We start from the raw sequence: 72089 nt of genomic DNA, 5'->3' as shown, positions 1-72089 counted from the left end.
TCGCGCAGCACACGAGCGTTTTAGCGTTTTTCCTCCATAAAAACGCAGCCGCCGCCGTTTGGTTCGAACCTGGGGATCTTTAACGTGCACTAGCATCGCACTGCACACGAGCGCCTTAGCGTTTTTCCTCCATAAAACGCAGTTGCCTCGGTCGGCTTCGAACCCGAGAACTCCGGATCAATAGCCGAGCGCCATAACCACTGAGCCACCGTGGCGGGTAAACGGCGGGTTGAAGGTGCAGAAATACATTTTGCCGCGGCTGGGTTTCGAATCGGCGGCAACGCGAACAGATCAGCTTCGCTGGGCACTGCACCGCAGCACTATGCTATCGCAGCAGCCGATCACGCCTCAAGATGGTGATGATAACCTCAGGCTTTGTGGCACATACCCACGGCGGGGGATTGGCCAGGGTTAAACTGCAGCACACTCTCGCCCTGTGCATTGCACGTCGTCGGCTTGATAAACTTCCATCTGCGGCGCGAACAGATCACATCAGCTTAAGGTCGTTCGTAGCTTAACCTGAGCCTAACATCGCCGCCAGACGTGCCGACGACGGAGCAAAGCAAAACCTAGAGCCAACCACTCATGCTTTCGTGCGTTTACTCGTTTTTGTAGAGAAACCTACACAAGGCTAGTCAGCGGCGCATTTTGGGTAAGGGCCCCTAGTAACAACATGCATCCGCCACTAGTTGTACCGAGCCACAGGTGTTCCGCCGCTGCGCCGCGCCTTCCTCAAAATTCAATTTTAAATTTTCGAATTCCTCTTTCGCTAAGGCGCCTATGTGCTGTGCGATGTCAGTGCACGTTAAAGATCCCCTGGTGGTCGAAATTATTCCGGAGCCCTCAACTACGGCACCTCTCTCATCCTTTCTTCATTCGCTCCCTCCTTTACCCAAGCAGCACAAGTAACTGGCCCAACATTGGAACTGTATTGGCTAAGTTGGCCCCACAAAGGACCAGGATGGGACCATCCTGTTGCAATATTGTGCCGATGATCTGTGCTGCTTGGGTATCCTTCCCTTACGGTGCGGTTCAGGTTTCCAACGATATATGAGACAAAGAATGCGCCATTTCCTTTCCCCCAAAACCAATTATTATTATTATTATTATTATTATTATTATTATTATTATTATTATTATTATTATTATTATTTCTTCACTTCTGTTTTGCCTCCCTCTTTTATGCCTTTCGTTACGGCGTTTCCTTACTCCGGATCAGTAGCCGAGCGCCCTACTGATCCGGAGTTCCCGGGTTCGAACCCGACCGCGGCGGCTGCGTTTTTATGGGGGCAAAACGCTAATGTGCCCGTGTGCTGTGCAATGTCAGTTCACGTTAAAGATCCCCAGGTGGTCGAAATTATTCCGGAGCCCTCCACAACAGTACCTCTTTCTTCCTTTCTTCTTTCACTCCCTTCTTTATCCGTTCCCTTACAGCGCCCTTCAGCTGTCCACCGATATATAAGACAGATACTGAGCCATTTTTCCTTTCCCGAAAAACCAATTAATATTTTTATTATTATTACGGCGCGTTTTGGTTGTCCGCCGAGATATGTGAGACAGCTACTGTGTTGGTGGTGTTAGTGGTTTTTAAATAAAATAATAGTAAAAAGAAAGGAAAAGATTTTTGCTAACCGCGGCATCAGCCATCGATACTGAAGAACCTGAGCTGGGTCAGCGGAAATAAAGGATAGCAGGCAGAATGGAGAAATGAAATGAAAGAGGTGAGGGGACAGGAAGAGAGGATAGCGGGAGAAGTAATATGTACAAACTATTTACACAATAAGAAATGTGTCCAGGTTGTGCACGTGTTTAGTTCATTTAAGAGCAATAAAATCACACACGCGCCAGGCACTCTGTTGGCTACAACTGGAGTGAGGCGTCCAGTTATTAATCGTTCAAAGTAGAACATCGCGGAGCGTTCGGTCACTGCGTGTAACTACCTGACGGAGAACAGACGGTACGTCAAGCCCGTGAGTTCGAGGAATGCACAGAGTCTCACCAAAGTTCGCTCACGAGTGCGCGCACTGCGCTGCGGCCACAATAGCGTCTTGATGGAGTCTGGTAGTATGCCCTGCGCTCTGTAGGCCGCGAGCATATCGCGACGAGCATCGGCGAACGCGGCACAGTGAAGGAGTAGGTGTTCTATTGCTTGCACTGCACCGCATCCGTCACACACATCACTCGTCGCGATTCCTTGACGCACCCGTCGTAGCCCGGGCCACACGCAGCCAATACGCGCATCGACAGTATCACCGGCTGTCGCGCACTTACACGGTCACAACGTGCAATGATCCTCCGCGCTCTACTGTGGCATTTCGTTTCATCAAAAAAACTCCTTTGTCCCTTTCCTTACGGCGCGATTCTGCTGTCCACCGAGATATGTTAGACAGTTACTGTTGCATATTGTTTCGTCAAAAACCAATGTAACTGGCCCGCCGCCGTTCATTGGGTTCATTGGGGCTGACAACGTTGCAGAGGCAATTCATTTTCACGAAAGGAAAGGCGCACAACTGCGTCATGGCTTAGTGGACACCCTCACTTTCATGTACTGTACGTGGTGTAGGTGCATACTGGTAATTAAAAATTTATTTTTCGGGGAATGGCGCAGTATCTGTCTCATATATCGGCCGGCACTTGAACCGCGCCGTAAGGGAAGCGATAAATGAGTGACTAAGAGATGAAAGGAAGAAAGAGGTGCCGTAGTGGAGGACTCCGAAATAATTTCGACCACCTGGGGATCTTTAAAGGGGCTCTGAAAGGGGCTCTAATAAAGTTGCAGTTTGGCTGGGGTGTTCAAGCATGCCTCCACGAATACTGTCCAGCAAGAAATTTTATAATGCGCTTTGTGGAAGCTACATGTAGTCAAAATTTGAATTTCAGTGTCTTCGCGCTGTTCCCTCTCCTCTCGTACACTTTTTGCACTGGAAGGTCAGCGCTCCTCCGCCAGCCGTACCTTCGGTAGCCGCGGTGGCTCAGTAGTTAGGGCACTCGGCTACTGATCCGGAGCTACCGGGTTCGAACCCGACCACGGCGGCTGCGTTTTTATGGAGGAAAAACGCTAAGGCGCCCGTGTGCTGTGCGTTGTCAGTGCAGGTTAAAGATCCTCTGGTGGACGAAATTATTCCGGAGCCCTCCACTACGGCACCTCTTTCTTCCTTTCTTCTTTCACTCCCTCCTTTATTCCTTCCCTTACGGCGCGGTTCAGGTGTCTTACGTTATTGAGTCAGATACTGCGACATTTCCTTTTCCCAAAATCCAATTATTATTATTATTAGCGCACTTTCCCGACCCGCCTCAGCTACGCGGCTAATTGGCCGCGGCCTTGGCAGCTGCCTCACATCTGAAAGAATATAACCAGTAGCCATCTATCAACATGTACACGTAGATGCGAGCGACGGAGGAGGGTACGAGCTTTAAAAAGTTGCCGGGAAGGGCCGTTAACTTTCACGCGTGATTGGAGGTCATCTGCTCGGTGTAGAAGTGTATTATTTGGCTCAGGTTTTCATGACAACACAAAGAGTGATAAAGCGAGTTGATGTGCTATCCTCGGAAGGACTTTCACAGTCCCTTTAATGTGCACTGACATCGGATAGCACATGGGCGCCTTAGAGTTTCGCATCCATCTTCACGCGGACGCAGCGGTCGGGTTCGAACCCGGGTACTCCGGACAAGTAGCCGAGCGCCGTAACCACTGAGCCACCGCGGCGGACAACTGCAAAAACCTGCTTTGACTGCGTTCCGCACACTGCAATTGCTGATCTCGAGAGGTTGGTCACGAAATCAACGCGGCGGCTTATTGCTGCTCTGCCGCGTCTCAGCCAAAACGTTGTCAGCGCTAATGCATGCAGCCCAAATGTGTCACCACCGCCATGTACAGTGTTTCTCAAAAAGTCTATAGCCTAAGTGGCTGCTTCTGATCTTCTGTCTGGTCTGATTCCTGCAGCGCGGCTGTTTTTACATACTCGGGGTCCCTAACCTCACGAAGGCAGGAAGAAAAGTCCGTTGGCGTTGTCAACGCCAATGAGCACACTGGACGCCGAAAGCTTTCGTTTTGTATATCGTGGATAGCTGACCTAATCCACATCTATTTTTCGAAGCGAACAGCTTCACTACGCAGCTTTTCGAGCCATCAGTCGGGCTGCAAGTTTGACCTTGAATGTAGCTAGAGGTCAAACAAGGATATGACGCCTGTCTCGCAAATATCAGTGGATACCGAACCGCGCCCGTAAGAAATATATAATTATAATTGGTTTTTGGGGAAAGGAAATGGCGCAGTATATGTCTCATATATCGTTGGAGACCTGAACCGCGCGGTAAGGGAAGGGACAAGGAAGGGAGTGAAAGAAGAAGGGAAGAAGGTGGTACGTAGTGGAGGGCTCCGGAATAATTTCGGCCACCTGGGGATCGTTAACGTGCATGGCATCGCACAGCACACGGGCGCCTTAGCGTTTTTTCTCCATAAAAACGCAGCCGCCGCGGTCGGGTGCGAACCCGGGAACTCCGGATCAGTAGTCCACCACCCTAACCACTGACCCAACGCGGCGGGTCCGTAAGGAAAGTAATAATAATAATAATAATTGGATTTGGGGGAAAGGAAATGGCGCAGTTACTGTCTCATATATCGCTGAACACTGGAACCGCGCCGTAAAAAAAGGGATAAAGGAGGGAGTGAAAGAAGAAAGTAAGAAGAGGTGACGTAGTGGAGGGCTCCGGAATAATTTCGACCACCTGGGGATCTTTAACGTGCACTGACATCGGACAGCACACGGGCGCCTTAGCGTTTTTCCTCCATAAAAACGCAGCCGCCGCGGTCGGGTTCGAACCCGGGAACTCCGGATCAGTAGTCGAGTGCCCTAACCACTGAGCCACCGCGGCGGGGCAAACCGTAAGGAAAGTATATAATTGGTTTTTTTGGGGCCAATTATATACTTTCCTTAAGGAAATAATAATAATAATAATAATAATAATAATAATAATAATAATAATAATAATAATAATAATAATTGGTTTTTAGGGAAAGGAAATGGCGCAGTATCTGTCTCATATATAGTTGGACACCTGAACCGCGCCGTAAGGGAAGGGATAAAGGAGGGAGTTAAAGGAGAAAGGAAAATTAGAATTTGGAAACTTGGATTTGGGGGAAAGGAAATGGCGCAGTATCTCTCTCCCACCTGAACCGCGCGGAAAGGGAAGGGGACTTAGAGAAGAAAGGAACAAAGAGGTGCCGTAGTGGAGGGCTGCCGAATAATTTCGACCACCTGGGTAACTTTAACGTACGTGCACTGACATCGCACACCACACGGGCGCTTTTGCGTATCGCGTACGCGATTGTCCGGACCCCGTAGAGTATCTGTTACGGGTCCAATTGGACTTATTTTTAGAAATGTGGCGGAGGGTTTGAAGGATGCTTCACTCCCGCCACCGATAGGCCCGGTATTGCACTGCCTCCGGGATCGGCCTTGTCTTTAGCGCGTCTTTACTATCCTGTCTTTCTATCCCATCTTTCAACTCTCCTAATATCTGCACGTGGTAGCGATTGTGGCTCGGCTCGAGACAGTGGGCAGGCCTGTGCACTTTTCTTTTCTTTCTTCCTGGCAATAACTTCTCTCGCGTTTTGCGTCCATTGAAAAGGGAAGGAAAATAAAATGAAGATTGGTTTTATGTAAATGAAGTGATTGGAAAATTTTTTATTTACGTACGTACACATACCAAGGTTACCGGATGCGATGACATTCACAAGTAGACATGACGCTAAGCATGTAAGGCGAGCCAATTGTACAGGTACCATAAGCAGCTTTGAGCAGCTAACAGAAATTGCTTGTGAGCGATTTAAGTCGGGACAGCATACGTCTTCACAGAAAAGTGAAACAGCAATAATCTGACACGAAAACAAAGACCGTAGCGCCAGTTTGGCCTAAAGACCAAAACACGACGATCGTTTTTAACAAAAATGAATGGACATGACCCCCGCACGGAGGCCCGGTATATACTATCGGACACTAAAACTGCCATACTGAATTTCGCCCGCGGGAGAGTTCACGTCCCTGCATTTCGCATATTGAACTCCCTCGCCGCACACCCGCCCAGCCACATGGAGCTCATATGGGTACCTGCCCACTTCAGGAATTCCGGAAACGAGGCTGCCAACGCTTTAGCCCGAGGTTCTCTCAACCGGGCACCGGCGGCCTCCGATCCGGGGTTCTCACGGGAGCGCATGCATTCCTTCAGTGAACTGACGCAGGCCTGCAAAGCCGAGCGTCGGCTGTACCCCCGCCCCCCCCCCCCCCACCCGATCCCTCCCTCGACAATTATCATCAGACACTTTGGAGGCGGCTCCAAACATGCACCTTACCTTCCCCTTATATTCGCTCGCGCTATCACCAAGTCCACACAAACCCCTCCTGTACCCTCAGCGACCACCCCAAAGCCACTCTCGATCACATCTTTTTCCTCAGCCCGGCGGATCCTCCCCCGCGGGGCCTGGAGCACCTTACCACTTGGGAGGCTTGGGAGACCCTACTGCGCTCCGAGGACCCGGCCAAGCAAGCCATCGCCACAGGCTGGTCTGCCATCGTTATGAGCCTCCGGGACATGAACGTTTGATATCAGTGGGACCGTGCGGGGGCCCAAGGCCCTGTGCGTCCTAAACTCCCCTGTATGTAATAAAGTTTCCACCACCACCATCGCAGGAAGAACTCTTCCTCTTCCAAGAAAGAGTTCCTCTGACAAGAAACTGATCAGCTCCCTTCGAAGACGGTTAAGTATTGGCCACACAGCGCGACGTCGAAAGCCAGCAGCCAATGTGGTGCATCGATTGAGCCATTAACTAAAATGACCCGCAACAATTAACATGCGAGAAAAATGGCCGCTGTGAAAGCGGCCGCGGGAGTAGTAGTAGAAAACATTTATTCCAAAAAGGTAGGATAGAGAGGCGGAGATATAGATTTTGGGTGGAGTTCTTATTTCAGGACACCAATACCCACCGCAGTTGCTCATGCATGGGAATTCAGCTTTCGCTGCGTTGCCAACTCAGAGCTGAGCAGGGCAGACTCCCGCTGTTCCTCGGAGTGATGTTTGTCTAGTTCTGGAGCAGCCCCTTCTTACATGATATGTTGTTGGAATTCCGCCACACCAGGGGTAGATTCTGACATATCTGTCGGGGAAGATGATGTGGTACTTGTGTAGGTTAGCAAAGGTGTTCGTCTGTAGTTGTCGCCATTCCCTCGCCTCTGCCGCCGTTTGCTTACGGTGTGGTGGGGGATAGACTTGTATTTGTGTTCGGAGAAGAGGAGGTGCTCGCCGTACGTAGAGGGGAAAGCGGTGAGGTCGGGGAGGTTTGTCGCTCGGTTAGTATATCCTCGAGCTAGACTGTCCGCGGCCTCGTTTCCCTCGAGCCCTCGTGCCCCGGAGTCCAAGTTAGTTGGCGCTTGTATGTGGAATTTTGAACTTGTGGGGTAGTCAGAGTGGGAGCGATGGATTGTGGAAGTCTGCCAGAAAGGAAGAGGCGACACGCCGACTGGGAGTCGGCAATAGTTTTTAGCGGCGAAAAAGCTCGAAATGTCCTGCCCACGGAATCCCGCATGAACCGCGCACCAAAAGACACGCGCTACCACGCAGGTGACTAGCGTGGCGTTTAAATTGCGGAAGCGGACGATTCGGACAGGTATTGGAGCCTAAAACACCCCACCGCTTTAGCCGATCACAAGTAAGCAGCACTGCCCAGCAGTTTCCAAAGTCGTGTAGATGGTCTGGGAGAGGAATCGACGCTATGCGCGCCCATTGAACGCGGCGCATCGATGAACGGCGAGTCGCCGGCACAACAGGCAACAATAGCGAGCCTATAATGTCCACCACACGGTCTGCAACGATGTTGACATCAGGTACTACTGCGCTTACATGTCTGAAAAAGGCCACTGGCGTAGCATAGAAAGCAGTAGGCTGCTCTGTTGGAGGTCCATGATTAACAGGGGCCGTGGGATTCAAATAACGCAAAGGGCCCAAAATGTGCCGCGCTAGGGTAGCGCCGGAGCCGCTTCCCCCAGCAGTATACTCAAAATGCACTTCAAAGCTAACAACGAGAACGTGATGGACAAAGTTGGAAAGGTAAAACCGCCTCTCTCCCGTGGTTGTCCAAGAACAGCACGAGCCACAAGCTCGGTTCCGCCTGAGCAAAAAAACAGAGAAAAAACTGTAGTCTGCACCCGCCTTATGACGCGCAGGGGTGGTTTAACAATGTGGCAAAGGTACCAAAAGTCACCCAGCACCACCGACGAACCAGGCAGCGCCTCTCAAGCAGAGGGAGGTCAACTGTCTGGGCCGTCTGCACACGAGCTGTAATGCCCTCTATGACAGAAGACCACATACCATCCCATATTCCAGCACAGTCGTAGGTCACACCTAAAATGCGCATCTGCGCACACCACTGCAAAGGTATCGCACATGTAATACGTCTCTGAGGAGACCCCACAAAAAAGTAGTGACTCTTAAAATAATTAAGATCAGCCCCCGAAAATGAGGCGTACGCACGAAAAAGGTTTAAGGCTTCGAGCAGGCTACGTTCATCAGCTAAGTAGAGTTTGGTTTGGTTCATGGGGATTTAACGTCCCAAGGCGACTCAGGCTATGCGAGACGCCGTATTGAAGAGCCCCGGGAATTTAGACCACCTGGGGTTCTTTAACGTGCACTGAAATCACAGTGTACACGGGCCTCTAGAATTTAGCCTCGATTGAAATTTGACCGCCGCGGCTTTCGGGCCAGCAGCCGAACGCCATAACCACTCAGCCACAGCGGCGGCTAGCTATGTAGAGTGTGATGTCATCTGCATAAGCAGTGGCGCGTACTGCCTCACCGCCTGGCAACGCAGACCGCTAATAAGAGAGTGGTGATTGACTGGTAGGAGGAAAGGCTCTAATGCTAAGACAAACAATGGGGCCGAGAGCGGACAACATTGATGGACGCCGCGGTCAACATCATATGCGGTACTTTCCCAGCCATCCAGGAACAGAGTGTTTAAAATGTATCTGTACAGCTCTTTACTGCGAAGCACGAAAGGAGGTGGGAAACCGAAAGCATCCAGTTAACCGTAAATATACACATGCTCTAAATAGTTGAACGCCTTCTGTTGATCGAGGGAAACAAGAAGACCCTGTGCGCGCCGCCGTAAAGTATACTCTAGGATATCTGGCACTACGGAAGATAAAAAATGTATTTCACGACCCGGGATGGAGAAAACATGGTGGCAGGAAATGAGGGACGGGAGAAGAGACCGTAGACGGCGAACGGGTAATTTTGCCAATACTTTATAATCTACATTTAGTGAGGTGGTAGGGCGCCAATCGGCCCAACATGTGGGGAATGAAGTCATTTTAGGAATCAGGACAATGCGGCCTCTTTTAAATGAACCGATAAAGACGTGCCGAGTGATACATATTTTTAACACTTGCGAGAAACTGGGGCCTACAATATGCCAGAATTGTAAATAAAACTCCACAGGAAGACCAACTAACCCAGGCGCTGAGCCTGGTTTCATACAATCCAACGCCTCCTTGATTTCACCTGGTGTTGGCCATAAGGCCACCATAAGGCCAACATAAGGCCACAGGTGTTCGTGAAGCCATAAGGCCACCATGAAGTTCAGCGGCAACCTGCGGCAAGCCTGCAAAAATTGGGTGTGCGGAAACGTCGTCGCAGTCAACCAGAAGGAGCGTCTGAGCAATATCCCGGAAATGGACGAAAAAGGCACTGAAATTCCTGCCAAATGGCTGTCCACAGCCCTGGCGGAAGATGTAAAAGCAGGGGCACCTTGAGGGGACAACAGCTCCAGGCGTGTAAACCGAAGCACCTCAGGATGAGCAGTTGAACTGCTCGACAACGCCATGCCGCCGCTGTCAATGAGGATGATCGTAAAAGACGCTGGTGACGCTCGGAAAGCTCTTCTTTCCATGCGCACATAAGCGACGATGGCGACGGGGTGCGCTGAGCTATACGCAGTTTCGCTGTCACTACACGCACCTCAGCTGAGACGCGAGCCCTAAGGGCTCGAATGAAGCGGCGCAATGGTGACGCCACAGATCCTTCAGACGGTCTCAGACACCAGGCACAACCCCAACAACCGAACAACACAAGGCCCGCGTCACTCCTTCTCTCATGCTGGCGTCGTGAACGATGCGCGCATCCAAACTGGGAGGAAACACTGGGAGGAAACACTGCAGCCGCCGGAACCCCGAGTGACAGAAGAAAGGGATGACGGTCTGATATGTATACCGGCGAGGATGGCAGCGTCATTAAGTTAGCAGCGCACACTGTCCTCGGAAGGCCTGTCGGTACATACGTCCTGTCTAGCCTGCTCGATGATATACGCAGACACCTCCAGACAGGAGCTCATAAGCGTCTGTGAGCATAAACTATTTGACTAGGCGGCGCAACTCGCGCGCAATCCAGCCTGGCCGGCCCCTACCAGGGCTTTGCACATCAGCGAGCGTATCGAGCACGCAGTTGAAATAGGCCAACATCACAACGTTACGTCCGCCAAGAAAATACACATCTTGATCTTTAAAGAATGTGTTCACCAAATTGGAGTGCGTAGGTACATAAATGCAAAGAATTCTCTAGCGAAGTGCGTTAAAGTACAGTCGAACGCCAGAACGCGTCGGAGAGCATCCTAGGTAACATGATGATCTCGCAGGAGGATGTGGTTAAAAACAAAAACGCCAACGCCGCTAGTATGCGTGCTGGCGTACGAAAAGAAACCATCGATGCCAAACCTACGCTTAAATTCCAACACGTCACTGAGGCTAAAAAAAATGGTTTCTTGCAGGCAGAGGATATCGCAGCCCGATGAACGAGGAAAAGCGACCACTTCTGCCTGCTTCGTAACATTGCGGAACCCCTGCACATTAAGAGTAATGATGTTAAGAGTAGTCATTTTGGAAATTAAAAATAAAAATAGGAGCGGTGATGTCTAGGCAAGACAATGCGCGCCGCGAACGGCGCCAGACCACCTCATTTTTTCCGTAGGGTGGGGTAGGGTACGAAAAGCGTTCAGATTAAGTTAAGGACAACGCAGCGAGCCATGAAAAGAAAAATGATAGGTGTAACGTTAAGAGGCCGGAAGCGGGCAGAGTGGCTGAGGGAACAAACACGGGTTAATGACATCATAGTCGAAATCAAGAGAAAGAAGTGGGCTTGGTCATTGCATGTAATGCGAAGGCAAGACAACCGCTGGTCCTTAAGGGTAACGGAGTGGATTCGAAGATAAAGTAAGAGTAGCAGGGGGCGGCAGAAGGTTAGGTGGGAGGATGAGAAAAAGAAGATTGCAGGCAAAGGGTGGATGCAGCTGGCAAAGGACTGGGTTAATTGGAGAGACATGGGAGAGGCCTTTGCCCTGCAGTGGGTGTAGTAAGCCTGATGATGATGATGATGATGATGATGATATATTACGCTCGGCTTTCGTATCCGCTTCGTGCGCTGCAGTTTCAGCCGAACAGGTGACGCCACCTGGGAGGCGCAGCGGGAAAAAAGCGGCTGTTCCGATCAGACGCCGCTGCTGCAGCCGACGCTGTGTTCCTCTGACCTCGCCGTGGCGCTTCGCAAGAACAAGCTGAAAATGCCTCGTAAAACACCCACGTCGTTTACTGCTGCGTTTATCCTATCGCATCGCATGAATCAAGTGAAGGGGAAGCAAAGAGAACCACTGAGCTGTAAATCCAGATGGAGATTTTAGACTCCGACTCTACTGCACACATGCCTGACTCGACGCCTCAGGACAAGTCTTCAGACATGACCCGCGTTAATGAGAGAACGCGACGTCTGTCCGACCTGCAGAAACGCTTTTCTATGATCTGCTGACCGTTTCTATCAACGTTTCCTGCTTTTCTCGGCGTTTGCTTCTGGGCAGTTTATCCTGCCGTAGACGCACGCCACTGGTAGCAAAGGTGATAGCAGCAGTGCTTTCTCGCTTGCTTGCTAGGTGTTAGATCTCGACTCCCACAAGAGCCTAAAGAAAACGCCCTTTGAAACAAGCAAGTCTATTTACGGTTTCCTCGATGGGTGCCATAATAGCTGCAAAAATGCCGCGGGGAGCAGTTAAAGATTGTGTTTTATCGTTGTTCCTGGAAATCATACAAGTGCAAAATGAAACAGCGCTGCCGAGAGCAGCTACGGCGTGCAGGGTAAACAGATAATTGTCAAGTGAGAGCTGTGTAATAATAATATTGGTTTTTTAGGGAAACGAAATGGCGCAGTATCTGTCTCATATATCGTTGGAGAGCTGTGTACACAAAAAGTAAACAAATCTGCGCCGCACGCGCGAGTCTAAAGGACTATTCGAGAACAAACTGCGCCAGCGACTACCATTGGCCTAATTTACAAAACATAAAAAAGCACTGTATATGCAAAGCAGCGTGTACTTAGCACCCTGTCGCTAATAATCCTGTACGCGCCACACTACAAGCAGCCTGGGTGATGCACCCGGCCGCATATCGTCAGTAGAATTTCACGGTAGTTCGTTTCTTCGAGCAAGGTTTACGAACCCTTCCTCTAGTGTCGTTCGGCTTGGAAGATGGACAGGAGGCGAGCTTGTAGATGATGACAGAAGAGAATATATTTACAGCATACATATACAGAGAGTTAAACTTGAAGAAGCAGAAATGAATTTAGAAAAGAACAAACTTTGCGCTACTTTTCTCATCGACCCGGCGGGTTAGAGCCTAAGTAGCATCAGGTTACATGCTAAGCATGGAGCCCCAGCTCAGATTGGACTGGACTGCATCCGTTCACATGCGCTTTTAAGCACATAATTAACAAAGGACTAGGGGCGGTGATTTCCATTGGCCCGCCCTAAGCATCAATTCTCCAATGAAAAATAACATGCGAGATGGGGACTAACCTTGGGTTGGGCTCAGCCTCGGGCCCAGAGTCTCGTTGTTAACACAAACCAAATCAAAAACAAATACTCCACTACTCTCTCTAAAGTAAAGGTATCCACACGCTATCCCTTCGGAGCTAATCCGTCTTTCCTCACGCACGCTGCCACCCATCATCGGTCCGCGTCGCCCGTCAGCAACAGAAGAGGGAGCGAAAGGGCCACGAAGCCGCCTCACTACCGACGACGGGACACGGCTAATAAGCATGAATGGGTTTGTCTGCCGCTCCGGAAAACCAGATAAGGAACGGCCCTGTTTTCTCACGGTTTGGGTGAGTACGGCATGTTCGCCATGACTGGTGTCTGTCACTGCCCTCCTGGAAACCCCTCCACGAGGCACGGCGGGACGCTGCCGGTGCCTCTCCGATGATAGCTTACGTCGTTGGGGGGGGGTGTCGGTGCGTCAAGCGACCCTTTTCGTTCCTCGTATGCAGTCGGGGGTTCTCGCTTGTACTGGGGAGCCGCTTCTGCGTATGCCGGCGTCCTGCAAAGGTACCCAGCTGGAAAAGAGCGGCGGCCTTACATCTTCCGAAGTATTTCACGCGCTGAACGTTCACGTCAATGCGCGCAATACCTGGCGATGAGCAAGAGATATTTCAAGCTCGATGTTTGTGACCAGTGATCGAAACCAACAGACGGGGAGGGCGCTGTGAGCGCGCAAAGCGAGTGGACATACAGCGCATCGTCTCCACCAACTTTTGGCTGGAGCCACGGTTCCTCGGCCGGAACCCCGTCAACACAGCCGCGTCTGTGTTCGCGAAGTCGACAGCTACCTGTGGACACCACTCACACACAGGTGGGGCAACATTTACGCATTTTAGGGCCGATCCTCACTTGCGTTTCGTGGCGACGGCGCTAGGCCTAACGCCTACGCCGACGCTCGGCCGTGAGTGAGTCGCCCACCCGTGTCAAGATGGCTGCCCAAAAAGTACAACGCGGCTACGACCCGGACGCCATGGCCTGGTCCGAGGTTCCTTCAGCTCCAACGCCTGAGAGTCCGGATTCTGCGCCCATCGAGAACCCCAGGCTCTTCAAACTAGTGGAACGCCGCTCCCGCAAGCGGGACGCCGCCTCCAAGAAAGCGGACGCCACGTCGGCAGGCCGCTCAACACGGCACAGCGCTGCTGCGCGCGCTGCAGCGCTTCACGGAGGGGCCCAGTCTAAGACCGGACCCTCTTGGAAACCAAAGCCACTGCCGCGTCTTCATCCAGAAGACATCGTCATCATCCTGAAGCCCCGGGTGACCGTCGCTCTAAGGGATGTCTACCAACATGGCGAGCTGGGAGCAGCGTTCGCGGACTACCTGGGTGCCAAGGCCGCAGCATCCCTCAGCCTGCTCCCCACATGGGAGCAAACCTGATCGTCGCAGGCACCAGAGAGCCGCACGTCGCGGACAAGCTTCTGCGGGATTTTCAACTAACATCACCGAAGGGCCAGCTCTCCATGTACGGCCAGTTGAAACTCACTGGAGGCGTGTGCCGCGGCGTCATCACCGTGGCCAAGCACGAGACCAGTGAGTCCCTCCAAAACAAGATCCAGTGGCGTGCTGGAGAGCTTGCCGATATCCGCAAGCTTGGCAAATCCGACGTCGCGTCGCTCACCTTCGTGGGAAAAGTGGTGCCGCGATATGTGCATTACAACTCTGAGGTGACCCTTGTGCGTCCGTACAAGAGAACCATTCCGGCCTGCGTGCGGTGCGGCACTGTGGGCCACCGAGCAGACACCTGCCCCTGCCCGGATGAAAAGTGCGGCCTGTGTGGCCAAACGGCGCCGACCGTCGACGGAGTCAAGGCGCAGCATGAATGCAGTCTGTCCTGTGCAGTCTGTGGGCAAGCCCACGCTACCAACTCCCGCGACTGCACGGGAAAATTCCGGCAGCTCAAGGTGCATGGCCCCAAGGCTAAGCGCCCAGAGGTGCCAAAAAACCAGCGACCTGGCAAGCAGCCAAGTCATTCAAAACCAGGTGCCGGTGGCGGAACGCCGCGTGGTGCTCACGGCACCGACCACAAGACATCGTCACCTTCTTCACCGTCGGTGAAACCAGCGCCCGGGAAGAAGACGGCGCCTCCACCGCCCAGCGGCAGAGACACTGGCCACTTCCCGGCCCTCAAGACAATTGGCGCTGCCGACGCCCGGGCATCAGCGCCTCAACACCACAAACAGGTGAGCAGCTGGGCTGAGATCGCCTCCTCTTCCTCCCATCCCTCACCCTCCCCCGTAACCGTCTCCGCACTCGACGCGGAATACAAAAAACAGATAGACGTGCTCCGGGCACAGAATGAGCTTTTGCTCAACAAAATTCAAAATTTAGAATCAAAATTGGCGTCCGCCGCACCGAGCCCGCGGAACTCGGACGCAATGGAGAGCGACGCGGAGATCTCGCCTGCCCTCGTGACAGCCATCTCTGCGATGGAGGAGCGCTTAACCTCTAAATTGCGATATATGATCGAGACCGCCATGGACCAGATCTTGACAAAGGTCAAATCTGCCGTCCCCGCGGTGGTCTCAAAACACATCTCGGACAACCCCCGCCTCCTCCGTCGGACGGGACCCATTAGGGACGTATCCCGCCCTTCAAAATTCACCCGTCTGATTATTGATTCGGACAATGAGGACAACTGCCCCGCTCCTTCCGTCATCACCCCCTTGATGGCGCAAGTAGCTGGCTCTGAGGAAGTCAATCCCTCCTCCTCCCCCCCAAGAATTTTAAATCATGGCGAGACACCTTAATCAAAGGAATTCCGCCATCTCCAATTCGGCCATGTCAACTTCAATAACACAGTGGAACTGTAGAGGCTTTAAGGACCGCACTAAGCGGGCCAATTTCCGCCTCTACCTTGAAAATTTCGAGTCCTTACCAGCCGTGGTTGCCCTCCAAGAGCCAGGCCTGGGCGCCACAATTTCAAATTACACGACGTTCCAACAGGATCCCGCGTCTTGTCTTCTTGTCCACAAAGACTACACAGCAAATCTAGTGGATCTCGACCTCCCACTAGAGTACTCTTATGTAATGGTGACCCTCCTACCAGTCCGCCGCAGGGACCCACCGTTGCATATACTCAACGTGTACTGCTCTCCCAAACTAAAGCGAGTGACTTTTGCGGACCTCTTTAGCCGCGCGCTAAGAGTAGCGGGCCGCGATCCCCTGCTTATTGTGGGCGACTTTAACGCTCCCAGTCAGCAATGGGGGTATCGCAAGGAGGAGTCACGCGGGCGTAAGCTGGCGGAGCTTGCGTCCACGTTGGGCCTCACCCTCCACACGGACCCTGTCCACCCAACCCGGCTAGGAAATTCCGTGACACGGGATACGTGTCCGGACTTAACCTCCACTCGCAACCTACAACACGCAGACTGGCTCAACACCGAGGAGACCCTCGGTAGCGACCACTGCATCATTAACACTACACTACGCACACGCCCCCTCAAGCGTCCCAGAACACAAGCCCATATCCCAGATTGGACGAAATTCAGGCAAAATTTTAACTCACTTGATAATACACCCATTTCCGCGCAAGGCTACACAGCATGGTCCCAACAGCTGCTGGCACACCTTTCCTCGCATGAAACACACATCCAGCTCTCAGAGGCGGTCACGGACGTGGATAACCACCTTCTACACCTCTGGGAAGCCCGTCGCAGCCTCGTCCGCCGTTGGCGACGCCAGAAACACAACAGAAAGCTTAAAGCTCGAATTGCCGAGCTTACCAAGAAAGCGGCAGAATACGCGGCCCAACACGCCGACTCCAACTGGGTAGATAGATGCAACACGGCCGCGCGACAAATGTCCAGCCGAAACACTTGGCGTCTCTTTCGAGCCCTACTCGACCCAACCCAAACACGAACCGAAACACAAAAACATTTGCAGCGAGCCATGCACCATTTTCCTGGCAACACGACTCAACTGGCACAGAAACTTCGGGACCAGTATCTGTGTACAGCCCAAGACCCCCGTGGATCTGCGTACTCTTATGCAGGCAGAGAGAACACGGAGCTGGATCAACCTTTCCAGCTCCATGATCTGCGGGCGGCTCTCGCCAAAATGAAACGGGGCACTGCGCCAGGACGGGATAAGGTCACCGTCAAGCTTTTGACGAACCTGCCCGACTTGGCATACCAGTCCCTCCTGGAATACGTCAATGCGATTCGGCGCGGGGACACCCCCCTGCCAATCGAATGGAAAACGGCTTTGGTGACTTTTATTCCTAAAGCTGGCAAACCAATTGACACAGATAACCTCCGCCCCATCTCTCTCACCTCATGTGTGGGCAAACGAATGGAGACGATGGTGCGGGATCGGTTATCTACATATCTTGAACACAAACAAGTCTTTGCGAGCACCATGTTCGGATTCCGCCCACACAGATCCGCACAGGATGTCCTCCTGCAACTCAATCGGGAAGTCCTTGACCCCCTCGAATGCCCCCATAATGACCGGGTAGTACTCGCCTTGGATCTTGAAGGGGCATTTGACAATGTAACACATGAGATCATATTCACTAACGTAAGTCACACCGACTGTGGCCTCAACACATTCCAATACATAAGCCCATTTTTAATGGATCGTCAATCCTACATTGGAATTCAAGATAGAGACCATGGTCCTTACCTACCCGGCACGCGGGGAACCCCTCAAGGCGCGGTACTTTCCCCGCTGCTCTTTAATCTGGCCATGATGCACCTGCCGGCCCAGCTGAGTGGTGTCGCCGGCGTGCAGCACGCCCTGTACGCCGATGACATCACTCTGTGGGCCACACAGGGCAGCACAGGAGACATTGAAACCAGCCTGCAAACAGCGGCGACGATAGTAGACCGCTACGCCCGCCGCTGCGGTCTTCAATGTTCCCCTCAAAAATCGCAATTTGTGCACCTCCGCCCCTCACAGAAGTGCACAACTAAAATATCTCTCTCTCTTGAGAGCGGTCCCATACGCGAAAGTGATGAGATACGGGTACTCGGACTGTACATCCACAAACACAGGCGGCCAGACTCTACATTGGCCAAACTCCGTAAGGTGGGGGACCAGGTGGGCCGCATGGTCCGCCGGGTTTCCAACAAACGCGGAGGGTTACGAAGTAAGGATGCCTTGCGGCTGGCAAACGCCTTCGTAACTAGTCGAATTCTCTATTCGACTCCTTATCTCCACCTACAGAAACAAGAGGAGGACGCCCTTGAGGTCATCCTTCGCAAAATTGTTAAACGTGCCTTTGACCTCCCCATCACTACTTCAAACAGCCGGCTTATGGCTCTTGGGGTGGTGAACACTTTCCGGGAGCTCCGGGAGGCGCACCTTACAAACCAGTACACGCGCCTGTCGCTAACGGAGTCGGGTCGCCGCCTTCTTGCTCGACTCCATATCCAACACACCCCTCCAATGGAAGACAGGTTTCGCATCCCGGAACTGTGGAGACGTGCCCTCCACGTGCGGCCTCTTCCAGCAAACATGTCACACGAAGACCATAATGGTTGGCGCCTGGCACGAGCGGAAGCGCTAGCCCGATATTATGGCAACAAAACAGGTGTCTACTACGTGGACGCCTCCGGCCCTCACCACGGGGGATGGTACACGGCCGCGGTAGTTCACAACAGCAACACAGTCAACGGCCTAACTTTCAGAGCCCGCAGTGTAACACAAGCAGAAGAGGTCGCGATTGCTCTCGCGGCCTCACATTCCAATTCAAAATACATAATCACCGACTCGCGAGGGGCCTGTCGGAACGTCGAACAAGGCTGCACTCCCTTCCTAGCCTCTCGAATATACCAAAATTGCATACGGGATACGGACCCCGCACACCGTTACCTCATATGGGCCCCTGCTCATCAGGGGTTGGCAGGAAACGAGGCAGCAGACGCAGCCGCTCGCGCGCTCTCTCACCGGGCTGTTTTCTCCTCCCCATCCGATCAGGAACCCGATTTTAATCCGGTCTATACATTCAAAGATAATACAACATATCAAAATTGTCATCGCCTTTACCCTAGTCCATGTAAAGGCCTGAAGAAGGCGGATGAGCGGCTCCTTCTCCGCCTTCTCACCAATACATTGCTGTGCCCGGCAGCGCTAAAACATTTTGACCCCTCCTTTAGTGGCAGCTGCCCACACTGTAGCGCAGTGTCCTCTGACACCTATCACATGGTTTGGGCCTGCCCCTCCAACCCCGCTATTCCCCCCATCCCCAACCCAACCCGGGAGGACTGGGAGGCGACCCTGCTCGGCTGCCACGACTTACAGGCCCAACAAGCCTTAGTCGGGCGCGCCCGGGCGGCGGCAACCGCCACTGGGGTCCCATAGTAGGGACCTCCACCTAGTGCTTGTACGGATCGGTCCCTTACGGGCTGATTCAAACATACCTCCTATTCATCCGTAATAAATGTTTTCGCCACCACCACCTCACAGACGGGGATGAAACGAGCCGTAAAAGAATTAAACTCGCCTCAAAACTGAGCCTGCACATATCTCGAAGGTGTCCGCGCACATTGCTGCACAGAAAGGTTCACCGCGCGCATCATACACAGGCTTAGGGTCGGAGAATATGCGACCGCGCACCAAACCGTTGTTTCTAAAAAGACGTCAGCATTTCCATTCGTCCCTAATCTACATGATTACGCGCTGATGATGTATGTTAAGCCGGTCATGTATGCTGTTCTTTCAGGAGACTGCGCTCAAGCGCGACCCCGCGGTCGTTTGGACCGAGCGAGCGAGAAAGTAAAAGAACAGCGGTGGTGACCTAACCTGCGGGTGGATACCGACGACGCTTTCAGAGCGATGTTGTAGTTGCACGTATGCCTGACCCGGCTTTCAGGGCAGATCTTCAGATTCGACCCGTGTTACTAGAAAGTGTGTGGTCTGCCCGGCCCGCAAAATTATTTTTTTTTGCAACACCTTTCTTATGGCTGTTTGGGTGTAAACTCCTAAAACTAAGCGCCGCCAGCAGAAGCGCTCCCGACAAGAGACGCACCCAAGGTGTCGGGGGGCATAAAGCGCGCCTGGCGGAGAATGGGCTGCTACTTGCATTGCTTTGCTTTTAGTTTATTTTGAAACACAAACACGGTGTGTGTGAATGTGCATGCGACGCAAACATAAAATCGGCAGAAAGAAGCCCTGTTCTAACGAGCTGACGCTGTCGGGAAGCACGAATTTTACCGCTCTTTCCTCTGCCTCACACGACAGCGGACAGCCGCTTTCCGCGCGCGCCGCGCGTGAGGTGGCGCTACTTGTTCTGGAGCAGTGGCGTCACCATACCAGCGCACGAGGCGGATAGAGAGACATTTGACGGTGAAACACGAAGTCGTGAAATCCTCGTCACAGTGGCGGCGATGCGCCTATCGGTGATTGTTCACGGCACGGCACGGAGCGAAGACGGTAATTCGTATGAGAAAAACAAGAAATCGGCATGGACCTGCAGTGACAACTTAGGGACACGGAGTGCTACGTACAACGTGGATTTGGGTATCGAGCACGATAGTGGTGCATTTCACACTTATGATGTCCACACAGCTTGACGAAAGGGCTGATTCGTTCGCTCGAGTAAAACAATGGCGTTGGCTTAGCTCGGCTATGCCAGGATATACGTAGCGAGAGGTACAGCTACGGCCAAAAGTTAACGGAGCACGCTATTGCCTTCTAGCATTTTCACTCGCTTCCTAATTGAAACTGCCAAATGTGATGTGTGCAGGCTAATATTACACAATAGTTCGCTTTTCATGAACAAATAATGCTTCCTCATGTCCTTTAGGAAAGGCGAGATTTCAATAAAAAGGAAATGGAGTACACCGTTTACTTATGTCCCGGCCTGTACGTTTCCTGTTGCGCTTATTTTTCGGGAATACGAATGGTGGGATCAGTCACACGGAGGCCCTTCACATCCTCTTCGATTGGTTCCCGTTGATTGACGCCTTCCATAGGCTCCATCTCGGTGGCTACGCGCCGCCAATTACTCTCGGCAGCCTGGCATGTCCGTTTGGCAAGGCGCTCCTCTCTTTTCGGGCGTCTCCGCTGCTCTCTTCGCCTTCTAACGCTCATTCTTTCTTTGTTCGGTAGCCTAAATGTCTGGCGACAACCTCAGGACCGGAAGAGTTGGTCTTCTCTTGTCTATACCACCGTTTAACAGTCGCTGGACTCTTCTCTGCATGCATGTCAAACGTTGGGGTACAGAGGCCCATTACTTCTCCGCCTTTTATACGCAATGCTGCGCATGCGACGCGCGTTTCGGGTGATAGAACGGCTTGCGGTGAGGCAGCGACGAAGAACGCGGCGCAGCTGGGGGATCTCTCTGGTTACCATGGTATCGGCGCAAGCACACAACTGCTCATGCGCGTGACGTCACGCTCGGTTCCGTCGGTGGAGCGGGTGTGCGGCGACGGCGAAGCACACGCCGCACCTTGATCCATTCCGGTTGACATGGTAACGGCGCACGCGCGCAACTGGCCTCTCTCATGCACCGCGAAATGCTCGACTGGTAGTCAGTGTGGCTATTGCTAAAAAAATGCAACCCCTCGACAGGGACGAGCAGACGAAGAGCGCAAGTGTCCCTGAGCGTTCGTGCTTTGAGACTTTCTTCGCACTTCGGAAGTTTCTTGTGAAACTGGTCGATTGGCCGGCAGAGAATCTTAGAGAAAACTCTAATACCAACCGCAGTCTGTCTAATGCATCAGTGTGTTTGCTGTATAGGTCACCTGTTTGTATGCTCTTAGTTTAAATTAGTCTAAGAGGAAACAATACGCATATTTTAAAACAAGGACCGAACTACTTCATTGACATCCGCAGTTAATGCAGTCTTCAAGCACCAGAATGCTAGAGGCAAAGCTGCCCAGGCTTACTAAGCATATGACGAATACCATAGTGGTAATTGTTTATATAGCTTCACCAATCAACAACTCGCCTCTTTTAAATATGGCTATGTTATTCAAATGGGCTGTAAAAGCCAAGTAAAAGCTGCCTATTTATGTACGGCACGTGCAGAGTTTTTGTGCTTTTCGTGTTCGTAAGTTCCCGAAGGACATCTGCGTACGCGTGCTCCGAGTGGAGACCTCTAGCTCTTTCAGCTCTATAGCCCCACAGTCTTCTTCCTAGCTTCAGACAATCCAATAGCATGACGATTTTTTCTCTTCCAAGCATTCAATACTAGACTAATCGCCTATTAGTTTACGGTAAGCAAATAGGTTATATGTTCTGCTGATGAAATTTCCGCTAGAGAAGAGAGCGACGCTTCACAGCCTCCTATCTTGCAGCAGTAACTGCGCTACATTCCTGTTATTTGGACGGTATTTCGAGAAGGTATTGCATTAATTGCTGTTGTAAATGTAGCTGTCTACATATAAACGTGACGCGCAGATACTGCCAAAATTCTTATTTGGTGTCGCAGCATGTGTTTCACTTTGACGTAATTTTCTTGATTATCTATGCTCTATACATATTGCCGGTTAAATGCGCATATTTTATCTTGAGACTGATATATGAATCTAGTTTTACTTTAGTGTCTATTAAAGTTTGACGCCAAATGCGATGTTCACGAAGACTCTTTAAAAATTGCACATTTTAAATTCTCCGAGCCCTCTTTGAGGCACTACGCCATTCAACAGAGAGCACCAACGTAACGCACATGCATGTACAGAGCCCTTTCCATGAAAGAAGTCCCTGTCAAAGGTTTATGGGACCATGGAGTCCGTTCTTATATTTGTCGCCGAGAAGGAACGTTTTATTGCTCTTGATCCTCCTTACCGTAGCAGCATCGTCCAGGATGGCAAGTCAACACTTCCGCCGGCAACCGAAAATTGCCCTCGGTGTTTACCTTCTCAATATAGAAAAAAAACACGAAACTGAGAAAACGCGCTGATTGTTGCTGTACACCACTCTGTCACCACACTGCAGTCCTAGATCTACTGATGCAGGACTGCAGTGTGGTGACATTTTCTGTGAGAATTCACGACATTTTATGAAGCGTGGCGCTTCGTGTGAATATTTCGCTCAATATAGCAACTTTTACGTCTTAAGTCGTTATGCAAGGTTTGGCATGCTTTAACCAGGGGGTGAAGCTTCGTATACCTCCCAGCGGTCCCGAATTAAAGACGGTAGCGCCAATTCCTCCTTCAGATACGTTCATAGGGTTTGGTGTACGAGTTACCTTCATGACAACGGACGATCCAAACACGCAGTCGCAGGAGGTGTTCGCATGACATCTGCTTCACGTGCGGACTGGTCCAAAATCGGGCCCGCTAGTGGAGGTGGGTGGATGTATCGTCGTCCGCTACTTCGCGCGGCGGCGTGCCGCGCTTCATTTTGGTTTTCGTACAACCTTTCTTTGCTGTTGTGGCAAGTTGAAATTGCTTAGGCTGCTGGTCGACAATGGTAACCACAGCCTTGGGCCATTGTATGGAGAACAGTAACATTTTTCATGGCTTTATTGAGACATATATCCTTCTCGATACTGTTAGTCACAAAGATACTTCGCAAAATGCACTACATGCCTACGTTACAGCATTCTGTACCATAGAAACATTGTGTGTCGACACATCAGAGGCGCCAAGTTTATCTCAAACGGCGCATCTGATATTTCACTTCATCTTTCGTGCATCATTCACGCTATACCTATGCGATCATTCCTGCATAATTTTCACGTAATACAGAAGGACCCGTCTGTTCACAGCGAATACATGCATTTTAATGCACGAATGATGTACCTTACAATCACAGCCAATAGCAGAAACGCGTGAAAGCAAACCATTACCACGCAATAGCTTTCACTCTTCATGCTTATATAAGTGACACCAATAAAGACTAATTAACATGCAGTTGCATAATCGGTTCCCACCGGCAACTCTTGTGGACCACATCCGATGACTGCTTTGTCAACAGCAGTGACTAACGAGAACCGATTGAGCAATGGCTCCCGAGAAAGCGAGCGCTGGTAGCACTTCCCGTCATATGCGTGCACCGTAGTTGTCACAGCACCGACATAACTAACACATGAAGGAACATGATGATAGACTGTCTGTGAACGGCGGCGCAAAGCTGGCGACAGCGCCCGACATAACGGGCGACTGACGGAGTTCGCGAAATACACGCCAAGTACAAAGATTCGCGGAGGTTCCACTGGCCACGGCGGTCAGAAATTTAAAAGGGATATATGTAGAGAGCTAAAGAGACAGTGAGAGAAGGTTTCTTCTTTCAGAAACTTCTTGTGGTTAGATATTGTCCTTTACCACAGACGCTAGCGCCAATTCCTCCTTCAGTTACGTTCACAACAGATGGTGTACATAATTACGGCTTCAGCGGAGATTTTTGAATTAGCCGGGACAGAAGTGGCTCGTCCTTTCCTCACCCTGCTTTAACGGCGACGTGTTGCACAGAGGTCACGTGAACATTACATTTGGCACTCTATTCGCTTCTTTCACTGGCAATCAAGCTTCCAGGAGGTAAGAGAATCGCCTAAAGGACATGACTGAATTGATCCAAGAAATCCTTGTGAACAACTAATAATTCACGACTGGCGCATTCATGTGATCCTCTGAAGCGCGAAAATGGGTCCCACGCTGACACCTTACTGCTGAGAAAATGCTTTTCCAATTTTCCATAAAATAATTAAGATATTCTTCCAAGAACTATAGGTGGCATCAATAAGACAGGTCGTTTAATAGAAGTCACGCTTCCGGAGAAACTTGAAAGCTCAAGGAGAACTTATGCATGCTTAGCACTTCTCATGACTCATGTCCTGGTTGCTGAATATAGTAACCTCCTATTACGTACATAGTTGATGCAATAACAGGAACTATCATTTGCGCCTAGACCCACTCAAGACACTGTCAACACTGTGCTTTGCTGCACAATGCACCCAGAGCATCGTGAGGTGTACTTCGGGACTGCGGCTACCTATAGTCGGAGCAGTGCTGCGTGAAGCGTATGGCGAATCAAGGGTGTCAATTTTCGGCACCGCTCGGCAGATATCGCAAGCTAGCGAAAACCGGTTGTAAGCTTGGTGGTTGAAAAGAAGAGAGACGGCGTAAGGTTAGAAGACTAGGACTCATAACGTATTTAAAGAAAATGGGGAATTTTAAGACCAATTTACAACACGGTTAAAGAAAAATAACGAATGAAAATCGGAGCACAGTGGCACTTGGCACCACTCGTTTCAAGGCAGACGCTCTTCCATTCATCCTTCGACGTGGGGTAGAGGATAGGATGGGATAGTATAAACTTTATTTGCTCTAATTACAAGGTCATTCAGCGTTCCGACAGAGTTCTTCCATCTTCCTGATGGTGATAGCTTCTGTCTGGCAGGGTTGGTGACCCTATTCCAGGGCTCCACTGAGGGTGGCTGCTAGTCGTGCACGCTGTATGAGCACCCGTTGTATACACTGGTCGCCGCTGGAAAGGACCTTCTCCCACTGTTCCGCACTCGGGTTTTCTACTCTATGGAATGCTTTGTTTTTGCTGCATTCCCATGTAATGTACAGTACTCACGGATTGAAATAGGACATTCGGAGCGCTAGCCTTGCAGTGCCACGCAGGCATGTGGTAAACCACAGGCCGGCTGATTGGCTACTGGAAGGAACAATTCTGCTTTGTAGATGTTCTCCCTCTCACGCCATACCACAATGCACCACCTTGGTTCCATGAGCGTCTACGGGCGGCGCTCCATGAAGCGACGGCCACGCGCTCCGAATGTCCTATTTCAATCCGTGAGTACTGTACATATTAATCAAAATGTTCCCTGGGCAATGTAGGGACACATGCCCATGGTGTGGCGCAAAGCCCACCCTTTATCACATTACCTGGGGTAGAGGAAGCGCCCGTCGAGTGGTCAAAAATTACTCCATAGTACTAGTGCGCACATACATTTTACGGCTACGTTTGTGCCGCTCTTTGTCGTCACGTTTTGTTTGTCTGGTTTCTGTGCATGGAACGCTGCACTTCCAGTGTTCGCATAAGAGCACAACGTGAAGCTTAAACGAGGGTCAAATTCTCGTTTTCTGTTTCATTTGAATTCTCGCTCACGATATCTTCGCTTTGATCTAGTCCAACTACTCAGGTTTTTAAATTACCACCTACAATAAAGATGTTGCGAAGACTGTCACTCACAGTATCCCAAAGGAAATTGTTGTAACATCGGCCAGTGGCAGGCCGGAGCCGCTTCCCATGCGTGTACAAAAGCGGCGCGTGGCAAGTAGATCTCTGCATATGAATTGCCGCGAATGGCGCCACGTGTCAGAGAGGTGCGCGCACGCCAGCTGCGCCAGGACCAATCAGCGGGTGCACACTGGCGGCGCGAATGTCTCTGTCACCCGACAGTCAAAATGAAACGACCATTCTGGCTCGCCTCTATAAATTTTACCCAATAACTGCGTTCCTGTGACCTAAGAAAATGGCGTTCGCATTGGTGGAACCTTGAAGAAGTACTGCTGCCTGTCGCCGAGGAAGCGATCGCCTTCGGAATTGACCGCCGAGACCCTTACCATAGAAGAGGACCGACAAAACAGCACGAAAAGAAGCGAGAACAAGAACGCTTCGGAAGCGGAAACACGGACCAGCACGCATTCCTTCTTGCACTTGGGCAGTCTAGGCGTAGCACGGATTACCCCACTATTTTCTTAAAGCGATAGCTTAAGGCTCCCGTTCAGCGAAAAAGGCGCCGTCGGCATATCGTCGAAAAACACACGCCGTATCCTCTTTGATTTAACGTGGCGCAGTGGCGCCGGCTTGCGGAGGACACCGGAATAGTGCGACTATCTGATCAGCGCCGGTGACCCATCAGTTGGCGCGCGAGCAGTATTTTATTGATTTATTTATTTATTCATACTGCCGGCACAGGCCAAGGCAGGAGTTGCAGTTTTACAAAGTAGAATTTTTGCATCTAGAATACAATCAAAGACAGAAAAATAAACTCTTTGAACATTAGGAATTTTTGCACGTCACTGACGGCAGGAAAAAAAAGAAAATATTTGAATAGCGCACAAAAACGTCAACCGCTGTGGTGCAATGTGAAGAACAAAAGGCGCGTGGCCGTAATAGCAAAGTACAACAATTGTAATTAAGAGTAGGTCCGACTGGTAAAAGTTAAATAAAAGAAAACAGAGAGCAATGTACATAGATCACTTAGAGGGTGACATGTGACAAGGCTAGTATACAATACATTTTTCTTATGCACTCAGAATATTCCCGTAGTGCAGCTTCAAAGCCCTTAGTCTCAGAATTTATAACTTCATTGGGTAGTTTGTTCCAGTCATCTTTTGTCCTCACGAGAAAAGAATAATGAAAGGAGTCTGTCTTGTAAGTCAATGGTTTGATATGTTTGCTGTGTTTTGTCCTTGACTGGATGGAGCTGTCTGCTACAATGTACCTTTCGAGGTTTACTTTGTAATAGCCACGTAAAATATGATAAAAGAAAACAATCCTATTGTGTTCCATTTTCTTCTTAACAGGGGTTAATCCAGCCTTTATTCTTAGTTCTGAAACTTACTGCATTCTATAATAAGATATATAAATGAGCCTAAGAGCCTTGTTCTGCACACGTTAACATTTCAAAATATTCTGCTCAGTGTATGGCTCCCAGATGGGGCTCGCATAGGTAAGTAGTGGCAGGACTGTCATTTTATATGCTAACAACTTGACATCTGGCGTGGCATCAGTTAGCTTCTTACGTAGCGTCCAAAGCTTTCTGATCGCCTTATCACAAACTTGATCTACATGCGATGACCAATTTAGATCATATCTGAGACACAAGATCAAGTACCTGAACTCCGCGACATCTTTTAGAATGACATCATGAATTTTATAAGAAAATACAAAGGGTTGTTTTTTACGCGTCATATGCATACAAACGGTCTTCTCTGTGTTCATGTCATTTGCTACCTTTTGCACCAGTTACTGATTATGTCCAGATGGTCATTTAGTCTCTTCTGATCATCACAACATTTTATATTACAATAAATAATAGTATCATCTGCGTAATGTTTAATCGTTATCTCTGGTGAAAAGCCGGTGCTCATATGGCTAACTTACAAAGAGAAAAGCAAAGGACCTATCACAGAGCCTTGAGGAACACCTGATCGTACATTTTTATTTGAGCTGGCAACGTTATTAAGAAAAACAAACTGCTTTCTATGCGTTAGGTACGCCTCAATCCATTTTATTACAATAATATTTTTCAATAAGTTGTGAAGTTTCATTATTAGCTTTGGTGGGATATTCTATCAAACGCTCTCCTAAAATCGATAAAGATGATATCTATTTGCCCTCTTTCGTCGATACATTTGGCAATGTCATGTACAACTTCACCTAATATGGTAATAGTGGAATATCCGCGCCGGAAACCATACTGGTGGCTTCCCAGCACCCCATTTGCTTCAGCAAATTCCATTAAGTGTTTAGTTAAAATGTGTTCAAATGTTTTGCAACACGTACTCGTCAAAGATATTGGTCGGTAGTTTGTTACATCCTGTTTTGCTCCTTGCTTATGTATTGGTATTGCTTTGGCATACTTCCAGTCGCCAGGGACGCCACCAGATAGAAGAGACTTGTTAAATATTTCTACAAGATAGTAGGAACACCATTCTGCGTACCTTTTGAGGAAGGTATTAGGAATTTCGTCCGATCCCACGGATTTTTTCGTGTCCAGATTAAGAAGAAGGTTAAGAATTCCGTCGTGACTAATTTTTATATCCGGTAAAGACGGTATGTTTGGTGAGTCTTCTAGATGCGGTGTTGTACCATCATCCCAGGTAATTACGGACTCGAAATATTCGTTGAAAAGGCATGACATTTCACTGCTATAACTAACTGTGCAAGTAGCATTTTTTAAGAACGGAATGGGGGATTTTTGTTTTGACAGGTACCGCCAGAATTTTCCCGGAGATGTTTTAATGAACGTAGTCAATGATTCATTCATAAACCGCTGTTTTGCTCTCGCAATCTCTGCTTTAAATGCCTGGGAAAGGTTTTTAACCCTTTCATCTGTTGCATTTGAGGTTGTATTTGCGCATCTTGTTCTCATACGTTTCAACTGGCGCTTCATGTGAATAATATTCCGCGATATCCACGGATTTCTCTTGCAAACTTTCTTGATGCGCATAGGAATGAAGGATTTTATGCATTTGTGAATTACTTTTTTAAACCGTTCCCATGCTTGATTTACAGATGTTGATTCAAGACTTACAAAATTACTGAAACCGTCGAAGCCTTGTTCTAGACAATCCAGTGCTCCTACATCGTCTGCTCTAGCAAAATCAGGGACTAGCGCAGTTTTTGCGGTGTTGGGTTTTTGGCACTTGATGGCCAGCCGGACGATTACCATCATATGGTCGGAAAGACCACTCATAACGTCAAAGCGCGAATGATATTGTGTTGCTGACTGACTCAGAAAGAATAAATCAAGTAGGGATTTTCCGGATTCATGCATTCGAGTAGGCGTGCTGGCAAGTTGAACCAAATTTATGGAAAATACGAGATCTAAAAAGGCACGGGATGTTGCCACATCAACCGTACCCTCCTTATAATTTACCCAGTCTATATGGGGCAGATTGAAATCCCCAGCCATTATAATTTTCTTTGTTGTGTTAGCAAACAGGGGTATTAAATAATCATTTAGTGACTGCATATAATCTTCAGTGGTACCCGGAGGTCTATACACCGCAATGACTGTGAAAGAGATAGTACCGATTTTCATACTGCACAAGACGCACTCTAGTTCTGGTGGTGACGGTATTTCAACGCAGAAAATACTGGATTTGTAAACAATGGCAACACCTCCGCCTCTAGTTCCACGGTCTTTACGGCAAGCTGCGTAATTAGGCGGGAGAAGTTCTGTACAATCCATAAACTCGTTAAGCCTCGTTTCAGTGACAACGACTATATCTGGTTCATGCTCATGAAGGATGCTTTCAAAATGTGAAGTCTTGTTCACAAAACTTCGCGCATTCAAATTTATTACGGTTAGCAGGTCAGGAAGGCGACTCCGCTTGCTGCGGGGTGTTATCGTTTGAGCTGTGACGAGCTACCTGATAAGCCGCACGCGTCGCAGAATCATCGTCCCAGTAGTACGCCTTATCATTGACATATAACTTGTCGTGCACTAGACGCACACGTGCTCCATTCAACTTCTAGTTTTTGGCACTTTCCCAGAGGCATTTTCTGCGATAAACCACACCCTTTGAAAAATCTTCCCCAACAGAAATTGCCGGTGTTTTTAAGCTTTTCGCACTTTTGTAAAATTGTAATCTTTTCTTTGAAATCGTATAATCGGAAAATCACCGGACGGCGTGATGCTCCTTTTTTTCCTATGCGATGCATTCGCTCTATACTCGTAGGGCAGACTACAACCACAGTGAATAATTTTTCATTTACAGCTTTTGACAGATCATCAGGGGTTTCATCTTCTTCTGCGGGCAGTCCAAATACGATCAAGTTATTACGCCGCTGGCGATTTTCCAAATCATCTACCTTTTTCGAAAGCTGAGTGATAACTTTTCTTAACTCGTTGACTACTTCTTGTGTTTTAGTTACACTGGACAGTGCAGATTCAAGATTATTTAGACGGTGTTTGAGAATTTTTGTAGCAGTACAATTTTCTTTAACGTCCTTTTGTACTGCTCGCTGGTCGCGCTTAATATCACCAAGCGTTTTCAAATGTTCCTTTAGTGTTTGAAGAATTTGTTCCTGCTTCTCATCAACGGTAGGGGGACCCGGGTTCAATTCAACATCCCCACTTGTCACAAGCTTAACAAATACGGACCAGCAATCACACAAAATCAAAAACAGTGTGCGGGGGCACGGCACGACAATAAGAGACAAATGGTTGCTTCGAAACAAACGTGCACTCTGTCTTACCTGCAGGCAGGCAAAGATGAGCTCATTAGAGGCCAGTATAAAGTATTCTCAGTGCGGAACCTGCGCCCGGGTGGGAGCTCCTTTGCGGCCAGTGATTTTGTGTATAGTGAAGTGAGTTCTAATCAATATGTGTGTATCAGAAACAACACTGTGTGCGGAAACTATAGTGTATAAAAGTTCAAAGACAAAAATGCGGCAACTGTGTTGTGATAATTGCATCAAATCTGCCAAGTTGAACGAAGAACAATGACTGTATGCAAAGAGAAACAGCTGAAGGAAGCCATAAACGCCATCGCTTCATATCCTCAAAGGCGCAGGTTAAGTGTCCCCTTTATTTTCTTTCAATAATATACGAGCACATTTGGGCTATTTCGACAACTTAAGTGCACTGGAAGGGATGCTTTGAATGTAAGCTTCTCGAACGCGCATGTATTTTGGCACGATGTAGGCAGAATTTGTTGGCACACGTTGCCGAGGGTGACTACATTTTCGAAATTCTTAACACTGGTGTGGATGTCACTTACGGTGCGAAACACGCCCCTCAGAAAATAAGGACGCTAACAGCAATATTTAAAAGTTGACTACTCAGCATTCGTTAACCAGCCTACTAGTAGCACACATCTTAGCTGTATTCTGATGCGCTACACAGCTGACAATGATATGCCGAAAAACATGTTCTCACTCACAAAGGCTACTTTTAAAAATTGCACATCTTAGATAAAACAATCCTTATAGTTGAGCCTCATTATCATGAAATTTAAGGGACCCAATACTTCTTTTTAGCTGGTCGGCACTCTTTCTTCTATCGGTCGGTAATTCTGGTTCCAACTGTCGAATATAAAGTGGGCTTCCTACCGCCATACAGAATGAGGAGGACATAACTGCCGTATATTCTGCCAATATCGTGTTCTCGCCAGCTTAGCACTGTTTTGTGTCCGCCGTGGTTGCTTAATCCAAGGCCACCCAGATTGGTTGCTCGTGACGAAATCGTTGCCGCAGGCCCGTTTTCACTGCAGGTTCTATAAGCTTCAGTGCCCAGATGAGGAAAAAAATTTGTTGGCTTCTTTTCTTCTACACATCATGCTCTTACTGCAGCATTACACACACGCGCACCGAGCGCCTGTGACGTGACCGAACATGAGTGCACCAACCAAATATACCAGCCTTGTCAAAGCGTAGCCGTTCGTTCCCAGTCCCGCATAGTCATCGATGCCAAGAAAAAGGATATGGGAGGAATGGCAGAAATAATAGGAAGAGGTCATTCCGAGTATTTAGCCCCGTTTTTTGCCGCTGTAGGCGATACAGGCCGCAGTAAATTTGCACGTGCAACAGTGATCTCGTTGCAAATGCCAGTTTTGGTTGGCCTCTTCGCATGACGTACGACCAGATAGATAATTCTCACTCATTCGTTGGCTCGAGCACTGTCGCTCCGGGCCCCGTTTGATTGGACAACAAAACCAACGAAGGAAACCTCGTGGGCTCTATTGACATACCATCAAATCAGCACTCATTAGAAAAACAACCGCTTCACCCTCCCGCCATTTCACCGTACACTAGATTCAAAATACAGTGCGGTCTGGCGGCAACTGCAAACAAACTGCAACATTTCACCTTATGCCTCCTTGATCGCTACCACCCTGCGTTGACCCTCCCACTTTGTATAGCATGTTGGGCGGCCAATACCACCCTCGTTCACTACCTGTTGGAATGCCCCCACCCATGGCAGTTCCCCCTATACCCAACCCATCCCCCTGCTCATGGGAGGCTGCTCTGGGATCTGCACATCCAGCTGGCCAAACATGGCTATTGGACAGAAGGTCTCCATGAAGCCCAGGCCCGTGGACTCTCGGACAAGTAGGAGCGCACGCTTCAGGACGTTTTGTTTTTTAGCGACAGCTACACTACGCCAGCCGCTTCGCCTCTTCAGCATGGTTGCGCTTTAGCCGTGGTTGCACCTCCACCGTGGTCGCACCGACCTTGAGCCGTTGCCTAGCAACCGCCGCAGCTAGAGGGCGTCGCCGCCTGGCGCGCCATCTGGCAGAACGTCACTCCGCCGTTGCGCGTCGTGGAGGTGACGCCGGTCTCTTCGCCAATTGTGCACATGCGTAGTAGAGGGAGACGGGCTGTCGCTGTGTTTTCGCAACAGTTCGGCGTAGCGGGAGGCGAGCCGCAGCGTTTGTTCGGCATCGCGTCAGCGTCTCGTCTACCGGCGTCGTCGCTCGGAGCCCGCAGGAGAGGGCGACCAAATAGATAAGGCCATACGAACTGGCGTCTCCAAACGGGAGTGGGGAGACATTGTGGGTAAGGCCCCTCAATTATGCCCTGTCCGTAGCTAATCGCCCATTCAGAGTATTCATTCGGATGAATGAATGAATGAATGAATGAATGACCTGTTTATTCGGAATGGAGGCTTAAGGCCGTTTCTTGGGGAATTAGGTTTTTATGGAAGGGAACAGTTGTTGTCTATTTATACATGAAGGGACGGCATGGGTGGTCTAGCTGGCCACGCTTTACGCTGCTTTGTAGAGGCCGCTTAGCATATTTGCCCATATTTTCCCAGATGCCATTCGCTCTGGCTCTGGTCAATGCATGAAATTCCTCGCCGTCGGTGGGAAAACCATTCTTGGCGACGAGGTCGTCGCGTCCCTTGCGGAACTCTGAACAACGCCAAACTAGGTGGTACAGATCAGCACGACACCTACAGCCACATTATGGGCACTCCATAACGTCAATATGGCCCCATTGACGCCAGCGAGGGCCGGTAAGCCATTTACGGATGATGTTTGGCGTGTACGCGGCATTGGCGATGATCTTATTAATGGAGATCTGCTCATGCAGTGTGAGAGCAGCTCAAGTATCAAGGTAAATCACTGGTGTAACGGCTGTAAGTCGTGCACGGCTGCTCTGTTTGGCACGCTCTAATCTGCACGTTAGGACAGCCAAGTTGTTGGACATATCAGCAGGGTCGTCGATAACGGCGGGGTATTCCAGCGGAGGAAGGAACGAGACACTCTCCCGAGCCACGTTGTGAGCGGAGCGGTTTTCGTCCTCATCGCCTGTGTGTCCAGGGATCCACGCGAGGCGGATGCGCAGGTTGCGTGTTTTAAGGGTTCTGATTATAGAAGTAATCTGCTGTGCAATTGGGTGGGTCGAGAATGGTTTGTGGAGCTCTCGTACCGCTTCATGAGAATCAGAGAGTACTCGGATTATGCACATGTCCGTTTGTAGCAATTCATTGCCGACCAGAACGTTTTCCACCTGCAGTAGAGCGCCATATATAGCGAGCAGCTCCCCTTCCTTTATGAACCCATAAGTGCCCGAATAGTATGGCAGCCGTTGAAATTCAGATTCTCACGGCTCCGCCATGCCTATGATATGGCGCCGTCTTTCAGGGATGCATCTACGTATATGTCCTCCTTATCTTGTTCTCTATTAGCGGCCGTGTGTCGAGCTAGCTGGGGCCGTGCCGCCGTATGTGCTCTGGGTGGAGGCGCATGTCTGTAGCGGCCGAGGTGTGGACGAAGCCAGGGCGGAGCCGGCTGGCCTTCATAATCAACAGGTGCCGAGAGTTGGCGGTCCCAGCGTTCCAAAGCGCGTCCCTGTTTCGTGTAAGTTCTGCATGTTTCGTGCCGAGTTACAGCTTCGTCAATGATTTTGTATATAGGAGGAAGGGCCACCGCTTCCTATAGAGCCGTGATGCGCGTATGTCGTGGTAGACCTGTTAAGGTGCGTAACATGGCCGTGTGCAGACGAGCTAGGTCTTCGTGGATTTTCGTGGTCAGTTCGCACGAAGGGGAGCCGTAGAGAATCTTGCCAACTGCTACCGCGCTAGTTAGTGTCTGACAAGCCTCGTGCCTTGCACCACCGTACTTGTTTGACATACGAGCGATTAGATGCAGGGTACTCTTCCAGGTGCTCTTGAGGCGTTTGATCCATGTACGAGGACTGTTACAGCTGCTGACGGGCACACCGAGAAGCTTGAGTAATCCGTTATGAGATGTGAGCACCTGGCCTGCCATGAGAAGATGCAACTGTTGGGACGGATTAGTACAATTCCTGCCATCAATGCTGAGAAATTCAGTCTTGTCAGGTGCCAGTTCAAGTACAAGCTCTGTTAGTGAGGTCTCCAGGCTATGCGCCGCTGCCGACAGGTCGGCTTGCATGCATGTGGTCGTCTGACTCAAAATCATTGGCCTCGAACCATACTGTTACGTCGTCCGCGTAGATCACGAATCTTGCTGCACTGTCTTGTTCTAGTTGTCTTGCTGCCTTCGCCATCGCCAAGTTAAACATTGGGATAAAAAAAGTTTCAACCATTGCTTAACCATGTGCCTTTCTCCAAGCATAGAGAGAGATTAGCCAAATAAATCATCAAGAGTATTACATCCATCCATCACAGCGAAGCCTATGCGTAGTCATGGCCTGTAGCTCTCGCTAGCTACCAGGTTTAACCACAGCTAAACCACAGCCAACTTTTGTTTTCCTTAAAATAGTTTTCCCTCCTCCTCCTCCTCCTCCTCTTAGCCTCCCCTTCGAATCGGATGGTGACAAGCGTAACTGAGCCATAAATTCTTAGCGTGCTTAATATCATAGATTAAATGCCAATTTCCTTCACATTTATAAACTCCTCTATTCACCTGCTCCACCTATCCATTGACCATCTCTTACTCCTTTGTACTTTTTGAAAATTGAGCATGTCCTGGCTATTCTGAAACCCTAGTGCTTCGCGCACTCCTGTGGAGGCACCATGCACTGAGGGTTGGGGGATAGAACTGTGTTATGGCAAAGAACAAGCCCGAAAGACCGAAAGGCTATCAGTACGTACTGATCATGACCGCCTTTGGGTCAGTGGACTTCGTCTTTCTCTTTCGTTTTCCATCGCTGCCATTCATGTTATCCCATTGAAACTAGTGGAAAGTTGTTATAGTCAAACGCATCAAACTCCCTGTCAAATGATCTCACAAACCGGTCACGTCACGAAACTGAAAACTATATTGCGCACAGCGCGCTTGCAGTGGACCACGCGCAGTGAGAACTTCGGAGATGAGGGGAACCCCAATGACCTTTGCAAGTCTGCCGAGGTGCAGCGGGCTGATGTCACCCAGCTGCGTGACACTGTTCAGCGGTCACGTACTCTGGTTTTGGCGAAGATTGGCAAATTTTGTCACGCCGAAGACAACGAATCACCCTCCCTTACTGAGCGATGGGAGACCTTGCTAACCAGCCCCGCCGTGGAAGACCAGCTCGTCCTGATCTCCAGGGGCCAGGCGGGTAGGGAAGCATATGGATCCCGTGAAGAGGGAACCACTCCCGTCGACGGCGTCTTAGCAGACGTCGAGCTCGAATCAATAAAGTTGTTTCTCTCTCTCTCGTTCGCACAACGGGTCCGTGCGGAACTCGCTTAAGCAGCAAAAGGTTTCTGCTCATGTTTTGTGCAGTGCTGGACAGAGCCTGTTTAGCGCGGTATTTTCAATTAGCCGCATTTAATGGCTGCTGAGCTGCTGCGGAATCACAACAAATTGATATACTCAGCACGAAAGAGCTAGAATTTGTTATATTAATTCCGAGGAAAATTCTCGCTTCGTAAATGCGAAATATTCGACACACAATCTTCGTTGGTGCTTCCGAAGGGAATATATCCATGCCTCCGTTATACCCATTAGTTATAAACCTTTTCTTGACCGTCAAATGTGAGTGTTTATTGAAGGATGTACCTTTGTTACATCGTTTACTCGGATACACAAAAGAAAGCACAGAACTATTTTGTAATGTTGCTCTCCTGGAACGAAAAATGTAAAGAATTATTGTCAAATAGCATAAAACTTAATTTTCTCTCTACATATGGACGCCTATCAACGCCACTATAGGCTTCAGTTTGACCTGCCTTTATTCCGAAATCAGGCCGGAACTTTAATACTGGCCCTATATTCTGCATCGAACACACGCACACAAACATAAATGTTTTCTAAAACTGGCGTAACATTTCCAAATGAAACCAAGAAAAACGAGGAAAAGACATATGCTACGTGAATACCCTCCTTCTTTTTCAATTTGCATTTTACTTATTGTACCATACAATACAAAATGTCTTAAGTAATGGGAGCTGTCGTTAACGGGAAGCTGGAATGGTTCTTTTTTTAATTTTACGAGGTTCAAGGATTAGAATGTGTAATGCTTCTACGTAAAGCATTCTAAGTAATATTGCGTTAGAGTAAAAATGCCGACTGAATAGTCGGTTAAAACATTGACAATGTTCTCGCTGCACTTAACTGCGTAGGGAACGGAGAAGTGCGGAGAAGCTCATGATGACGCCATTAATGCCGAGATTTCGTATATCCGCATCGTTCGCTCACATCCAGCCGTGCATCGTCCGATGCACCCAAACAACGCTCCGTGGGGCGTTTCCTCCGGTGAAGTTCGTTTTTTCTCTTTCCAGCAGTTAACTGTTTCTCGTTTGAAACGTAGCGCCGCCGTACATGACGTCATCACTGTGGCCCTTTCCTGGGGTAGTGCGCTGCGGAGAAGCCTCAACGCCGTCGAGGCTTTATTCGGCGATAGCTTCATCGTCTTTAATGCTGACACAGAAAGGTCTTGTATGCTCTACCTGCAGGTTCCACTCAGTCGATAATTTTCAAAGCCATAGTATTATATCGGAAGCGTGGTAAGATGGGTTTGTTGGTCCACGACCATGTTGGTCAGAGGCGAATAAAAAAATTCGCATGTTCCGGTAGAAGTTGCCCCATGCTGGAAATGCAAGGGCAGAACTCGCGATTTCGGCGGCAAAATATATTTCAAATTGACATCTCAGGTCGGAGTATAAGGTAGCGCCATGTTATCGTTTATCGTTGCCGCTAAGATCATACGCTTGGAGGCAATAACCGCTGTTGTAAATAACAGGTAGTTGTTATTTGTTCATATGAACTTAAAGCAGTCTACTTTTCACTCTTCCAAAAAAGTGAAGTGGAGTAAATTGTTTAGCCTCGCTTGAAAATCTCTGTAAAACATTTTCGAAAAATAAATCACACAACTGACCCCGCCACTGTGTTTGCAGTGGCGCTGCCATCCGCAGTCGTTCTGCCGACATAAGAGGCTGCTGGCATCAGCGATAGAAATCACCAGTATTATTTTGTTGATAGCATTTCTAAAGCTACCTTAGTGCTTTGAACTCCACTTTTAATAAAACGTATGCGTTTCATTCAACTGATTAGAAGGTCAAAGTTGGGCACATGTCTCGCATGCAATATGAAAACTGCTCTAAAATTACTCTAGGAATTGAAGAACAACACGTCCAAGCCGCCTTGAGAACTGGTTTTGTGGAAACATTGTACACACTTGTACCAATGGCTTCGAAAAAATACTTAAAATGTGGTCTATACGCTTACTTTATCTCATGGATGTATTAGACAACTTGTATTAGAACTGAAAATTGCTTCAATAATTATTATGAGGCAGTGGAATGATGGCAAAGACTCAAAAGCTGAACCATAATTCCAAAAAGTTTTCGTCTCGTCGAATTGTACATCCGCGGTTGTAAAAACAGAGAACAAGGAAGCATCTAACTTACGAAAAATAAAATTATACTGAATTGCTTCTTTGTTAGTTCGACAGTATTCCCCACGCAAAAATATGATGCGTGAGTGCAATGTTTTTCATTTGCCGTCACTTGAAGCAGTCGGAACACACATACCGCTGCTGCACAAAGGGTAACGTCACGCTCATTTTTGCATCGCATGCCTCCTATGCGACTCAGCATGGATCATATCCAGTCACTGTAGTAAGACTGCATGGGTCGCATTCTGAGGCCCGAGTCTCGAAGCCGGAACCCGACCCAGGCCCGCGGCTTCAGACCCGGGTCCGGTCCGGGCCTGCTGCATTATCATTTTACAGATCCCAAGTTTGCCCCCCGATGCTCGACGTGAAGACCGGCCTGGGACCGCGCCCGTTCCCGAACAGTCCCAGCGGCGAGCTGCTGTGTGCAAGTAGTCCCCAGCTACACAGGTGATGAAGTAGCAAGCAAGGCGCTCAGATCGCAATAACGACTTAAAAAATGGCTTGGTACACACGAATACAATTCAAGATAAAATTCGTCAGCTCACTCGCCTTTTTGAACACTGATATAGTCTGTGAATAGCCCCGTATTTCCCGCAGCCAAATGAAAAGGATGGCATGCACACACAATAAACTTTGCGTTACCTCTAGATTTTTAATCACTCATCTTTTACGGTCTGCGTCATAAACAATAAAACGCCCTCGAAACTGTAGCAATGTCATTTCTTCTTTTTTAATTGAACATGATTCCGCGGCTTGAATTCATGGCCTCACTACCTGCGTTTAAATAGAGCAGAGAAGCAAACGTGCCTGTTAATTGCGTAGTACGTGTTTAAATGTCCGAAGTGTTCTAAACCAATATTATCTTCTCGAATGGCATTTTCCTAGGACATATGTGAGTTTTGTTGGGGGGGGGGGGGGCGGTTAAACACGTCCAGGCATGCGTGTGCGATGGTAGTTGGACACATCAGCGTGAGTGACGCTAATAAAGTCGGTCTAGAAGTAAGGTTTCACTCATCCGCGTCAACAAAAACTAATCGACTTGACAGATTTTGGTGCCCGGATTTCTTCTTTTGCGGGACGCTAAAAAAAATCAGTATCGTTCATATTTGAAAACTAACGCATACACAAGAAAATTCAACCATACAAACACCTAAGGTAAATAAGCGCTGAGTAATTTTATTCTAAGCCAACACCATGGCACCATTCCATCCGTGGCGCTTCTATAACGCCCCAAGTGCACTTCACCCTGCAATAATAAATTACAAGATGTGCAGAGCTTCTTTATATATGGCCTCGAGCCCAGCCCGGGCGCGACCCAAATCCGCAACTTCAAACCCAGGCTCGGCCCAGGCCAAGCGAAATTCCCCATCCCGGCCCGCGGCCCAGGCCCTTCAAAACAACCCATTGCCCGGCCCGGCCCGGCTCCATCCGCGGGCTGGGCCGATCCGAGTTTTTCGCGTCGGCAGAGCCCGCGCAGTGCTCTAGAACTGACTAGTTACCGTATTGCCGTTATCATGGTTCGTAAGACGCCATCCACCATTTATCAAACGAGACTGCCGAATAGAAAAGGTATGTTTTTATTGTTACTTCTCTGCTTCTCAGCGCGGCAGCCTGTTATTCGTTTATTTCGGCAAGAAATCATCGAGTGCCACAAAAAATATTTAGCCGCTAAAAGTCCATAGAATCTGTAAAATCTCGTCGTATTTTAAAACCGCTTCAGTTTCCTTTTAATACTTTGTTATACAAGGGTTCACTGAAAAATATAATTTTTACATAATGGAAAGATACCCATTTCTTCCTAATGTCGGGTGCGAATGAACTTGTATTGCACAGCAGAAGAATCAATGTCGGCCACGATCTACAACTTCGCGCCAACCTTACTTTCACATTTTCAATAGGGATGGCTCCAGGGGCAAGCAGGTTTCAGAGATACAGCTACCCTTGTCCTTACCTACCCCTCCCCTTGGGTAGAATTAAGTCGTTTCCTTCTCCAGATAATTCAGGAAAGCAGCTTTTGCTGCCCAAAATATCACTAAACCACCAATGCACTTGAATCTAGCATTGAATTGCACTTAACAGGTGAATTTCTCTTGATACCCAAAAACGTGCTTGGATTTCTATTGATCAAACGGAGCTTTCTTGAAAACAAATCGTTAAAATATTAGCCTGCAATAACTCCTTCATTAGACCCAAGCTTCATTATGCGTCTTTGAAGGGAATCCATACACAAGGAAAAGATGCAGCGAAAATGGAAAACCTACAACGAAGGTTCTTCTTTCTATATTTATTTAGCTTTGTACCTTCCACATACAACTTTCAAGCTGCAAGTAAGTAGCTTTTCTTCTGTGGTTCATCGCCTTCTTGAAAGGGTTAATTAAAGACCCGCCCAGGTACCAAAGATTGTTAGAACCAAGCTTCGGAAATCACCAGTAGCCGAGCTGTGCATCATTGGCTCATCACTGGTGACGAATCAAGGTCTGTGCTTAGGAATGGTGACAAGCCAAGCATGCCGTAGGGAAAAACCCCATAGAGAAATTAATTGGTCTTATATAACTTAGTATTGTTGCTATAGTTTCTCTGTGGGTCGTATCTGCATTTCTACTAGACCAATAGAGAAACCAGTACACCTTATTGATCGATACATATATGTCTGATAAGCTATGGTATTGGCCTCATTGGCCTATCTATGGGCTGTATATTAAAGTATTAGACCAATACAGAATCCAGTACACCTTATTGACTGATACATATTTGCCATGTAGGCTAATACTTATTTGTCCATGGCACTGACAGACCTATATTCATTAGTCAATGGGTCCAACAAGATAAGTCGGTTGGTGGTTTTTCATTGCTTCCTTCTCCAGCTCATACTCTGACAATAAAATCAACACATGTCGATCCCAGCGCTTACGAAGCATTGCAGCAACGTAAATTATTTGCCACTATAAGAATAAAGTACGCTCAGGCATACAGATAAACTGCCGCCTCACGTCCCAGAGGATCCGGTGCGAAACGCTCTCGAACAAACTACTTTTGAGTTTGACGCCGCAAGCCGCGTACAACGCGGTGCACGCAAACCGCCGGCGAACCGCCGGCCAAGAAGTGGGCCGCAACACCCAGTACCTCCCTGACCACACCAATCTCGACCGAGGGAACGCCAGCCCTGCCTCCCAATTTCGAACAACTCATGGCGGACAGAATTCAGGCCACAGTACAGACGGCCATCCAGGCCTTCACAAGTCAATTCGCCAACCTCACTACCCGTCTACACGAATTTGCTCGCCAAATTGACGAGCGTTTCAAGGAGCAAGATGCTAGCCATGCGACAGCCTGTGCGTTCGTGCGGTCTAAAAAGAAAGCCCGGCTCCACACCATCTCCAACTCCTCCACGGCAAACGACAGCTTCAGTGATGGCAGACCGCACCCTAGCCTCACCATCACTTATAAAGCAGCAGAGGGTGGCACTGGTGAACACTCTCAAGGTTGGTAAGAGCACCGGACGCGATATTCGGAGGTCGTGAGTTCGGGTCCCACCGGCGGCATGGTTGTTTTTTCTGCTGCTTTATAAATAATTTTCTTTAAGCGATTGATTAATTTAATTATTATTATCCCCCACTATAAGTATAAGACATTAAAAAAGATAACATTCCCTTATGCACCTTGGTTTTGGTGACTGTTGGCTCCCTTCATAATTTTTTTAAACGGGCCCCTCATTTCCTTTATATATATATATATATATATATATACGCACACACACACGTAGGTGTCCACTCGGCAGATGTATAGAAAGATATCACTGAATATATATTACTTAAAAAAATAATAAACAATGCTCACGTGAAGGAGGCGTTGCAAAGAAAAGGAAAGATAACCTTTCTTAGAGGGCTGCAGAACTTTGTTTTGTTTGGTTTGGCTTAAACTCAGACCTTTGTCTTTCGCACGACTCTCTTCTCTACGTCTCCTTCATATGAGCCTGCTCATATTTGGATTTATTTTTGTTTCTAGTTTGTGTGTTGGGCACCATCTTATCACTTTTAGATTCAAACATCCAACAAGAATAAAGCAGTCGCTTAGCCATTGCGCTTCTGTGTCAGTCTCCTCCCGTCCACGTTTTTTTTTTGCGCTGTCTTGCCATTCAAGATGCACCAAATATCCGAACAGCAAGCTCTAATATTAAAAAAGACTCGCTATTTTGCTACGATGATAGTTTTGTCAGCTTTAATAGGCTTCTTTGTGAAGCCGATGTACTGCGTGTTTAGCAGTGTGCAAAATAAGCAGTTGAATATGGTCACATGCACGTGTCATTCCGTGGAAATAGGCAGTTAGTTATTTGTACAGCCTTAAATTAAGCTCTTAATTACTAAGGTATTGGCTAATAGAATAAGGGCACCCTTATAGGCTTCCGTCAGCCACTGGTGAAGGGTGGATTTCGTGAAGGCCGTACTCGATAATATATCATATTCACACCATCAATCAGGTGACAGAGAAATTCGAAAAATATAAGCAACCCTTACATATAGTCTTCATATTTATTTTGCGGAAATCATTTTCCTTAGTTTAAACGTCAGCTGTTATGAAAGAATTGCGTAACCATGGTGTTCGAGTGGCGTGTGCAACGATACTATAAAATATCAAGACACATGGACAGTGATCAAATTCCAATCAACCAGGGTACCAGGCAGGCAGAGAGGATCGCTTCACTAAAACTCACTCAACTCAACTAATTTTAAGGAACCTGGGAGCGGAACAATTTATGATTTTCAACGTAGGTAAACTGGTAAAGGAATGCATCTGCTTAGGGCAAACAGTGGGCCCTGACACGGCCCACAATAGTGAAAAAACTGGGCGAATAAGGATTGACCGGAGTGCATTTGACACGCGCTTTCAGGTGATGCATAGAACCAGAAGAAAGTACAGAGCAGTTGTACCTTGCCACTACTCACCTATGGGGCGAAAACTTCAGTCTAAGAAAGAGGCTTGAAATTACGCTGAGGACATCGCAGGGAAAGAAGAATAATAGGTGTAACATTAAACAGACAAGAAGAAAACAGAGTGAAAGAGAAGGATATGGTTCTCGAAACGAAGGAGAAATAGGCGTAGGCTGGGTAGGGCATGTAATGCGAAGGTTAGACAGCCGATTAGTCATCAGAGTAACAAAATGGGTTCCAAGAGAAGGCAAGCGCAGGGGGCGGCATAAATTCATGTGGTCAAATGAGATCGGGAGTCTGCGGGCGTAAGGTAGCCGCAGCAGGCACAGGCTGGATATGGGATAGTGGATATTGGATATGGGCATATTGGATGGATATGGGAAAGAACCTTGCTCCACAGTGGATGTAATTAGGCAGATGGAGATGATAAAACTAACGCTTTATGCAAATGTTATTCAATTGTAAATAAGTCCATGTTCCCGACCGTCTACTGTAATTTCAAAACCATTTTTTGCGTTGTAAGCGAGGAGCGTGAACGCTGTGCACAGGGAGGGGAGGAACTTGAGGCAAACTAACGGGGGCGGTTCATGCTGCGGTGATTGCGTCAGACACATCGTAGCAGGGCCACATACGTGCTCACCGCGATCAGCCGAGAAGAAAAATTGGCGGTGGTTTAGCTCTGCTTAAACCTAAATGACACGATAGCTACACCTGGCCGAGTGTACCTTGCTCAGTTGAATTGCTAAATCAGTCTTTCGGCGCTCCGTTTCGCTGGGCGTTCCTTCTTCATCATCGTCCCAATTGACACGGCCCATGCGCATGTCTTTTGCAGCTCGGTTTCGCCGGCGCCGAGGCCTCCAGCAGCAGCAGCTGCTCCGCACCACGTGCTTGGTCACGTGACCACGTGACCATGGCGACTGCACGTGGCGGTGCCGCCACCGTCACGTGCCACCGCCAAGCTGAAGGCTCGAAATCCTACCGTAATGTAGCTATCGCCAAAAAACTTTTCTCGTAACACACACACACACACACACACACACACACACACACACACACACACACACACACACACACACACACGCACACGCACACGCACACGCACACGCACACGCACACACACACACACACACACACACACACACACACACACACACACACACACACACACAGTCAGACAGAGAGTGAGATGGGCGGACTGACGGACGGAGATTTAGGGAGAGGCACGTTATCCTCTAATCATTTGAGAAATGTACCCCTGTGTAATTTTTTGGGCTGCTGTGTTGTCATCGTTACTGCTCTTAGGCATATATGGGGCAATCTGACCGGTTCAGTAGTTTTTTGGGGGTGTAGACTTTTTCATGGCATGTCAGCACTGAACAGTTTGCGCTATATACCGATAATGTTGAGGACGATAGGAAGATCTTTGCAGAAGCTTTCTTGTGGCAAATTTTGAGACTTGACCTGCCGGTTAACTTTTGCCAGTTTGCCAGTGAGTCGTTGGAAGACATGTAGTCGGCAACAAGTATGATCTGGGCAGAAATATGAAATGCACAAATGTCACCCATGCGTGGCTGGCACAGAATTTCCGCAGCAGATATCGACTGCACGCGATAAGAGTCCCTAGAATCTGTGTCCTGACCGAAGAGGTGGAGCCGATGATTTCTACGGGATCCCGTCTCCTGCGCACTGCGAGAGTGACCGCGCGACCCATCCCATGATGACAAAGGCTATTAGGGGCGGCTGCGAGCGCTGAGTCAATACCTGATTGCCGGTGAGTGTGTGCCGTGCCTACGATAGTACACTACCAGTGACGCCAGCGACGCGTAATTCTGGGAAGGATATCACAGCTGTGGCTGTGAAGTTTGTAACCTTTCATGTCACTGGAAGGGCTTTGAAGGAGCAGCGTATCACATTCTAGAGCGGGACACAGATTCTATTAGCCGCATTCCTTGAGTCGGTGTCGGCCTATTTACACACGTGTACAGCGCGGTGTTCGTCCGAATTTCTACTTTGCGTTTGGCGATTGGCCGAGCGCTTCTGTACTGAAGCGTCAAGCCCGAGTCCGGGGTTGAAGACTCCGGCCATGTTCGATTTCAATCACATCAGCTCATCTGGCGACTGGAGGAGAACCGATACGTAAAACTGAATGATTCCTGCCCATGGAAGCACCGCGAAGAGGCTGTTTCGGTGGTCGAGTGGTCTGAGCGACCGGGATACAAAGCTGCTCTTGTTTTTTTTTTCGACGGTGGTGGTTCGAACACGGCCCAGGGATGAAGTTTTTTTCTTTTGGATATCGCTTTCACGACGACGATACGGCGCTCTAGTTGGCTTCCTTTCGACTGCTATGGGAGGAATTGGGGCTGACGTCTATATTTGCTGAACAACGGTGTATATGAAAGTTTCTCCTGCTGCGGATGCATTTCAAATTTTCAAAAACGCTTATCTGCCTTCGAATAATCAGCACCTATTATCACGTGCACCACTAGTGCCCCGGAGCACGTCGAGCAGAACGGTTGTATAAGGCATGAAGCGAAATATATGAAGATGATAATGACCGATGTCCTTTTATATTGCCGCGAATATTTGCAGTCTTTGTTCTTTTTCAAATCTGCCGCCACACGACTTTATCGCTTTGTTTGCGACGCAAGACGCGACTGCATTCATCACGATTGATCGCAGCCAGGCACAGCTGATTCTACGTTGTTCCGGAATGTTCTAGTAACTTTGCACGATTTATCTCGAAAGTTCGCTATCAGCTTTAAATTGAGCACTGCCGACAGCGGCAGGCATTCTGTTCGACGACCGCCGAGCACGCTTGACGCTTCGCCGCCGCCGAGTGATTCAGTCCATTTTGGGTGCAAGTCGTCCCCAATAAATAGTTTTCTTTAGAAGACCCTTCCGTCTGTCTTCATCGCTGCTTCGACTGCCGTCACCACTATGTGACAATATTGTATTACTGCCGCATGCGTCGCCACTTGTAGCAGTAAGCATTGCATCACCATGCGTTGCGAATACGGCGACCTACACTCCCTCGTGTGGCGGGACCTGTGTAACGCAATCCAGTTTTTCCATCTAGTCTCTAGCAAGGGCTTGTGATATGTGGAGATAACTGTTACGCTCCATCATTTCATCCCTGCTGCAAAGTACGAGCGACCAACGTTCACTTGAGTGCAGCAGGGGGCGTTTAGAAATATTTTTCTCGTATATAAGTGCGTATCGGACAACAATCCGGCTCAGCTTTGGCGCCGACATCACGGCGATGTTGAAAGCATGTTCAACTGAGCTGGGCAACAATTCGAGCGAAAGGAATCGCCCAACAGGAAAAAAAGCTCTCATAGCATGTGATCGCAGTCGCTAAACACCGCTGAAAATGTACAGTTGATAGCGCGCCCAATTTTCTACCCAAGCTATTTACGGAAAGATTCCTCTTCTTAGCGGCCATCCTCCAACAACTGAGACGCGTTACTTATTTCGATAAACAGTTTAAGTATTCTCCTCTATAATTGAATCTCTTAGCCGAGTGCGCATATCCGTACTACATATTATGCCTCACATCGCTGTACAAGGTTCACGGCACCATCTGGCATTAAGATCATTTATTACACATGAAGACACGTACAAAAAATGCAAACAAAAAGAATGGTGATTCCTGCCATAACGTGACTTATTGCCGAATTTATGCTTGACGAAAGCCTCAGTATGCGTTACGGTCTCTCTGCTTTGCTCGTCTATCTCTGGTTGGGGTCGTAACTACGAAGATTTAAGTTAAATGTGAAGCATTCATAGTGTGGCAATTCTTTAAGACTGGAGAAGTGGGCTAAAGATTCGTGAGTTGGTTTCCCGCGTTTATAATTTTCCTTAACTACCTGAATAATCTGCTATAGATAACCTGCATCTGGCTTCGCCTACTTTAAAAATAAAAAAAGCTTATGTGTGATGCACCAGTGGAAGTTACTAGTTTGATACAGGTTTTCTACGTCCAGGTTGCCTTGCCGACTGAAGAGGGAGACGCCTATTTTTGTTTTTTGAGGTGCGTTGTCGTCTAGTCGTGCTCTAATTATGCATGTGCAGAAAGAGAAGCGCTCTCCTGAAATCAACGGAAGCTTCATAATGCCGACTTTCCACAAGTTCAGTATCTTGAGAAGCAATATCTGGGCTCCCGTTCAGCAGTTTTGCATACGTATGCCTTCTATGGCTTAAGCAGGGCGCACATCGCACTGAAGAAGTCGTGCGTGGCCAATACTTCCATTGTCTCCTTGTGAACGCAGTTGAATTCAACCCATGGAACGTAATCTATGGTCGGATAGTGTCCCCTCCGTGTCTTCTTGCCCATCTCGTAAAGCAGCTGCTTGCCCTCGGGTCCCTGGCGGCACATGTTCAGCACTGGCCAGTCGGTGCGCACTTTCCGCGCGCAAGGCTGGCCTGCCTTGGTGGGGTCGTCTTCCGAAAACATGCAGGCGATAAAATGCAGTAGCTGCGTGGGAGGGTGGACGTATTTGCCGGCGCACGTCTGAACCTCGTCGACGTAGCATTCCTCGGGGCCGTGCTTACACGGGATAATGACAGTACCGTTGACGACTTTCATGTGGGCATTGCCGAACGGCAAGAGGTCGAGGGTGTTGTAGTCTTCAAGCCTGCCGTAACTGGGACGCAGTTGATTTAGGATGAAACTGTGACAACCCTCGCAGAGACCTTCGTAAAAACCGTTATTTTGGCACATGCTCCTCACCCTCCTGACCCATTGAGAGGCTTGGACGGAGTGAATGCACAAGTGAGGACAACGGTTGAAGCGAGGACAGCGGTTGAAGCGATGACCATGACATGCAAGAATTGCATTTCTGCTGTGTTGAAAACCCTGCGAGCACGAACGCTTCCTTGGTGACTGTGCGTTCCGACTGCTGACGGATGGTCTGAAATGCTTTCTTCAGCTTGGCTTATATAGACGCTGGCTATCTGTGCTGATGATTAAGGCGGATACGTTGTCAGGCCGTCTTGTTTGGATAAGATGGAGCGTTCTCCCATGAGAAGAGATTAAGCATTGAACCGCTTATCTTTCTTGCGCTATATGTTGAGCATATTTGTTACTCCATATATTTTTGAACTCTATTTTGTTTCCTGCACATAATCACATCATCAAAATCTGCGCCACTTTAGCGCCGTTTGGCATGTATGCGACATAGGTGGCCTTTGATGTTTGGCTGTAAAGGAGCATAGTCTGACAGAATACTTTATACATACGCAAAATATCAGACAAGCACCTTTAGGCTCCGATTACTTGCGGAAAAAACAATAATTTAATTAGCATACAATGGGAGTATAGCCATCTAATCCTTCCGACAGACCTGTGACCTAACCTTAGAATCACCAAAAGAGACAATGGAAATTATATAAGATTCAGCATACCTTTGTTGATCAATAAGCATGAACGCTGAAAGCATCTGAAAGAATTAAAGCAGCGGTTGCCACCACTAGGCAAACGCAAAACAAATTTATAACATGCATAATTTACAGATACCGTGTTATCTTAATATTTAGAGGCCCAAAGGCATCAGTAGTCAAACGTTAAGCTTAAAAAGGCAAAGTACAGAAAACACGAAATTTCTCGAACTTTTTAATTGAGCAGTGCAATGTTTTAGAAATTCTCAAACAATTGATCTTTAAAATTTGCCTGCCATTTGAAATGATTCCACGCTAATATATTCATCCTAAAAAATTCGAGGTATTGTGTTCCCGCCTGTTTTTCGCTTTAGCTATTAAACCTACTGTCTTAGTAGTGCCTTATATAGACAAAGTAATCTCTTTACTGCTTCAAAAACAAGGTACCACATTTTTTACCAATTTGCTTCTGACATAATCGTTGGTGTATTGTTCGTTTCCCAAATTTCTGACACATTTAAAAAATACAGGGTTTAATTGTTTCAATACTATGGCGGCACAAAAGTGGAGCTAGAATCGCATCATGAGGGAAGGGATGTAGGAAGTAGTGAAGTGCATTTCAGGTTTCTTTTTGCAAGCGGGCGACCGGCTGTTTTGAGATTGCTAGACTGCTTGTGATGTTATAGATTTGGGTTCCTTTTTGTTCCTGAGTACCAAGATTCCGATTAACAAAACACCTTCGCCAGAGGCATTCCTGATTAATCATTGCTATTCTCGTTAGCAGCTAATGCTGGGCTATCGTTGCGTTGGCTGTGACGAGTGGCGTGGCGCCAACGTACCGTCCAATCATGTGGCACTCATACCTAAGGGAAGCGTTGTAACGTGAGTTCAGAATATGACAACAGTCATTCAAGTGCATCATCCTTGATGATGCCATTTGCATCGCGCGTCGCCCAGGGTGTCTGCTACTCCAGCTATTAGTTGGTGCCTTGTAGTAATTTATGTTGGTAGCAGCGTTAACTGGCACACCTATTGGTGTAAAGTATATAGTGCAACGATGGCTGCACCAGGTAGGCTTTACTTACTTTATTGTGCCATGGCCTTTGCCGTAGTACTAGGAGTAGACCAGTTTCTTTAAAAGAACATCTGAACGACGTCATCTCACCAGTGTCATGTTAAAATATTCAGCTATATGACCATGGACTATTCTCTTGTTCATAAATAGGTGAATTCGCCATCTCTGGCCGTTTAATCATCTGGCCTTTAGAGAGTACTTTCTGAAAGGGGAGAGAGAGCGCGTGTTCATGCTCGGTCAGGTTTTTATTTGTCATGGCAAACACTAGTGACACTATGTGGGAAGTGTTTCGTATTGTTGTGCATGACAATTTGGCTACGACTAATAAACAATACGGTAGCTGCTACGACGTGTTACGCACACGACCGCTCACTGTGTACTGGGAACAGAGCGATATTTTACGCACACAAGGGTAGGAAACTTCGCTGGCGCTACAGATCGGTGTTAAAAATGTTGCACTGAAAGTTAGACGGTTCTCCTCAGTTTATTTTTACCGTTTGCGTTGATCAGTACATGGCTGCATATAACACCACAAATATTCATGCCCCGCATGGCTAGAAAGCTACGCAGTTTGAACCCTTACAGCTGTGTCGTACCGAAAACTGCGGCGTGTATACGCACTAAGCTGGCGAGGGCAACAAGGTGGACCCCTGGAATAAGACTTTTGTCGCTGGGAGCCTATTTCTACTCAGAGATGCAACGTATATTCCTGCTCTTTACACTTTGCCCTATAGACGCCACATCACACAGCAGAGAAGATAGAACTCTTGACGGCACAAATTTTACCAAGCTCTTGAAGAAAAGTCGCGGTCCGTTGACCAAGTGGTCGAAAACAAAAAAGGAAAAGGAAATTGGTTTTTGAGGAAAGGAAATGACACAGTAACTGGCTCACATATCTGGGTGGACACCCGTACCGCGCCGCAAGAAAGGGATAAAGCAAGCAATGAAAGAAAGATTTGCCGCACTGGAGTTCTCCGGATTAATCTTGACTACCTGGGGATCTTAAACACCCGCCGCAGTGGATCAGTGCTTAGGGCCCTCGGCTACTAATCCGGAGTTCACGGGTTCGAACCCGACCGCGGCGGCTGCGTTTCTATGGAGGCAAAACGCTAAGGCGCCTGTGTTCTGTGCGATGTCAGTTCATGTTAAAGGTCGCCAGGGGGTCAAAATTATTCCGAAAATAATTTACTCGCCGCGGTAGCTCAGTGGTTAGGACGCTCGGCTACTGATCTGGAGTTCCCGGGTTGGAACATGACCACGGCGACTGCGTTTTAATGGAGTCAAGGCGCCCGTGTGCTGTGCGATGTCAGTGCACGTTAAAATCCCCAGGTGGTCGAAATTATACCGGAGCCCCCCACTACGGCACTTCTTTCTTCCTTTCTTCTTTCACTCCCTCGTTCATGCCTTCGCCTGCGGCGCGGTTCTGGTGTCCAAGGATATATGGGACAGATTCTGCGCCATTTCATTTCCCCAAAAACCAATTATTATTATTAATAATAATATTATTATTATTATTCCGGAGCCCTCCACTACGGCACTTCTTTCTTCCATTCTTCATTCACGCCCTCTGCATGCCTTATCTTACTGCGCGGTTCAGGTGCCCAACGATATATCAGACAGATACTGCGCCATTTCCTTTCCCCAAAAAAACAATTATTATTATTATCTGCATCATGCACTGACATCGCACAGTACACGGGCGCCTGATCCGTTTGGCCTCGAGCAGCTGTGCCACAATCGCTGACACGTGGAGAGAGTAGGAGAGTTGAAAGAGGTAAGAGAGGAACGGTTGAAAGGATGGGCACGCGTCGCAACAACCGCTCTGATATACACCTCCACTTCTTGCTCCTCATATTTCATATGAAGGATGGATGGATGGATTAATGGATGGATGGATGAATGGACGGATGAATGGAGGGACGGACGGACGGAGGGATGGATGGATGGAGGGTTAAGGCTTAACCCTTTAAATCGCGCGGTGGTTCAAGCCACCTAGCCATTACTTGGGAAATTTTACTCGTCTTAATTTTAGCCACCAATAAGATAACCTTCGCTTGGTTACTTCTACCCACAAAAAAATGTACTATTCATCCACTGTCCTTAAAACGCAATGCTTTGAATAAATCAGCGCCTCTGCGCAGTTGCCGCCTCCTCTTCAGAAGCACCGCACAATGTGTCTATCTCGTGGTACCTGAATCTATATGTCTTAGTTCGCAAAACTCGCATCCTCCATGGCCTCAATCTGCAAAGATCTTGCCCTAAAATTATCATAGATATTTTATTTCGCGATTCACTGCTTAAACATAGTGTATGTTCCTAATGCCAATTTCGTCAGAATCCCTGTTTTCCACAGAGGTCTCCCTGTTTCTTAACCTTTTTCTTGATCGATAATTGCTCATTTGTTCCTCTACAGCTGTCCATATATTTTGCTGTCAAATTTCTAGTTCGCTTTTTCCTTTTCGTGCCAACATTCCTTATGTACAGGTAGCTTAAAAATTTCCTAGCTCACTACTTTTCCTCCACCTTTCTCAATCGCTCCTGAAATGGTACTTTAGTGCTGGCTTCTCTGCTCTCGAACGACGACCATCCCATATCACACTTTACGCCCTGATTTGGTGCATTGCCATTTGTTCCCAAAGCTAGCCTCCCTACGGCGCTTTGCGTGATTTATAACCTTATTTGAACATCTGATCTCATGCACAGGGCCGCATTGCCGAAAGTCGTACTAGGAACCATCACCCCTTTCCGCATCCTTCCTACCGCTTCATACCTATTGTAATTCCACTGTGCCCTATTTTTTATTAGAGCTGTATCTATACCAGCTTTATTCAATAAATATTTTTGATGCTCTGTCAGATACTCAACACCGTTATTTGTCCACACCCCAAGAAACTTTTACTCATTTTCTACTTCTATCGTAAACTCCTGCATTCAATGCTCATCGCTCTCATCATTAAATACCATGACTGCAGATTTTTCCTCACTAGACTTTAAACCTAATCAATCTCCCTCTGTACCACAAATGTCTATCAACTTTTGCTAATCTTTCTTGTTGTAAGCCATTTAAACTATATTATCCGCGTAAAATAGTCCCACATAAGTCCTCCACACCGGTACATTAGTCCCGGTTTGATGTCAGCTACAGCAGCGACACCAGCGGCTATTACCCAACTATCTCGACTTTGACTTTTCACCTTGACCTTATGGACCTTATGGAATGAATGCATTGAGAGCTGCGGTTAAATAGCGTTTTAAAACTCGGCTGGTGTTTCAACAGACAGCTTCATGTCCTTGCTGGAATTTTATTTGCAATCCACCTTTATCTCTTTTAAAGACAGTTTTTACATTCAAAGACAAGGCATCGCCCCGGTCCTCTGCCGCCCCGTGTCGCCCCGGTCCTCTGCGAAATATTTTTAGCTGCTCTTGACCGTACCCTCACTCTAGAGCTTACTAACCATGGTGTTCTTAAATGTTTTAAGTATGTGGATGATTTTTAATTGTTTTTTCTAAACAGAAAACGGTGACCTGCACTGACTCAGTTAGCAGTGTTCTAACTCTTTTTGGACATAATGGCCAAGGTTTGGTGTTCACTCACGAACTCCCAACTAACGGTTCTTTGCAGTTTTAGATATTAACTTGCAGTTTGGCTTGATTCATGTTTCTTGGAAATATTCTCCTAGAGCACATAAAGCACTTCTTCCATTTGATTCTGCTCACTCAAAGATTCTGAAAAGAGCATTTGCAATCTCAAGCTTAGAATCTGCCTTAAACAAATCATGCCAGCATGAAATGCGTTCCCGCTTTCACAATCAGATCACCAGGCTGCTTTCAGCCGGGTTCCCCTGCTCGTTCCTCACTGCGGTAGCCGAAAACCTTTTGCATAAAACAAAGAAAGGCAAGCGCAGCTGTGTCCCTGAGCGCATGCGTAGCACAAAGCCGACGTTGGTGCCTTATATGCACAGATCTTCTAATATATAAAAAAGTGGCCAACAGGCATGGCGTTCCGGAGGTATTTTCTGCCCCAAAAAAGCTCGCTGGGTTATGCTCCAGGATCACCAAGGATGGAACCCCACGAAGCGCATGCACACACAAACATGCTGTACAGTTTGCCAAATGTGCCACTGGCGTGGTCTACCAAATCCTGCTGAAATGTGGACGTGTGTATGTCGGCCAAACTGGACGCTGCATCAATGAACGAGCAGGGGAGCATGCTCTTTTTATACAAAAAAGAGAAGGGGCGAACGTGCCCGCTCATTGCATTTCATGCCTTGGTTGTGAGCCGATTCTAAAAGATATCAAGATTTTGGGCAACAGCAAAAACAAAATAGCCCGCGAACTTTTGGAGGTATTTTACATCAGAGAAAAAGGTGTTCCTGTGTTAGTCCTGTGTTTGTCTCGTTGTTTGCGCAACGCTATACCAAAAAAACTTATGGACTACCTTTCTACCACCAGTTATGCTGATCGTTTGACCTCAAGCGATATTCAAGGTCAAACCCCGCTTACGGCTCGAAAAACTGGCTTAGTGAAGCTGCTCGCTTCAAAACATTTCAACACCACCACCACCACGGGCTGCAGTGACGCTGCTCCCTGAATTGGCCCTTGTGGGCCAATTCATCCTAAAATATTCTTCCTAAAATATGTGAAGGATTCTGTGCCCGAGTATTTCCTGTAATTATCACCTGTTTGTCGTTTAAGCTGTTAAAGTGGCAGTCGTGCCTAATATATAAATTGTAATCTCTTTACTTTTCTGATGACAAGGTCCCAATTTTTTTTACCAATTGCTTTTTGACATCATCGTTGGCGGATCGTTCCTTTCCCAAATTTTAACACGTTTAAAACATACAGGATTCAATTTTATCATTACTATGGCGGTACAGAACCGACATAATATTGTACGAAACTTAGCACTGATTCTCCGAGTGCACTCTACTCCATTTTCCGCTATTAGTTGTCTATTAACGGCTTGCATTTATTGGTTTCACATTGGAAATAAATAAAAAAATAATAATAACAACAACGAACTCGGACCTGTAAAGCCAAGAGGGTGCTTGAAGGACTATGTCTGGGAACATCGGCGAGGTAAAAGGAAAGGCGATGAAAATATGTTGATAACTGTACTACACTGAAACACAAATTGTAATAAATACACAGTGGAAAAGAAAAAACCGCTTTGATGACATAGATAGCATAAACTCCTGAACTTAATTCAAAGCTACCTCAGTGACCGTCAACTGCATAGAGTAATAAAAAAAATTTGCCTCTACGTCTCAAACTGGTTTAAATGGCGTGCTGCATGGTTCAGTTCTTGGGCCCGTATTTGTTTCACTTTACGTAAATGATTTCTCTGCAATCTTAAAGTACAGTCAATGGTTATTGTATACCGACGACACCGCTCTTGTGTTTACTGGAAAAAATTTGCGTGAAATTCCAGATAAAATCTCTGTTGAGGTAAGAAATGTTTTTAGGTGGCTCACATCTAATCAACTGAACTTAAATCTTAATAAAACGAAGTAACAATTTTTCATTCCAGGAAAAAAAAACAATTGAATATTGAAGAAATTGATATATCACTACGCGGAACAAAATTTCAACAAGTTGTTTCCTACCAGTACTTGGTTGTAAGTTTTGAAGCGGAGATGCATTGGAAAACATACATGACACATCCTTTTTCGAAGCTGGCATACGGATGTTTTATTTTACTTAAGTATCGTAAATGTTTACAGTAACCCATTGCGCATTCTTTACTTTTCCTGGATTTAGTCACCTCAGTTACTGCACTCACTCATGGGAAGACGCTTTTACTTCTTACCTGGAACCTGCATTCCGCATAAAAAACGCGCATTAAGAATTATATATTTTGCAGGGAGCTCTCAATGTAGCATGTGCTTGTACAAATCTCTTAATGTTCCGCCACTAAATGGACTGTAAGAATTCAAAATTGCTGAGATCATTCACAAAATCATAACAACTAATGATCCACTTCCCATCACTTTGTTTAAAATTCTATTATTAAACACAAGAGCTGCCACAAACCAAAATTTTAATCTACCTCCATGTCAGGATATGTACGAAAAACGGCTCTTAGAAATTAACGGAGTTCCCGGGTTCGAACCCGACCGCACCAGCTGTGTTTTTAAGGAGGAAAAACGCTAAGGCGCCCGTGTGCTGTGCGATGTCAGTGCACGTTAAAGATCCCCAGGTGGTCGAAATTATTCCGGAGCCCTCCACTACGGCACCTCTCTCTTCCTTTCTTCGTTCACTCAATCCTTTACCCTTCCCTTACGGCGCGGTTCACGTGTCCAACGAATATGAGACAGATATGGCGCCATTTCCTTTCCTCCCCAAAACCAATTATAATTATATAGAATTTAACGGCACTCTTATTTGGAATTCTTTGCCACTAAACATAAGACATGGCCATAATTTTACTCCTGCTTTAAAGTTTCGGTTTTCAGAACTATTGTGAATGATAAGTGACTTTGTATTCATTTACACATAAACTATGCCTGTTGTGAGTTAATATGTTACGGATTGTAGTTACTCTTTCATTTGTTTGCGTACTGCATTTATTTTGTACCATATATTGATTATGGACACGATACTAGGCAATGGCTATAGATACATATATTTTTGCATTGCGAAAAATACGCAATAAATAAATTATGAATAAATTCACGCTGCCGCGCAGCCGAAACGCACCTAAGCAAAATAGACTGCTCCACCGCCAAGGTCACAATTTCGCAATATTTTTTTTTTTGGTTTGGTAAACCCAGTGAAACAGTGCTTTCGGCGTAAAAAGAGACTTCATAATTGAATTAATAACATGAACCTTTGAGTACAAATAACAATAATCGCCTATAAATTCTTTAAGGCCATGGGTAAGAGCCAATATGCAAACCACGTAATGCTGTGAAACCCACACAACGCGATTCTGCTGCAGGTGGTTTATCTTCCATAAAACGCTCTTGGGAGCAATCCTTTCGTGTCTGATTGTTTCCAAAACGGGGGGAAAAATATCTTGCCGCGCTAAAACGGCGAGCAGCAATTTTTCTTACGCAGCAACCTGCAATGGAGCATTAAGCAAAGTCTCACATTCAATGAACATTGGCTCTAGAGCACATGAACCATGGCTTCATGTCTGACACCATGGTTCAGGACACGCTCATTTTGGAGTCACGCGAAAATATGATTTATGTGAAAAGGCTGTCTCAGTTCGAAGTGGACACCTCAATCGCAGCGTGAAGCAGGTTAAGAATTGTAAATTCTAAATTGTTTTTGGGGAAAGGAAATGACGCAGTATCTCTCTCACATCACGCTGAGACCTGAACCGCGCCGAAATGGAAGGATAAAAGAGGGAATGATAGAAGAAAGGAAGAAAGAGGTGTCGTAGTGGAGGGCACTGGTAAAAAAAATCGACCGCCAGGAGATCTTCAACGTGCACTGATATAGAACAGCACACGCCTTTGCGTTTCGCCTTCATGCATTAAGAAATAAAATGGACGAAAGAAATAAAAATTGGAGGATGCTTAATCTCTACCTTTAAGAGTGGACCCGACATCGTGTTGCAGCGCAGCTGCATCTCCCTGGCTACGTTTGTGGTCGAGGGACTGGCAGATTCTAGAGACAGCCATACTGGCACACACACAGTAGTAGGTATTTTATTTGTTAAACATCTTGCTTTCTTCGAAATGACATCGCGCCAGGCGTCTGGCAGAGAGCTGTTGTTTTGTAGCGGGAGCTACACTAGGCTACCAGCCGAGCATTTTGTGGTACACGCGAGAGGAAAGTTGTGCTCATGGGCCGTTTTCATGCCTACCGTAGAGGAGGAGTGCGTGCGCCGCGCGCTTCGTCACTTGTTTCTTCCTGGGTCCCTCCTTTATACCTCCCCTTAAAGCGCGATTCAGGTGTCCGCCGGTACCCGCCGCGGTGGCTCAGTGGTTAGGGCGCTCGACTACTGATCCGGAGTTCCCGGGTTCGAACCCGACCGCGGCGGCTGCGTTTTTATGGAGGAAAAACGCTAAGGCGCCCGTGTGCTGTGCGATGTCGGTGCACGTTAAAGATCCCCAGGTGGTCGAAATTATTCCCGAGCCCTCCACTACGGAACCTATTATCCTTTCTTCTTTCACTCCCTCCTTTATCCCTTCCCTTACGGCGCGGTTCAGGTGTCCAACGATATATGAGACAGATACTGCGCCATTTCCTTTCCCCAAAAACCAATTATTATTATTATGTCCGCCGGTATGTCAGACAGATACGGCGCCATTTCCTTTCCCCGAAAACAGATTTTTCCTTACGGCCTACCCGCCGCGGTGGCTCAGTGGTTAGGGCGCTCGACTACTGATCCGGAGTTCCCGGGTTCGAACCCGACCGCGGCGGCTGCGTTTTTATGGAGGAAAAACGCTAAGGCGCCCGTGTGCTGTGCGATGTCAGTGCACGTTAAAGATCCCCAGGTGGTCGAAATTATTCCGGAGCCCTCCACTACGGTACCTATTCTTCCTTTCTTCTTTCACTCCCTCCTTTATCCCTTCCCTTACGGCGCGGTTCAGGTGTCCAACGATATATGAGACAGATACTGCGCCATTTCCTTTCCCCAAAAACCAATTATTATTATTATTATTACGGCCGTGGTCCGCGGTGTCAGTCTCCACGAATGGATGGATGGAAACAACGTTTATTTGAAAAAAAGGAAAGAAAAAATCTTCCAAGGTGGTCTCCTACTGGTCCAGGAGTCCACGGGCTTGTGCCTCACATAAGGCAATATCCACCAGCCATTTGTGGCCGGCGGGCTGAGCGGTAGGTAAAGCAGCTCTCAGGAAGAATGATTGGGATTAGGGATGGGGGGTACTGCCTGTGTGGAAGGACATTCCCAAAGGGAGTGGAAAAGTGTGGATCTGGGCAAGCCACAGGTGTTGCAATAAGGAGGGAAGGTGGGGTGAAAGCATAAGAGACGGTATGGTGAAATAAAGCAGCCTGTCTGTAAATGTCGCCATGTGGCGTTGGATTAGCACATGGCACAGCACACGGGCACTTTAGGGTTTCGCCTCCGTCGATACGCAGCCGCCGTGGTCGGGTTAGAGCCTGGGCACGCTGGATCCTGGACCGCAAGGATTGACCTTGTGTATCTGAGAGAAAGGAACCAGCCTAAATACTGTGTAGGCAGCTTTGAGACACACTGCGTGTTACTTTACCAATCACCGGACAGCGTTTATATATGTGAAAAGACTTGAATAAATGAATATTGTGCCTCATCGAAAATTCTTCAATGCTTACAACATGCGTAACCAGTGGGGAACTACAGCTCTCGCTACGTATATCCTGCCGTAGCTGAGCTAAGACACAGCCAGTTTTTTTTTGCGACTGAAGGAAGACTCGAAATTAAAGTGCATGGGCCTGCCCACTGGCTATGGCTTAGCCATATTCGCTGATAGGTGGAGACAAAAAGTACGGTGGGGCAGCCAAAAAAGAATGTACACCAATAGGCCGATAGGTGGAGACAGTAGGAGTGTTGAAAAAGATGTGAGAGAGAAAGAAAAAAAGGCAGTGCATTCATTCTGCTGCTGACAACGGCCGCGAACAAATACATTTTCTTGTATACGATTTATGCTTTCACCAACACACACACGCACACAAACGCGCACGCACGCTCGCACACAGATAGACAGAGAGGGAGACGGACTGATGGACGTCTAGGCAGCGGCCTGTTGGCCTCTGCTCATTTGAGAATTATGCACCAGTGTGTAATTTTATGGGCTGCTGTGTTGTCATTGATTACTTGACTAATTCATATATGGGGCGATCTGACTGGTTCTGTAGTTTTTTCGGGGGTCTAGACACAGGCAATGGCAGCACTGAACAGTTTGCGCTATATACCGATTATGTTCAGGACGATAGGAAGATCTTTGCAAAAGCTTTCTAGTGGAAACTTTTCAGACTTGACCGGCCGGTTACCTTTTGCCAGTTGGCCAGTTAGTCGTTGGAAGACATGTAGACGGCAACAAGTATGATCTCGGCCGGAATATGAACTGCACAGATGTCCCCCATGTGTGGCTGGCACAGAATTTGCACAGCAGATATCGATAATTTCTGATAATATCTGATAATTTCGGCAGGATCCCGTCTCCTGCGCACTGTGAGAGTGACCCCGCGGCCCACCCGATGATGACAAAGGCTATTAGAGGCGGCTGCGAGCGTTGAGTCAACACCTGATCGCCGGTGAGTGTGTGCCGTGCCTACGGTCGTACACGCCAACTACGCGTAACTCGGAAAGATATAGCTGTAGCTGTGAAATTTGTAACCTTTCACGTCACAGGAAGGGCTTTGAAGGAGCAGCGTATCACATCCTAGAGCAGATCGCAGATGCTTCTAGCCGCATTCCTTGAGTCGTTGTCGGCCTATTTACATACGTGGGGAGCGCGGTGTTCGTCCGAATTTCTACTTTGCCTTTGGCGATTGGCCGAGCGCTTCTGTACTGAAGCGTCAAGCCCGAGTCAGGGGTAGAAGACTCCGGTCGTGTTCGAGTTCAATCACAGCAGATCGCCTGGCGACTGGAGGGGAACTGATACGTAAAACTCAATGATTCCTGCCCACGAACGCACCGCGAAGGATGTGGCTTGGCCGAGTGGTCTGAGCGAACAGAATACGAAGTTGTTCTTTTTTTATTCGACGGCGGTGGTTCGAACACTGTCCGGGGATGAAGTTTCTTTCTTTTGGTGGATATCGCTTTCATGACGACGATACGGCGCTCTAGTTGGCTCCCTTCCGGCTGTTATGGTATGAATTGGGGCTGACGTCTGTGTTTTCTGAACAACGGTGTATATGAAAGTTTCTTACACCTGCCGCGATTGCATTTCAAAATTTCCAAACCGCTTATCTGCCTTCAAATAATCAGGACCCATTAAAAGGCTCACCACTAGGGCCTCGGAGTATGTCGAGCAGCATGGTTGTACAAGGCATGAAACGAAACATATGAACAGGATAATGACCGATGTCCTTTCATATTGTATTACTGCCGCATGCGTCGCCACTTGTAGCCGTAAGCTTTGCATCACCCTGTGTTGCGAATACAGCGAGATACACTCCCCCGCGTGGAGGGACCTGCGTAGTGGTGGTGGTAGTGTTTCTTTTATTAAAATAATAGTAAAAAGGAAGGAAAAGATTTTTGCTAGCCCCGGCATCTGCTATCGATACTGAAGCACCTGAGCTGGGGCAGCGAAAATAAAGGATAGCAGGAAGAATGGAGAAATGAAGTGAAAGAGGTTAGGGTACAGGAAGAGAGGATAGGGTGAGAAGTAATATGTACAAACTATTTACACAATAAGAAATGTGTCCAGGTTGTGCGCGTGATTAGTTCATTTTAGAGGAGTTAAATCACACACGCGCACAGCACTGTGTTGGCTACAACTGGAGTGGGGCGTCCAGTTATTAATCTTTCAAGGTAGAACTCGCGGAGCGTTCGGTCACTCCGTGTAACTACCTGACGGAGAACAGATGGGACGTCAAGCCCGTGTGTTTGAGGAATGCACAGAGGCTCACCAAAGTTCGCTCACGATTGCGCGCACTGCCCTGCGGCCACAATAGCGTCTTGATGGAGTCTGGTAGTATGCCCTGCGCCCTATAGGCCGCGAGCATATCGCGACGAGCATCGGCGAACGCGGCACAGTTAAGGAGCAGGTGTTCTAGTGTTTCCACTGCACCGCATCCGTCACACACATCATTCGTCGCGATTCCGTGACGCTCCCGTCCTTCCCCGGGCCACACGCTTCCAATGCGCGAGCGGGGGATCATTACACGTTGTGACCGTGCAAGTGCGCGACAGCCGGTGAAACTGTCGATGCGCTCACCTCCCGCGATGCATGGTTCGGGGTGCTGCTTTCGGAGATGGTCGTGGATGGCCACACACACGTCCTCCAGCGCAAGGGACAGATCGCTGGCAGGTAGTTGGTGCGCAGCGGTCGCGATGTCGTCAGCTTCGTTGCCAGCGATGCCGCAGTGACCGGGTACCCACTGTGCACGCACGGCACAAGCTCTCTGCGCGAAGCGCTCGATGCGCGAGCGAATTTCTCGCACTAGTGGCGTACCGCGGCCGTTAGATTTCAGGCGGCTGAGGGCGGCGCGGGAGTCGCACAGCAGAGCTTTCCTGGGCGGCGGAGGGCCGAGGGTGAGCAGCAGCACCTGTGTAACGCAATACAGACTTTCCATATTGTCTCCAGTAAGGGATGTTCATATGTGGAAAAAATGTTACACTGCATCTTTTCCTCGCTGCTGCGAAGTCCGAGTGACAAGCGTTCGCTTGAGTGCATCAGGAGTATTTTTTTGTATATAAGTGCGTATCGGACAGAAATCCGGCTCAGCGTTGGCGTCAACATCACAGAGATTTTGAAAGCATGTTCAACTGGGTTGGACAACAATTGGCGCGAAAGGAATCTCACAACAGAAAAAAAAGCACTCAAAGCATATCATCGCAGTCGCTAAACAACGCTTAAATTGTACAGTTGAGAGCACGCCCAATTTTCTACCCAAGCTAATTACAAAAGCATTACACTTCTTAGCGGCCATCCTCTAACGACTGTGACGCCTTACTTATTTCGATAAACAGTTTAATTATTCTCCTGTATAATTGAATCTCTTATCCCAGTGGGCATATCCGTACTAAATATTACGCCTCAAATCGCTGTACAAAATTCACGGCACCATCTGGCAGGTAAGATCATTTATTACACATGAAGACACGTACAAAAGTGCAAACAGGATGGTGATTCCTGCCATAACGTGACGTATTGCCGAATTTATGCTTGACGAAAGCCTCAGTATCCGAGACGGGTGGTTGTGCTCTGCTTTGGTCTTCTATCTCTGGTTGGGGTAGTAACTACGAAGATTTAAGTTAAATGTGAAGCATTCATAGTGTGGCAATTCTTTAAAACTGGCGAAGTGGGCTAAATATTCATGAGTTTGGTTTCCCGCGTTTATTATTTTCCTTAATTAGTTGAATAATCTGGAATGCTACAAATAATCTGGATCTGGCTTCGCCTACTTTAAAAATAAAAAAAAGCTTATGTGTGATGCACCAGCGGAAGTTAATAGTTTGATACAGTTTTTAACGTCCAGGTTGCCTTGCCGACTAAGGAGTGGCCTATTTTTGTTTTTTCAGGTGCGTTGTCGTGTAGTCGCGCTCTAATTATGCATGTGCAGAAAGAGAAACGCTCTCCTGAAATCAACGGAAGCTTCATAATGCCGACTTTCCACAAGTTCAGTATCTTGAGAAGCAATATCCAGGCTCACGTTCAGCACCTTTGCACACGTAGGGCTTCTCTGGCTTCAGCAGGTCACACACCACGCTGAAGACTTTGTGTCTGGCCAATACTTCCATCGTCTCGTTGTGAACGCCATTTAATTCAACCCATGGCACGTACTCGATGGTCGGATGGTGTCCCCCGTGTCCTCTTGCCCATCTTGTAAAGCAGCTGTTTTCCCTCGGGTTCCTGGCTGCACTTGCTCAGCACTGGCCAGTCGGTACCCACGTTCCAAGCGCAAGGCTGGCCTGCATTGGTGGGGTCGTTGTCCGAAAGCATGCAGGTGATGAAATGTAGCAGCTGCGTGTGAGGGTGGACGTATTTATCTGCGCAAGTCTAAACTTCGCTGACGCAGCAATGTTTGGGGCTGTGCTGACACGTGAAAATGATGGTACCGTTGGTGACTTTCATGTGGGCATTGCCGAACGGGAAGAGGTCGAGGGTTTAATAGTCTTCCAGCCTGTCGTAAGTGGAACGCAGTGGATTCAGGATGAAAATGTGACAACGCTCAACGAGACTTTTGTAAAAAGCGTTATTTTGGCCCGAGCTCCTCCTCCTGTTGACCTAATGAGAGGCTTCGGAGGAGTGAATGCACAAGCGAGGACAACGGCGTAAGCAAGGACAACGGTTGAAGCGATTACCATGGCATGCAAAGACTGAATTTCGGCTATGTTGAGAACCCTGAGAAAAGCACGAACACTTACTTGGTGACTGTGTGTTCCGGCTGCTGACGAATGGTCTAAAACGCTTTTACAATAAGCTGTGTTTATACAGACGGTGGGTATCTGTGCTGATGATTAAGGCGGGTACGTTGTCAGGCCGTCTTGTTTGGATAACATGGAGCGTTCTCTGATGAGAAGAGAACAGGTATTGAACCGCTTATGTTCTTTGCGCTGCGTGTTGTGATTATTTGTTAATCCCTATCTAATTTTGAACTCTGTTTCGTTCCCCCACATTAACACATCATCATATTCTGCGCCACTTAAGCGCCGTTGCGCTTGTATGCGGCACAGGCGGCCTTTGATGTTTGGCTGTAAAAGAGCATAGTCGGACAGAACAACTTATACATACGCAAAATATTCTACAGGCACCATAAGGCTCCGATTACTTGCAGAAAAAAAAATTATTATTCATACAAGGACACCGTATAGGCATCTAATCCTTCCGACAAACCTGTGACCTAACCTTAGAATCACCTAAAGAGACAATGAAAATGATATAAGATTCAGCATACCTTCGTTCATCGTAAGCATGAAAGCTGAAAGCAGCTGTTTCCACCACTAGGCGAGCGAAAACAAAATTACAACATACATATTTTACAGGTGCCGTTTAATTTTATTACTTAGAGGGACAAAGGCATACGTAGTCAAACGCTAAGGTTATACAAGCAAAGAACAGCAAACGCGAAATTTACCTAACATATCTAAATGAGGAGAGCAATGTTTTAGACAATATCGAAGCAAATGATCTTCAAAATTTGCGTGCCGTTTGGAATAATGCCACGCTAATCTATTCATACTAAAAAAATTCGATGTCTTGTGTACCCCACAGTTTTTCTTTTTAGCTGTTAAAGCTACTGTCTTAGTACTGTCTTATACTGGCCATGTAACCTCTATACTGCTTCAAAGACACCTAATTTTTTATCAATATCTTTCTGACATCATCGTTGGTGTAATGTTCGTTTTCCAATATTCGATACATTTAAGGAATAGAAGGTTTAATTGTTTCATTATCATGGCGGTACAAAACAGATATAATGTTCTACCATACCAAGCACTGATTCTTCGAGTGCACTTTACTATATTTTTGTTCTGAGTTGTGTATTAACGGCTTGCATTTATTGGTTGGATGTCTGAAATTAATAATAATAGTAATAATAATAATAATAATAAAGTTATTATTAATATTTCAGCAACATATTGTGATATATACAGACCCAGGCCTATAAAGCCAAGAGGCAGGCTGCAGGACTAGGCCTGGCAAAGTCGGCGAGGTAAAAGTAAACATAATAAAAATATCATAAGTGTACGCAGCCTGACACACAAATTCTAAGAAAAATACACAGTGTAATAAAAAAACAACTTGTAAGTCACCTGTTTTCAGTATAATTTAGCCTTAAAACTTCACCGATTTTGACATCCGTTTTAACGTCGTTTTAAGTAGCGCAAACTACACTATCATGAAGAGTACGAGATATTCTGGGGACAAATACACCTCGTCTTGCTTTTCCGCATCTGGTTGAGTATTTCTTAACAATATCGTGTTGACCTTTACGTAGTGTTCTAGCAGCAACTGATTTAGTCTTGAAGGCAGGATTCCTAAATTGGCAGAGTATAACTGTTTTTTTGTATAAAATTTCAAAGGACGGAAGAGCAAGAAGGTAAATAAGTTGCCTTGAGGGTGAATGGAATGTTCACAGGCGGTATTTTAAACATGCTTTTTAGAAGAGAATCTACATGATCATGTCACCGTTGCGAATAAGTACATTGGAATAATATTGCTTTGATTGTGAGGAAGAAAAGGTGCAATCGCTGCCTGACTCTCAGTGGAATAATAAAAAAAAGACTCAGTGGAACTAGAATCGCATCGTGAGGGAAGGGATGTAGGAAGTAGTGAAGCGCATTTCAGGTTTCGTTTCGCAAGCCAGTGACCGGCTGTTTAGAGGTTACTAGACGGCTTTTAGTCTTATAAATGTGGGTTCCTTTTTGTTCCTGACCACCAAGATTCCGATTAACAGAACTCCTTCGCCAGGGGCATTCCTGATTAATCGTTGCTGTTGTCGTTAGCTGTAATTGCTGGGCTACCGTTGCGTTGGCTGTGACGAGTGGGATGGCGTCAACGGACTGTGAAATCATGTTGCACCCGTACTTAAGTATTGTAACGTGCGACCAGAATATAATTACAGTGTTTCAAGTGTATCATCCTTGACGATGCCTTTTGCACCATGCCTCGCCAACGGGTGGCTGCTGCTCCAGCTATTAGGTGGTGCCTTGTAGTAGTCTATGTTATTAGCAGCGTTAACCGGCACACCTATTGGTGTAAAGTAGTGCAACGATGTCTGCACCAGATAGGTTTTACATAATTATCGTGTCTTGGCCTTCGCCGTAGCATTAAGGGCAGCCCATTTTCTTGAAAAGAAAACCTGAACGACGTCATCTCACTAATGTCATGTTAAAACATTCAGCTATATGAAAATGAACTATTATCGTGTTCATAAATAGGCTAATTTGCAATCTCAGGCCGTTTAATCATGTGGTCTTGAGAGAGGACTTTCTGAAAGGGGAGAGATAGCGCGTGTTCATTCTCGGTCAGGTTTTTATTTGTCATGGCAAACACTAGTGACACTATGAGGGAAGTGTTTCGTATTGCTGTGCACGTCAATTTGGCCACGACTAATAAACAATACGGTAGCTTATACGAAAGTTTACGCACACGACCGCTCACTATGTACCCAAGCAGCACAGGTAATCGGCCCAATATTGCAACAAGATGGTCCCATCCTGGTTCGTTGTAGGGCCAGCTTTGCCAATACAGTTCCAATGTTGGGCCAATTACTTGCGCTGCTTCAGTCTTCGGAAGAGAGCTATATTTTACGTTTACAAAGGTAGGAAACTCTTCGGTGGCGCTACATATTGGCGTTAAAAAAGTTGCACTGAACGTACGACGGCTCCTCTTATTTAATCTTATCGTTTCCGTTGATCAGTATATAGCAGCTCATAACACCATCAAAATCTTGCCCCACATTGCTAGAAAGCTGCGCAGTCGGAACCCTTACAGCTGTGTCGTACCGGAAACTGCAGCGCCGACGCGCTAAGCTGGCGAGGGCAGCAAAGTGAACACCAGGAATAACATTTTGGTCGCGGGGAGCCTATTTCTACTTAGAGCTGCAACGTATATACATTCTCTTTACACTTTCGCTCTGTAGCCGCCACATCACACAACAGACAAAATAGAACTCTTCAGAGCCCAAATTTTAGGAAAGTCTCAAAGAAAAGTATATTCCGATGACCAAGTGGTCGAAAACAAAGTAAAAAAGAAAATGAAAATCGATTTTTGAGGAAAGGAAATCACACAGTATCTCACATATCTGGATGGACGCGTGAGTCGCGCCGTAAGAAAGGAATAAAGGAGGGAATGAAAGAAGAAAGAAGAAGGAAGAAAGAGGTGCCGTAGTGGAGGGCACCGGAATAATTTCGACCACCTGGGGTACAGTGTACTAGAATAGGGGCAGTGTGTTCAGGAGCGCTTGCCGCTGAGGCGCTTCAAGCAGAAAGCACGAGATGGCGCTACAGGAGCATGGGCTGTACGGAACCAACGGCGCAGCGCTGGCGCTGCGCGTTTCTAGAAGTGTTGTAATCATCCTCCGCCTCGAACAGACGTGCAAATGCTCGGAGGATGTGGAGATGCATGCTTGGAACTGACGTTCACATAAGAGATTAATTATATGTGTACTTTAGCGCATCACAACGCTCATTAGACGGATTTATTAACAAACCTGACAGCAAAGGGTTTGGAGACACCGAAATAGTGGGGTAAAGCCGTTAAATCTGTTGAGCCACGCTACAACGTAACCAGAAGTTATTCGAACGTAAAAAAAACATTGATTAATGGGTTTAATATCCGCAAGCAACACTCGCGCTTCAAGTAGCACCGTAGTAAAGGGCTTCGATTGAGTTGAAGCAACTCGGATTCCAGGTGCATTTTCTTGCGCAGTTCGCACTCATAAAAATGCAGCCGCTGTTGTAGAAAACACAAAACTGTACACGGCCCAAAGCCAAAGGCCTTCCCTGCTTGGTATTTACCTTCTTTCGCGGTAAACATGGTAAACATTTGTCCCTCGGCCCGGCACGTTGTGTGAACTCCAGTACACCGAAGGCACATCGAGAGAGCGAAGGCCTAACACAGAGGTTGCCTCAAACAGCTGCGGTTCAAGTGCGTCGCCTTGCAAATATGGCGTGTCAAGTGAAGCGAGTTCCTTTACAGCGTCATTGTGACTGTTTTGTTCAGTACAAGGCCTCTTGGGATCAGCAGAACACACCGTAGGGCTCTTCCGCTTTCTTGGCGCCCGAGGCGTCGGCGTCTTCTTCGATAAATAGCCCGGCGTGTTTGGTAGGAGCGTAGGTACGGCATCCGGCAGCAACTCTGGCTTTCCTCGCGGAATGCGTACCTCTTTCCCCTCTATAATGTGGACGTAATCCCGTAGGATACAAGAAGGATCGAAATGACGCTCGCAGACCGAGCAACTTTCATCAAGGACCTTATCTTTTCGATGCAGGTTTCGTTCCCAAACCTTTCTTTTTCCTTCATCTTTCGGCACGGCGAAGAGGGAAGGCTGCTCGCTTTGGGCCCACTTGTAGCCGGTGTCGCACCCCGGCGCAAAGCAATGACGTTGCCGTCGGCGATTAGGCATTGGGTCTCACTCGCGAACACCGCAGCAAAACATCACACTGCTAGCACTGCCCGTGCGGCCGAAACACCCCATTTCTTCACAAGCAAGGTGGAGCTCAAGAAGCACGCTGCAACCCGCCGCAACACACGGAGAACGCGTCCGTACAGCCGGTGCGACTGCAGCGCCACCACATACATCTGGGACCTGTCTACGCTGCCGGCTTCACGACGGTGCGTGGCGCGCTCCGCCGCCTGAACACACTGCCCCTATTCTAGTACACTGTACCTGGGGATCTTTAACGTGCACCGACATCGCACAGCACATGGCAGTGCATGTTTTCCTCCTGCGCATTAAAGTTTATTTTTCTCAGCAGTGGGATAAGGCTGGAACAATATCAAAGTGTAACCAGTACGGTCAGCGGTACTGTACCCTGCACCTTATAACCTGGGAGTGTAAGCGAAACTACACGTTAAACCAACACAAAACCCCGAGTGCGGAGCAGTGGGAGAGCTAGCTCACCAGCTGCGAGCCCCCCGCCCAAAGGGCAATGGTGCAGCACGCAAGCGAAGCAGCGCGACTCAGTGGAGCCCTGGACTAGGGGCCCAACCCTGCTTTGAAGGTCAAGAGTCTGCAGCGATGCAGACGAAGACCGAAAGCTAAACCCTTAATGGACCAAATAAAGTTTTTTTCTCTCTCTCTCTCCGGATTAAGTTTGACTACCTGGGGATTCTTATCACCCGCCGCGGTGGATCAGTGGTTAGGGCGCTCGGCTACTGATCCGGAGTTCCCGAGTTCGAACCCGACCACGGCGGCTGCGTTTCTATGAAGACAAAACGCTAAGGCGCCCGTGTGCTGTGCGATGTCAGTTAACATTAAATATCACCAGGGGGTCTAGAATATTCTAGAGCCCTCCACCACGGCACCTCTTTCTCCCATTCTTCTATCACTCTCTCCTTTATCCCTTCTCTTACGGTGGGGTTCAGGTGCCCAACGTAATATGAGACATATACTGCGCCATTTCCTTTCCCTGAAAACCAATTATTATTACCTGCACCGTGCACTGACATCACACAGCTCACGGGTGCCTAATCCGTTTGGCCTCCATCGAAACGCGGCAGCCACGGTCGGGTTCGAACCCGACACGGGCACTAAATAAAGTGAAAACGTTGATCAGCGCATTAAGGGCTTTTCTCTTGCACTTGCTATAGTTTGTGCAGTCGCCTCATTATTGCTCGGCGTGCACGGGCGCATGAGTTATAATTAATAATACTGTACGGGTCCCCAGTCGAGAGCTAATGGCTCTTTTTTTAGGCACAAGTTTTCTGCCGTTCGTCACATGTCACGCAGCAGAGATCGTGCGCACTCTAAACATACAGGAACCCAGGCCTGTAAGCAATGTCAGAGATATTGGAAAAACATTTATTCAGAGCATAAATACTGGGCGGGTTCAGTAGGAGAACTCGTTGTTCGCCATCATAATTCCGCCCCTCTCAAACAGCGATTACTGGTGGAGGGGACTTTGGCTAAGAAGGTTTGGCTCCTAGCTCTCTATATGTAGGATAGTTGTTGCTGTCGGAAACTGGGTTTTGTTGACATTCCCAAACTGTGAAATAGTGTGCCAACTGCTCCACAGAAAGGGCAGGACGAATGGTAGGTGCCTGGATACCATTTATTCATCAAGTAGGAATTGGGCAGAGTATTAATTTATAGTCGCCTGATTACGTGCTCTTCAAATTTGCTAAGGGCTTTGTGTGGAAGAGGATATTTCTTTCTTATGATCTTATAGAACCCCGTAATTTCCGCGTAGCTTGGTAAGGGTGATAAGTTAACCGTGTCAGAGAGAGGCTGCGTGCCAGATGCTCGGAGGAGGAGAGCTCGAGCAGCTGTGCCAAAATCGCTGACACGTGGAGAAAATAGCGGAGTTGAAAGAGATGAGAGGAACGATTAAAAAGATGGGCACTCGTCGCAGCAACCGCTCTGACATACCCCTCTGCTTCTTGCTCCTCCTCTTTCATGTGAAGGATAGATGGATGGATGGATGGATGGATGGATGGATGGATGGATGGATGGATGGATGGATGGATGGATGGATGGATGGATGGATGGATGGATGGATGGATGGATGGATGGATGGATGGATGGATGGATGGTTGGTTGGTTGGTTGGTTGGTTGGTTGGTTGGTTGGTTGGTTGGTTGGTTGGTTGGTTGGTTGGTTGGTTGGTTGGTTGGTTGGTTGGTTGGTTGGTTGGTTGGTTGGTTGGTTGGTTGGTTGGATGGATGCATGAACGGACAGATGGATGGATGGTTAAGGCTAAACACTTTAAGTCGCGGGGTAGTTCATGCCACCTAGCCAAGACTTAAGAAATTTTACTCGTATTGATTTTAGCCATCAATAAGATAACCTTCGCTTGGTTACTTCTACCCGCTTAAAATCTGCATTTCATTCACTGTCCTTAAACCGCAATGCTTTGAATAAATCAGCGCCTCTGCTCTCCATTGCAAGTTGAAGCCCTTTATAGAAAAGTATCAAGTGTTCAACCGTTGCCTCCTCCTCTTCACGAGCACCGCAAAATGTTTCTATCTCGTGGTACCTGAATCTATATGTCTTAGTCCGCAAAACTCTCATTCTCCATGGCCTCATTTCGCAAAGTGCTTCCCCTTCAATTATCATAGATATTTCATTTCGTAATTTCCTGCTTAAAGTCCTGTGTGGTCCCAGTGCCAATTTCTTCAGCATCCACGTTTTCCACAGACGTCTCTCTCTTTCTGAACTTTTTCTTTACCGATAATTGGTGATTGGTCCCCCTGCAGCTGTCCAGATATTTACTTGTGATTTTTATAATTCGCTTTCTCCATTCCATGCCAACATTCCTTATGTACAGATATCTTAAAAATTTCCTAGCCCACTGCTTTTCCTCCGCCTTTCTCAATCGCTCCTGAAATGCTGTCTTACTGCTAGCTTCTCTTATCTCGAAAGACGCCCATCCAATATCACACTTTACGTCCTGATTTGGTGCACTGCCATTTGCTCCCAAAGCTAGCCTCCCTACGGGCCGCTACTTGATTTATAACCTTATTTTAACATCTGATCTCATGCACAGGCCCGCATTGCCGAAAGTCAGACTAAGAACCATCACCCCTTTCCATATCCCTCCTATCACTTCATACCTATCGTAATTCCACAGTACCCTATTTTGCATGAGATCTGAATCCCTACTAGCTGTATTCATTGCATATTTTTCATGCTCTGTCAGATACTCAGCACCATTATTTATCCACGCCCCGCGAAACTTGTACTCATGGACTACTTCTAGCGTGAACTTTTGTTTTCTATGCTCGACGCTCTCATAATTAAATATCACGACTGCAGATTTTTCCTCACTAAACTTTAAACCTAATCTATCTCCCTCTGTACCAAAAATGTATATCAACTTTTGCAAATTTTCCTTGTTGTCAGCGATTTGAACTGCGATATTTGCGTACAAAATCCAACATTTTTCCACCACACCGGTACATTAGTCCCGGTTTGATGTCAGCTACAGCAGCGACACCAGCGGCTATTACCCACCAATCTCGTCTTTGACCTTTTACCTTGACCTTATGGACCACCTTGGTGTCGAACCTGACTACCACCTGTTATGCTCATGGTTCGACCTCAAGCGATATACAAGGTCAAACCCCGCTTACGGCTCGAAAAACTGACTTAGTGAAGCGTTTCATTCAAAAGTATTTAACATCGCCAT

At 47.7% G+C, this 72089-nt stretch overlaps 1 pseudogene; it reads right to left on the bottom strand.

Annotated features, from left to right (window-relative positions):
- Positions 1-47345: 47345 nt before the first annotated feature.
- Positions 47346-47936, bottom strand: LOC144129719 (gamma-interferon-inducible lysosomal thiol reductase-like; annotated as a pseudogene).
- Between the last annotated feature and the right edge of the window lie 24153 nt (positions 47937-72089).

Source organism: Amblyomma americanum, chromosome 4 (genome assembly GCF_052857255.1).
Source record: "Amblyomma americanum isolate KBUSLIRL-KWMA chromosome 4, ASM5285725v1, whole genome shotgun sequence".
NCBI lineage: Eukaryota > Metazoa > Arthropoda > Arachnida > Ixodida > Ixodidae > Amblyomma > Amblyomma americanum.
The sequence above is the reverse complement of the archived record's forward strand: the minus strand, read 5'-3'. Positions and strand labels throughout refer to the sequence as shown.